The sequence below is a fragment of the Lolium perenne genome, chromosome 3, assembly GCF_019359855.2.
Source record: "Lolium perenne isolate Kyuss_39 chromosome 3, Kyuss_2.0, whole genome shotgun sequence".
NCBI classification, from domain to species: Eukaryota; Viridiplantae; Streptophyta; class Magnoliopsida; order Poales; family Poaceae; genus Lolium; species Lolium perenne.
The window spans coordinates 127,168,258-127,240,346 of record NC_067246.2 but is presented as its reverse complement, the minus strand read 5'-3'; the positions used below and the strand labels follow the sequence as shown (position 1 = coordinate 127,240,346).

At 42.0% G+C, this 72,089-nt stretch overlaps 3 protein-coding genes and 2 long non-coding RNA genes across 9 annotated transcripts; 2 read left to right on the top strand and 3 right to left on the bottom strand.

The window, feature by feature from the left end:
• Window positions 1-21,856: 21,856 nt before the first annotated feature.
• On the bottom strand, window positions 21,857-27,563 carry LOC127342355 (uncharacterized). Of its 2 annotated transcripts, none has more exons than XR_007876597.2 (6): window positions 26,541-27,563; window positions 24,993-25,264; window positions 24,815-24,922; window positions 23,699-24,129; window positions 23,372-23,526; window positions 21,857-22,224 (listed from the first exon to the last, which is right to left on the bottom strand). It is a non-coding gene; the product is annotated as an uncharacterized lncRNA (long non-coding RNA). The 2 variants fall into 2 exon arrangements; XR_007876596.2 differs by having other exon boundaries at window positions 23,699-23,845; window positions 26,541-27,559.
• A 2,172-nt stretch (window positions 27,564-29,735) lies between these two features.
• Window positions 29,736-30,485, top strand: LOC127338393 (uncharacterized). Its single transcript, XM_051364518.2, has one exon. It carries the CDS (start codon window positions 29,947-29,949, stop codon window positions 30,214-30,216), a length of 270 nt encoding a protein of 89 aa, XP_051220478.1. The 5' UTR covers window positions 29,736-29,946; the 3' UTR covers window positions 30,217-30,485.
• A 1,520-nt stretch (window positions 30,486-32,005) lies between these two features.
• Window positions 32,006-34,663, bottom strand: LOC127342351 (uncharacterized). The gene is made up of 6 exons (XM_051368289.1): window positions 34,527-34,663; window positions 34,224-34,439; window positions 33,764-34,063; window positions 33,401-33,562; window positions 32,491-32,574; window positions 32,006-32,361 (listed from the first exon to the last, which is right to left on the bottom strand). Exons 1-6 carry the CDS (start codon window positions 34,554-34,556, stop codon window positions 32,254-32,256), a joined length of 900 nt encoding a protein of 299 aa, XP_051224249.1. The 5' UTR covers window positions 34,557-34,663; the 3' UTR covers window positions 32,006-32,253.
• Window positions 34,664-34,679: 16 nt separating this feature from the next.
• Window positions 34,680-40,871, top strand: LOC127342354 (uncharacterized). Of its 4 annotated transcripts, none has more exons than XR_007876592.1 (6): window positions 34,680-35,303; window positions 35,387-35,478; window positions 36,206-36,402; window positions 37,689-37,740; window positions 39,199-39,944; window positions 40,541-40,871. It is a non-coding gene; the product is annotated as an uncharacterized lncRNA (long non-coding RNA). The 4 variants fall into 4 exon arrangements; XR_007876595.1 differs by having other exon boundaries at window positions 34,680-35,478; window positions 39,199-39,422; window positions 39,797-39,944; XR_007876591.1 differs by having other exon boundaries at window positions 34,680-35,478.
• A 21,111-nt stretch (window positions 40,872-61,982) lies between these two features.
• LOC127342352 (uncharacterized) lies at window positions 61,983-64,972 on the bottom strand. Its single transcript, XM_051368290.2, has 6 exons — window positions 64,818-64,972; window positions 64,522-64,731; window positions 64,006-64,308; window positions 63,769-63,930; window positions 62,378-62,461; window positions 61,983-62,241 (listed from the first exon to the last, which is right to left on the bottom strand). The coding sequence occupies exons 1-6, from the start codon at window positions 64,845-64,847 to the stop codon at window positions 62,134-62,136; spliced, it is 897 nt and encodes a 298-aa protein (XP_051224250.1). The 5' UTR covers window positions 64,848-64,972; the 3' UTR covers window positions 61,983-62,133.
• Window positions 64,973-72,089: the final 7,117 nt, after the last annotated feature.

Sequence of the window (72,089 nt, the reverse complement as noted above, 5' to 3'; positions counted from 1 at the left end):
TGATCCTAAGTTTGCCACATCTCCTATAAACATTAGGGATAAAGATTATGATTTTTCTCTTGATCTATCTCATATAGCTATTGTTGAGAAAACACCCTTTTGTGGTACTGAAAAAGAAAGTGTTGTTGAACACATGACTGAGTTATCTACTCTTAGTAGCTTGTTTTCTGATGATGTTAAGATGCGTACTTACTTTGTTGCTAAAATATTTCCATTCTCATTAAAGGATGACGCTAAAACTTGGTATAATAATTTGCCACCAAATTCTATTAAAAGTCCGAAAGAATTGCTTGATGTTTTCTTCCGCAAATACTTTCCTGCTAGTGCTCAACATATTGCTTTGCAGAGAATTTATAATTTTAATCAGGAAGATGAAGAGAAATTGCCTGAGGCTTGGTCGAGATTCTGCTCTCTTATTAGAGCTCGGCCTGAGCATGATCTGGAAAAGCATGATTTACTTGATATATTTTATAGTGGACTAACCATTGAGTCTAGGGCATACCTGGATAGTTGTGCTGGTTGTATTTTCAGGAAAAGAACTCCGGATGACGCTGAAGAATTATTGGCTAAAATAAGCCGGAATCATGATGAATGGACTACGCCTGAACCAACTCCAACTCCAATATTGAAGAAGAGGGGTTTAATTGAATTGAATGATGAAGATATGAGGGAAGCCAAGAAGTCTCTCAAGGAGAAAGGTATTAAATCTGAAGATGTGAAGAATCTACCTCCTATTGAAGATATATGTGAGATAATTCCCCCTGCATCCATGATTGAGGTAAATTCCCTTCAACGCTTTACTAGGGAGGATATTCCGTATTCAAAGCCTCCTGCACAATGCTTAGATGAGTTTGATAATTATATTGTTAAGCAAGAAAATTTTAATATGAGAGTAGAGAATCATTTAATGGAAAATTCTCAAGCTATTAGTGAATTGCATGATATTGTGGGGAGAACCTCCAATGATGTTAAGATGCTTGTTAAACATTTTCAAATGATTCAAACTCAAATTGATCAACTCACTAAAGTGCAAAATGACTTGTTAGGGAATAATTCTAAAGAGAAACATGCTTATGAAGTAACAACTAGAGGCGGTGTCTCTACCCAGGATCCTCTATATCCTGAAGGGCATCCCAAAAGAATTGAACAAGATTCTCAACGCATTGAACCTAGTGCTCATTCTAGGAAGAAAAAGAAGAAGAAACATAAAAATGTTGTAGAATCCTCTGAACCTGTTAATGATCCTAATAGTATTTCTATTTCTGATGCTGAAACTGAAAGTGGTAATGAACATGATAATGATAATGATAATGTTAAGAATGATACTCCTGATAAAGAAGAGGTTGAAGAAGAACCTGAGAAGCATACTAAAAATAAAAGGTATACTAAAGAAGACTTTATTGCTGAGAAACATGGTAATGAAAGAGAACCTTGGGTGCAAAAGCAAATGCCTTTTCCTGCTAAGAAACTAAAATCAAAGGAAGAAGAACACTATAATAAATTTTGCGATTGGATGAAACCTTTATTCTTGCAAATCCCTTTGACTGATGCGATTAAATTGCCTCCTTATTCAAAGTATATGAAAGATATTGTTACTAACAAAAGGAAAATCCCCAATGAGGAAATTTCCACTATGCTTGCTAATTACTCTTTCAATGGCAAAATTCCAAAGAAGTTGGGCGACCCAGGTATACCTACTATTCCTTGTTCTATTAAGAATAATTATGTTAAAACTGCTCTATGTGACTTGGGAGCCGGTGTTAGTGTTATGCCTTTTTCTCTTTATAAGAGACTTTACTTAGATAAGTTGATACCTACTGATATATCTTTGCAAATGGCTGATAAATCTACTGCTATTCCTGTTGGTATATGTGAGAATGTTCCTGTTCAAGTTACTACTAACTGCTTAATATTAACTGATTTTGTTGTGTTGGAAATGCCTGAAGATGATAATATGTCTATTATTCTTGGGAGACCTTTTCTTAACACCGCAGGGGCTGTTATTGATTGCAATAAAGGAAAGGTTACTTTCAATGTTGATGATAGGGAGCATACCGTTTATTTCCCCAAGAAGATTGATAAAGTATGTGGAGTCAATACTATTTCTAATGTGAGAACTATCAAAGTGGGAACTATTGATTGTCCTATATATGAGCCTAAGGAAGAATATCAAACTCTCGTGATTGGATCCATATCAATACAATTCAAGGTAACATGATTGATTTGAGGTTTATTTCTTCTTATGCTATGTAAAATTTATTTGGTGGCAAGACTTGATCAACCTTGTTAACAAATACTTTTTGTATGCATAGAGAGGGTAAACAACATCTCTTTCTTCCTCCACTTGCCCTAGTTGCTGTAGCACTTTTAATTTGCAAAGTTCTTGAGTTATTCGAAGATTTCAAAAAATTTTCCTGGCCAGTAATAATAAACTAAATACCCAGAAATGTGCGTTTTTCAAAGTTTTCAAAAATTCACAAAAATTATACCGTTGGTCCTATTTTTCCACGAGGCACCTGGGAGCACCAGAGGATGACCTGTGGGGCACAAGAGGGCGCCAGACCACAGGCCGGCGCGGCCAAGGAGGTGGCCGCGCCACCATGTGGTGTGGGTCCCCCTCTGCCCCACTTTGCCATCTCTTCCTCCCAGACTCTTCTCTCTCCCGAAAAAATCGACACCAAGTTCCTCTCACTCACGTTTTTGCTCCAGAGCTCCAGATTTTTCGATCTCTTTGCTCCGCCCAGATTTCTGTCTGAAATTTGGCACATTTGCTCTTCGGTATGTGACTCCTCCACCCATCCAAGTAGAATTTCGTTTGGTTGAGTATATCTTGAATATTTTGCTGCTGTAGGTAACATGTTTAGTGAGCTTGCATGCTTGTTCTAAGTGGTAGAAACTAGTTTTGATGCATGATTAGTACTCTAACAAGTTCCTATGGTAGTTTCCCTCAATTATTTGTCACCAAATCAAATTTCTATATTGGTTGTTGAAATTTCAGAAAATGGAGTGGAATAGATATCACTTGAACCAGCAAGAATTGGAAGTCCAACAAGTTATGATGGTCAATCGTGAAGAGGGAGTATACCCCTCTTACTACCCGTGCGCGGATTTCATGAGAAGCGCGGGGATATTTGAAGATGTTCAAACTCTAATTTCTCGTGCAGGGCTGAGTGACTTTGTGGAAGGAGAGCCAAGACAATATGTAAAATTAACTATGTCTTTTGTGCAGGACTTCAAGTTCAATTGGTCGCGATCTAACCCCACGGTCCAGTATAAAATTTACAATAAAGCTGTCAACTTGCCATTTAGTGCTTTTTGTGCAGCAATTAGAGTACCGCAATGGGGATCATGTGAGAAGATAAAGGGATCGCCGCAAGAACTCTCGGATCTCTACAAGATGATTTGCGATGGAAGGAGTTTCTCAGGTGAAAGTGGTAAAATTACTAGTATTCAGCTCCCGGCTATCCGCTACTTTGCCTATTTTATTACCAAGTGCGTTCTCGCTAAAAGGATTGGTGGTAAACTCTCTATCCCGGATTTGGCTTTTCTAGCTGCAGCACTGCAAAATAGTAGGTCTTATAATTTGGGGGCATTAATAGCTTATAGACTTGCTACTAACCGCGAGAAAGGTGGAATTTGTGGAGGTCTCATCGCCTCTCGTTTACTAGCTTTTCATAATGTAGAACCTCATCATTTTGATATTCCGTTCCCCATAGAAAAACTTGACATAGCCTCTATGATTAAACATGAATTTGTTTCAGATTCCTCCAACTTGGGTAACCTGTATTATAAGATGATATTTTATAAGAAAGTTTGGAGAATAACTAAGAAAACTGAGAAACTAGTAAGATTGCCTGCGCCTGTTTTGTCTAACCTTGATTCCAGGGGAGTTTGGTCGGTCACAGAAGGTGCACTAGATGCACACATAGAGAGAGGAGGTCAACATGCAAGAGACGACACGGAGGTCGAGGAGCACCTCGACTCATCATCCGATGCAGCAAGTTCCTCGCATCAACACGGTGGATATGCGGAGCCTCCACGCTTTTCTTCTGCGCAGGAGCTTTACTATGACTACTCCATGGACTACCCACCGGCGAGGAACAACGACCCTCGTTGGGGTTAAACTCCACTTAGGCCAAAAGCCTAAGCTTTTTGGGAGTTATACAGTCATCACTAATTCTTTGCATATTATGGTTGCTGGATACTTGTACATACTTGTTTTGTTCGTTTGAGTGGTTTTCTAATGAGAGGAGGATGATATTTGGGGAAATGCTGCCTGAAAACAGATTCTGGAACGTTACTGTAAAAATCGTCAAAAATAGCCAGGGCGTCATTTTAAGCTGCAAATTTTTGTGCAGGTTCCCCAGGTTGTTATCTAACTTTCATTAGTTGAACACTTTTCGATCTGAGCAACGTAAGATTTTTGTTAAAATCGATTTCTGTACTGCTGTCAGGTTTTGGCAGATTTCTGCCATCTCGCTTTTCTGTGTTTCTTTTAGTTTGCTATTTCTTGTTTTGCTTTGTTTTCCTTCCCAAAACACAAAAAGACCAAAAATATTTCTGTTGTTTCTCTTCACCATTTGTTTGCTTTGGTTTCTTGCATTTGTTTCACTTTATTTGCTATTGCTAGTTTGCTATAAGAAAACCCAAAAAGATTTTGCTTTGTTTGTTTGTTTCTTTTTGTTCTTGTTTCTAAATTCGAAAACGCCAAAAATATTTGCTGTTCTTCTCTGTTTTGTAAAGTTCTTTATGAGTTCAATGGTCTTCGGTGGCTGGAGCGTGGTTTTCATTTCATATTATCCAAGCTGCACAAGTGAAAAGGCAATAATGACGATCTACGACAACCTGATTGTGGTGAGAGGCTGGTATGAACTCTATTTGTTTTCATTTTTGTACATATACTCATCCATGTGAGCATGCTTAGTTGGTTCATGTGAGGTATATGTTATTTGAGAAAGTCTAGTAGTTCATGATCTCTCATGTTTAGCTCCGATTTATTAATATGAGTAGCATGTCATGTATGTTTGTTTGCATTGTTTTATTCATGAGTAAGTATGGCATTGTGGTATCCTCCTCTGAATAATTCATTTATATCGACTTGGCACATGCTCACGCATGCATATGACTGAATAAAAAGTCAATTAAGCCTCGATGATTTATATTGCTTCAGAGTTCTTGTATCACTTTTATGCCTCCGTTAATTTATTTTGCCGCAAGCATGATTATGACAGTTACTGCTCTCTTGATTTGTCGCTCCCTAGTCTATTGCTAGCCTTCACTTGTACTGAGCGGGAACGCTGCTCGTGCTTCCAAACACATGAAAACCAAGTTATTCCAGAGTGTCCACCATAAATACCTATGCATGGCATTTCAAACCATTCCAAGTAAATTCTCGTGCGCTACCTTTAAAACCTTCAAAATGCTTCTCAATTTGTGTTTATGTTTCATAGCTCATGAGGAAGTATGTGGTGTTTAGCTTTCAACCTTGTCATTTACTTTTGACGGACTCTCATATGGACTAGTGGCACATCCGCTTATCCAATAATTTTGCAAAAAGAGCTGGCAATGGGATTCCCAGTCCCAAATTAATTAACTTAAATAGACACTCCTCCATGGTTTGTGATTGTTGGATGGCACCCGAAGGATTCGGTTAGCCATGGCTTGTGTAAGCAAAGGTTGGGGGGAGTGTCATCATCATAATAAAACTAAAATAAAAAGGCACTCCTTCATGGTATGAGATTGTTGGCAGGCACCCGAGGATTCGGTTAGCCATGGTTTGTGCAGGAAAGGTTGGAAGGAGTGCCAAATAAATATGCAATAATTCATGGGAGCCGCTCTTGAAAGTCCGGTTGGCAAGGTAGTTAGTGTACCCATTACCATTCGTTGACAACAACAAACACCTCTCAAAATAATTTTACTCCTGTCTTTATAAAAATGAAAAGCTCTAGCGCAAGTTAATCCCTGCTTCCCTCTGCGAAGGGTCAATCTTTTACTTTTATGTTGTGTCTCCATTATTTCTTTGAGCACTATCTTGAGAGCACAACTGTCATTCTTAGTACAATATGCTTGTCTCAAAATATGATTGATTGTGGTATAACTTTGATGCATTTATCTTTTGACAATCACTACTTCTAGTCTTTCTATGAACTCCGAGAGGTGCCGGGCATTTATGTTTTGCCAATCAAATACAGGCAAGCGAGATACCACTTTATCATACTCTCTTATGAACATTGCAATCTTGCTTATATACATGATTCATGATGCTTCTTATTAATTGTTGGTACCTCTCCATGATTGACATAGCTGTTAGATGATCTTATTTGCATGTATCTCATTATGAACTGCTTAAGTATTAGCTATTGCATGAGAATATATACATCATATGAGCAAATGTGTTCGTGAAAGTTCTTTTATCGCTCGATTGTTAACTGAATTGCTTGAGGACAAGCAATAAGCTAAGCTTGGGGGGAGTTGATACGTCCAAAACGTATCTACTTTCCCGAACACTTTTGCTATTGTTTTGCCTCTAATTTGTGTATTTTGGATACAACTAACACGGACTAACGTTGTTTTCAGTGAACTGCTCTGGTGTCTCGTTTTTGTGCAGAAATCCAACTTTCGGAAAAACCTCGGAATTTATGCAGAAGGCCCTATTTTCCCAGGAAACTAACGGAGCCGAGAAGGGCAATTGAAGTGGAGGCCCGAGGGCCCCACACCATAGGCGGCGCGGCCCGGGGGGGCCGCGCGGCCTGTGGTGTGGCCCCCTCGGCCGGCCTCCGACGCCCTCTTTCGGACTACTTATTCGCCTCGACCTAAAAACACCGGAGGAGAAGTCGAAGTCGCCGAAACCCTCCGTAACGCCGCCACATCGCGAAACTCCGTCGCGGGAGCCGAAGTCTCCGTTACGGCACTCCGCCGGGACGGGAATTGGAGAAGATCATCGCCACCATCACCGCCAACGCCTCTACATCAACCAGCCATGTTTCCCCATCCATGTGTGAGTAATTCCCCCGCTGTAGGCCGAAGGGGATGGTAGGGATTGGATGAGATTGGTCATGTAATAGCATAAGATTGTTAGGGCATAGTGCCTAGTGTCCGTTATTGGTACTTTGATGATATTGTTGCAACTTGTTATGCTTAATGCTTGTCACTAGGGCCCGAGTGCCATGATCTCAGATCTGAACATGTTATTGTTTCATGAAGATAATCATTGTTTATGGTCTTACCTATAAGTTGTATACACATGTCGCTGTCCAGAACCAATGGCCCCGAAGTGACAAGAATTGGGACAACCGGAGGGGATGGTAGCGATGTGAGGATCACATGTGTTCACGGAGTGTTAATGCTTTGCTCCGGTACTTTATTAAAAGGAGTACCTTAATATCCAGTAGTTTCCCTTGAGGCCCGGCTGCCACCGGCTGGTAGGACAAAAGATGTTGTGCAAGTTTCTCATTGCGAGCACGCACGACTATATATGGAACACATGCCTATTGATTGCTTTGTACTTGGACACCGTTTTATTATTATCTGCAAATGCCCTGCTATGATTGTTACATGAGTTTCTCTCATCCATGCAACGCCCGTCATCCGTCCCCGTGCCTACGATGTTTTAATCTTCTTGTTTACTATAATCACTACTGCTGTCTCTGTTACTCTGCTTCTTTGTTATTTCACTACCGCTCTTGCTATAAACTGTTACTACTGATAAACTCTTGCGAGCAAGTCTGTTTCCAGGTGCAACTGAATTGACAACTCCGTTGTTAAGGCTTCCAAGTGTTCTTTGTCTCCCCTTGTGTCGAATCAATAAATTGGGTTTTACTTCCCTCGAAGACTGTTGCGATCCCCTATACTTGTGGGTCATCAATCCTCAATTTATCATTAAAGTAACTACATTGGTTATAGTTCTTTTTATAGTTAACTTTGGTCATATGAATATATATGGTTTCTCACCATATTAAATATGGAGTTTTACTCTAAGGTTTTCTTAGTTTCTTTATTTTATGAAATATAGGTATGGTAGGATTCTACTTAGGATCACCAAATGGTTCACAAGTAAAAGATAAGATATAAACCTAGGGTTGCTTACTAATTATCTTCCTATAATTTCATGTGGGAATGAAATCTACTTATTCTAGTAGGGTTTAACTTATCCTCAATCATTGATGATATAATCATCTGGTATTTGGATAATTCTCTCCCTCACATTTAAGTGTTGCCTCAACTATTTGGGTGTAACACCATAGCTTGGGCTCTCTTATAAAGGAATGGTTTATTCTAGGGTTTATGGTGTACTCCTAATATTTATTTAGGTAGCTAAGCTAAAGATTCAATTGTCTAACTGAATTGGATTAGTCCTATCCTTATTTCACTAATTCATGGATATAGTCTCATTCCATTTGGTATTTGGTTATCTCACCACTTCAAGATGAAATGGTTGTTCCTAATACTTTAGTTCAAAGGTTTTCTCTGATTCTTAAATAGGTAAAGCTAGAATTAGTATGATTGGTCTCTCTCATTTGGGAAGGACTTGAATAATATCTTAGGCTTCTCTTAAAGATGATTAATTGAATACATGGATACATATCCAAGGTTTAACTCAAAGTTTATCCTTGCTTCTCTAATGAATAATATAGAACTCTCACCTCTCTGGGTTTGATGTATAATAATTTGGAATGTAGAAGAATATATACTTCTTGAGTTGAATCTCCTTGTCTGGTTTCCAAGGATAAAGTAGAATGGATATCAAAGGTTTGATGATAAGAGCATGGATTAGTTTGAGACATGGAGAAGATAAGTGAATAGTAGTTTCTCCAATTATTGTTACTTGATTACCAATTAAATGGATGTTCATATTTTGTGGCAAGGATTACCATGCTATAATCTTTTATAAGATCAAGCAATTGATCATTGAGTAAAGTGTTGTTGTGTTGATTATTAGTTCCATTTGATCTAACCCCTTAGATCAAATCATCTCTACCCAAAACAAGGTTTTAGCAAAGTCACATTGAGGTTTATAGCGCTTGACTTGATGAGCTACTTCAATTCCACCAAGGTCAAGTGAAACTTCGATTCGTGGACTGTTTTACTTTAAAGCGCGAAAATTCCCCAGATTTTCTATGCATGAATGCAATGCACACATCTGTTTCCTCTATTTTTGTAACCCCATTACCTGGGATATTACAGTCTCTACCCCTTAAACTAAACTTCGTCCTCGAAGTTTGATCTCTCTCACGTTTCCGAAGTGTGGTTCTGACTTATGCAGACTTAAACTTTTCTAGAATTCCGTGGTGATCTCACTGGATATAATTGAATATATTCCTTGTCCAAATTCTTCCTAGAATCCATTATGGTTTTTCTCTGAACACTAGTTTCTTACTCCAGTTCTATGATTTTACTCTGGAATCTAATAATACCTGTCTCTGAGCCATGGCTTTTAATTATTTGATTTCTTTCAACTATATAAGCTTGTTTCCTTCCTCATTGAAGAATCAATGATGGGACTTCTTCTGGTGCTGCTAGTCTTAAACTGAAGACTGATTTGATAATACACTCCTAATTGATAAATAGGTCTTTGTTTTCCCTTACTACCAAAACTACAATAATGGTACTAGGTAAGGTACTTAACATGGGAATGATCATGATGGTTTATTCCTCTAAGAATGGATTAGACTCATTTAGTCCATCCAATCATGGTTTATAATTGATACCTATAACTATTTTGGTTTATTTAGGTTCCATGAGAGGAATCTTTCAAATAGACTTTAGTTTTGGTATGGACAATCTACTTCAGTCTTTGGCCTTTTTGAATTGTATTTGGTCTATGGTATTTCCTTCATCCAACTTCATTATCCTTATTTTACTTGAGCTTTTGTACTTCTGGGTAAATATTACTCACTTTCTCAAGTTTTAGTCCACTTCTTACTTCCTCGAGGTATGAACCTCGGCTTCTAGTCTGACATCCTTCTGAGAGTAGTGTTCAATATTCTTATGAAAATAAGATCGAACTTCCTCCCAGTTCAGACATTCTTCTTCTATTTTACTCAAAGTATTAAGTCATTGTATAACCAACTCAATATTTACTCTACCCCTTAGAGTTTTCTTATGTCTTCAACTCCTTTTCTTCCAACCATTGTACTTATGGTTAGAATATTGATCTGGGTCCAGCTTATGGTTTATTCTTCTTTTAAAGTCTCACGAAGAATATTTGTGGTGTATCCACTCAATTGTGGACATCCAATATGAATCCTTCGACTGAATGATTATAGATCATAGTTATTTGGCTGACAAAATTTTATTTGTTCTCAACTTCTTGGTACAATTAATCCAATGGTGGACTACTTGATACCAATTGTGGCTATTTGTTATCTAAAAATGGATTCTATTATAGGTTCTGATCAACTGGACGAGACATCCTCTACTTTATCTCGCAGTATTGGTACTATACCAATTGTGGTCTTCTGATATCAACTATAGCCTTCTTATATCTGCTATGGTTTCATCGGTCATCTTCCTTTCTTCAGGGTTTATTGTTGCAAGAAAACCACTAGCTGACACTATGATTATAGTATCCTAAGTGATTTCCCATGCATTCCCTCTCCTATGTTGACTACGGATCAGCTTCAGCTTCCCCATAATCACAAGATTTCTCACCTTCATGCTTCTTTCGTATTAAAGTACTCCTCTGTTGAGGCAAAACATGAGTTTTGATTGGTACTATCTTCAGAGTATTGTGGTTGCTTCCCACAACTTTGCTTCCTTTCTCTGATGAACATTCATCTTGTATTCGGAATCTGCCAGAATTCGTTGCTTCCTCACACGAATACTATTACCCTCTAGATCTATAGCATCAAGTAATGGCTTGATATTGCAACATGCATTTGCATATCAAAGTCAAACTTCATGTATGGATCTAGTCAAACAACGAAAATCCAATAAAATCCAAGAAGATTCAGCTTTGTGTTTATAATACACACCATCATAAGCCTGAATATACTAGTTGAGTAAGATATCTCTAAACATCAGGCTGAGATGTGTAGTATATAACACCACATAAGATAGGTTTATATCGTGATACTTAACACGAGTATATGGGATTCTACTATTTGTCTCAACATTTACCTTAATTACACATTTGCAATGAGATAAACTTGAAACAAAGTGGTTTGGGATGGTTAAGGTTAACCTAGTTTTGTTTGGAAGTACTACTTAACTTTTATTTTATTGAGGACTATCTCACATGATATGTCTAGGTTCTAACATTGCTACTCTAAACACCTAACTATGGAAATATAGCTCCTATACTTCCAAGTGTTTTTACCATAAACCTATGGTCATGATGTGCTTGGCACACTTCCCATGGTTTTGGAACACAATTCCTGCACTTTTGTTGAACAACTGTCTTCGTATCGTACTCATCTTAATTATTTATGATGTTTTAGTCCATCACATAATGACTCTCAAGTGAATCATATATGATTAACAACTCTACCATGTAAGTTGGCATATTTTATTCCTATCCCTCTTCCTTATTTTCCATGATTGACTCATCATGGTCTATACTACCTCATATCACTTGTTTTTATCACTTACTATCAGTTGATTCACAAGTTTGGATACTTTACTTACCCATTACTTGTATTGGTTTACACCTTCTAATAGGATATCTTCCTGATATACCGATTTTAATCACTTGTTATTACTCCTATTACAGGTCTGGATAACTCTTATTTATTCATGACAGGTGTTGGTACACATCTTCCAATAGGATATTTTCCTTATGGTTGTATCCTCTCTTTGGACTACCATGTATTGTATACCAACTGTGATCTACTCATCTATTGTTTTAAGGTCTTAATAGTGTACTACCTACTTGGGATTAGCTAACTAACTTTACTTTATCTTGGTAAGCTATATAAGAAATGTTGACTCAAGTGTGTCAGGATTATTCTCAAGTGAATATCCATCTCAAGTCATAAGAACTATTTGGTTTATCTAGGACAACTTCCTATAGACACTACCAATCCTATAGGTCTCCTTTAAAGGGTTTTAATCCTAAGGTCAAAGCATTTGCTCTGATACCAACTGTGGTGACCCGGCATACCACTGCATGGTGTAGTATGCAAGTCTGATATAACACCAATGAAACATCGTTCCACTAGTATTATATCGCTCAGAGTGGTACAACAGAAACATATGCGGGTCCAAGGCATGTCTATAGAATTACATACAGACTCTGTTACAAAAGATCATCATAGCCTCCTACTTTACAATGAGGTAAATCTGCAAATAAACTCCAGAAGAACGACTCGTAGTCTAGTCTTATCATGGACTCTATTTGTAGAGTATTTAACTAGCTACAGAGGCTATGAATAGATTCTAGCTAAATAGGAGCTAGGTTTAGCAAGCTAGTTCCCCTCTATGGCTAAGCTAGGTTTTCTCCTTGTTGGATGTGGTATCTGACTCCTCTGACAGGGTCCTGTCTCTTGAAGTAGTTGTTGACTCCTTGGTCTTCGAGTTGCGCTGTAGATCCTCCTTCGATGCCTCCATATCTAAGCAGGGGATTTAAGAGTGGGATGAGTACGAGCGTACTCAACAAGTTCATTATAGGAAAGAGGTGTTTAATGCACTAGCTACGGCATTAGACCAGAAAGTCTAATACCAATGCAAGTTTTCATAACCATTTCTTCAAAAGGTTGCTTTTATTCAGAAGAACTATGTCCGTCAGCCTTCACCGGTTTACTAGAACTTCATGGAGCTCCTTTCCGGCCGCGTTCGCAGTTCCATATCCCGGAACAGGGAGTGACAGGTCACGATTCATTACACTCTGCAGAGGTGTGTTGCTTTACCCATAAGAGATCTTAACCTTGTTGCCAACCAAGCTGCAGGCTTGTCCACACTTCCTTTGGTGTGAGGCCAGGAGTAAGGTCATAGTCAATCATATTCCTCCGCTACCTCGCACACCCACCCGTTGTTGCATGCCCCGACCCTGGGTCCACGCCGGTCCCATTATTCCCGTAATTTCAGGGTGGACCCCGACCACGACGATAGTGCTGGGCTCTACCATACACTCCTACGCCGGTAGCTGCAACCCATCATAGACCGCATTACCGTGGGGAATTAGAGTGGGATCCCCACCCTCCGGTTGTTCCGCAAGATACAACTGCTACGGCAAGCAATGCTTTACCGTGGGGAATTAGAGTGGGATCCCCACCCTCCGGTTGTTCCGCCAGATACAACTGCTACGGTAAGCGCATCCGTTGATGTACAAGAGGTGGAAATACGATTGACTAGTCCGTCCCATTCCAGATCTTATGGTTAACACGGGTATTACGGCACAAGAATCACTGGCGACATTTGTTGTTTAATCCTAGATGGATATGAACCCGTGCAATGGAACCTCCACCATATCAACACAATCCATGGTTCCATTGCCCACCACATAGTCATATTCATAGTTATGAAAGTAGTGGTTTTGATTTTTATGCAATAGTGATAACCATAATACTTTGCAAGTAATTTGATAGAAATACTCAAATGGCATGAGCAAGTGATGAACTTGCCTTTCTTGACTGCAAGATTATGCAGGCAAGGTCTTCGGTACGCAATAACTCCAAATTCTGAAATAGCATCATCGTCCGGTAAAGACGATGTTTAAAAGATTGGCAAAGATGCAATAATGCATAAGTATGAGATGTAATCGCTCTAAGCGTGACCTAACCCCGATGATTTAGAATCAGTGAGTTGTAATGATTGGTTCAGGGTGTGTTGCACTTTTAGAGTGATTCACAAACAAGGTTCTTATTAAGAATTGGTTGCTTGATATAATAAACGGGTGCTGTAATGAATCATAATAATAACACTAATAGCACATTACAATAACATTGGGTATAATCCTAACATGTAATGAATAGTGGTTGGTTTTAGCACTATATGGCATGGTTAATAATTAATTATCTTATACTTCAAAAGAATAATTTTTTGAAGAATAGGTTCTTTAATAAAGAACAAGTATAATAATCAGGGTTGTGGAGTTCTATGGTTTATTATGGGTTCCAACTAGTTCCTAGAGTAAGTATTAGATGGATCACAACAATGTTGGATTCATCGACACCTAGGTTTTGGTAAGGTTGAGTTAAGCCTAGGCATCCTAAGCAATTAATTATACATGGTTGCTATCAAGGTTGATTCATCTTGCTGGTGATTGCTAGCTAGGGTTTATAGGTTCTTTATAATCAGGGTTGATGATGATTCCTTGTTTTCTTCAAAAGAATAACTTTTGAAGAACATACTTCTTAATTAATAAGAAGTATTATAATTAAGGTTGAGGTGGTCTAGGTTTTGTTATTGGATTCACTAAGTAGGGAATGGTGGTTTCCTAAATAGGATGTTTAATAATTATCTCACACTAATAGGGTTTAATGTGTATGTGATATGATGTCAATATTAGCATGGTTGCTATTGGAGTTCATCACAATGGTGTGATGCTATATAGGTATGAGTAAGGTTGATACTTTTGATGATAGGAATTAGGGTTTAGACTTAGGTGTTCCTATTTGATCAATTAGGTTTGATGAGATGAACACATGGGATGCTAATTAGTAGTGATAGGATTCCCATATATTATGTAGATTGGAACAAGCATTGAGTTGTTAAATATGAGTCTATGATTACTAATGAAGTAGCATGATCACATGTTACTTGGGTTTTAGGTTTGGTAATAATTTAGGGTTCATATCAAGTAGTGGAACTAGGGTTTCTAATTGAATTAGGGTTTTGGTTTTACACATGAAATGATGAATTCTTGTTTTCCTACCATATGGAACTAGGGTTTTCTAATTACCCTATAATTCTTGGATTAATAACTTCATTATCAAGTTGAAGTTATTAATGAGTTTGAAATAAAAGTAATATTGGATTTGTCCTTTTATTATTTTTAAAGAATTAATAATTAAAGTAATTATTAATTAGGATTTAAATCCTCCTATTAAGGATTTAATAAATTATAAGCAAAGGAAATTAGTTTTATTATTTTCCTGATTTGCTTATTGGTTTTTATTAATTTTAGAAGTTTTTGTTAATTATTGAAATTTAATTAAATTTGGAATTAAATTTAAAGGTTTAAATAACAAGTGTTAAATAATTAAATTTTTATTGAAAATAAAAATTTCATATTATATTTTTATTGGATAGAGTTTTCTTTTCTAAGAATTTTAATATCACATTTATATTTTTCTGACTTTTTATGAATTTTCTACAATTATTTGAAGTTGCAGGTATTTTGAGATTTAATTGAAACGAGAAATAACTAAACCTACCCAGATAGTTTACCCACGCAGTCACTGACTGGTGGGGTCCCTGCCATGTCAGCTGCCACGTAATTTTGACCGAAGTCAAAATCCAGACGTGGCGCTGGAGCTCTGGCCGGCGGCCAGTCGAGGTCGATGTCGATGCTAGAGGACGTACGCGGTGTGGCGCGCATGCTCATTCGCATCAGCGTGACTCGGGGAACCTAACGGTGGTCTCGCCGCTAATTATTGGTCATCGGAGAGTGGCCGGCGGCGAGGTGAAACGGCGGTGCTCACAGGCTCACGGTGCGGCGAGGCTACGGATCATAATCGAGCAAAGCGAGCACACTGGGAGATTGAGGAGCTCACCAGAAGCACGTATGGCTTGACGGCGAGGTCGGAGCTGGCCCAAATCGCCGGATTGAGCCATTACCGGCGCCGGAGAAGATGGCCAGGCGTGGTTGATTGAAGGCGTGTTGGCTCGATTCTCGGCGTACGGTGACCAAGTCGAGGACGACGGTCACAGTGGTGCTCACGGCGGGGCCTGGGGATGCTCCATTCATCGCCGGTGAGAATCGACCGGTGGCTAGGGTTTCCGTCTGGGGAGAAATTCTTGAGCAGAGGGAAAAGAACTGGGGCGAGGGTTCGTCGTGGGGCTTTATACGGTGCCAGGAGGGTGCCTCGTCACCACGCCGGGCGAGGAGAAGCTGCCAGCGCCGAGGAGAAAGGAGGCACGGCGTCTTGCTGTCTGCCACGCGAGGAAGAAGATGAGGAAGACCCCTCCTTCGTTCTTTTGATGAAGAGGTACGTGGGTCGGTATTTGGGCTGCTGCTGGGCTCGGGCTGGGCTGTGGTGTTGGGCTCCGTTGCTGGGCTCTGCTACAGGTAAGCCTCTCTCCATTTTTTTCTGGTTTTTTTTTCTGTTTTATTTTCTGTTTTCATTTTCTATTTTGTAATTAGTTTTAATTCACATTTGAATTCTTGTTTGTTTTGCAGGTGTTTATAAATTTGGCTTTCATGAGAACTAATACAAGAGTCATTGTATTATTGTATTGTTTCCAAATAATCATTTAACATATGTGAACCTTATTGTAATTTTTAATTACATATGATTTTAGGTGCTCACTTTAATCCCCTTTTTCTTGTAGAATTAATTCTAACTTGCTTTCTTTTTCATGATAGAGTTATGAGTGAATCTTGATTATGTGTTTAACCATATTATTTGTACACTTGCATTTGAATATGGTTAACTTTTTAAGTAATGTTCTTAATGATGATAATTCAATTTATTCCTCTCTTGGCTCTAAGAATATTTTGTTAGGCTTGATAAGATGTCTTATTAATATTTAAGGTCTTGTAAGTTCTTTTGTAACTCCTTTTTCAGATCTAGCACTAACACCTTGAATACCTAAAGTAGATACTACTCTCATTATGGTTTAGTTCTAATCATAAAGATAAGTGGTTGATCACCACTTATGGATTTTAATTATAGAGTATAGCACAAGAAATTCTTATGTTCAAGAATTGCAGCATAAGATATTAATGAGGATGCAATTCTGGTTATGGAGATACAATGCCACCATATTGCATTGGTTAGGTTTACTCTCCCCGATGATATGATAAAATGGTTACTTGCTTGATATTTCATGTGCTCCTTTAGTTGCTAAGGACTGGAGAATTAGTGTTGTCTTCTCCCAATTAACTTCTATTGATATCCTCAATTTATCATTAAAGTAACTACATTGGTTATAGTTCTTTTTATAGTTAACTTTGGTCATATGAATATATATGGTTTCTCACCATATTAAATATGGAGTTTTACTCTAAGGTTTTCTTAGTTTCTTTATTTTATGAAATATAGGTATGGTAGGATTCTACTTAGGATCACCAAATGGTTCACAAGTAAAATATAAGATATAAACCTAGGGTTGCTTACTAATTATCTTCCTATAATTTCATGTGGGAATGAAATCTACTTATTCTAGTAGGGTTTAACTTATCCTCAATCATTGATGATATAATCATCTGGTATTTGGATAATTCTCTCCCTCACATTTAAGTGTTGCCTCAACTATTTGGGTGTAACACCATAGCTTGGGCTCTCTTATAAAGGAATGGTTTATTCTAGGGTTTATGGTGTACTCCTAATATTTATTTAGGTAGCTAAGCTAAAGATTCAATTGTCTAACTGAATTGGATTAGTCCTATCCTTATTTCACTAATTCATGGATATAGTCTCATTCCATTTGGTATTTGGTTATCTCACCACTTCAAGATGAAATGGTTGTTCCTAATACTTTAGTTCAAAGGTTTTCTCTGATTCTTAAATAGGTAAAGCTAGAATTAGTATGATTGGTCTCTCTCATTTGGGAAGGACTTGAATAATATCTTAGGCTTCTCTTAAAGATGATTAATTGAATACATGGATACATATCCAAGGTTTAACTCAAAGTTTATCCTTGCTTCTCTAATGAATAATATAGAACTCTCACCTCTCTGGGTTTGATGTATAATAATTTGGAATGTAGAAGAATATATACTTCTTGAGTTGAATCTCCTTGTCTGGTTTCCAAGGATAAAGTAGAATGGATATCAAAGGTTTGATGATAAGAGCATGGATTAGTTTGAGACATGGAGAAGATAAGTGAATAGTAGTTTCTCCAATTATTGTTACTTGATTACCAATTAAATGGGTGTTCATATTTTGTGGCAAGGATTACCATGCTATAATCTTTTATAAGATCAAGCAATTGATCATTGAGTAAAGTGTTGTTGTGTTGATTATTAGTTCCATTTGATCTAACCCCTTAGATCAAATCATCTCTACCCAAAACAAGGTTTTAGCAAAGTCACATTGAGGTTTATAGCGCTTGACTTGATGAGCTACTTCAATTCCACCAAGGTCAAGTGAAACTTCAGTTACTGTGACTGTTTTACTTTAAAGCACGAAAATTCCCCAGATTTTCTATGCATGAATGCAATGCACACATCTGTTTCCTCTATTTTTGTAACCCCATTACCTGGGATATTACAAGTACCCATTGAACCTTGTAGGTATGGTTTACTTTGTGATCAAATAAATGATTTGTGGACAAAGGACTTGAACAATGATAAACCAACTACATACAAAGAAGTTATGATGGGCCCTGACTCCGTTAAAATGGCTATGCGCCATGAAATCCAAGATAGGTGAATACTTTTGAAAGTAAATGGATCTATAAATTTGATGGACTTGGATGGAATATCCTTGAAGAAGCTCGACTTGTCGATAAGTTGTTTACGACAAAGTTCAAAGAGTTGACTACGATAAGATTAGATCTTCCGTAGCAATGCTTATAGTCTATGTGGATTATTCTAGTAATCGCTACATATTTCTTTTATGAGATATGATAGTAGGATGGCAGAGATACATTCCTTACCAAAAGTGTGTATGAAGGATGTATACTAGATACAAACCAAAGAGTTTTGCTAGTCCGTGGAATACTAGATGGGTATACAAACTTCACTGGATGAAGTAAGTATCACAGAGTTGGAATCTTCACCGGATGAAATAATCAAAGAGTTTTGATTTCATCAAAAACGATGAAGATGCTTGCATTTGCAAGAAATTAAGTGGGAGCGCTGAGACATAGTTATAATATTATATGTGGCTGACATATCATTGATTATAAATGATGTAATTATATACTTGATTGAAAGGTTTCATTGAGAATTAACTTCAATGAAAGACTATGGACTGGAACATATTTAGTGTCAAGAACTATGAAGATAGATTGAAACACATAATAAGTTTAAGTCAAAGTACATAGAATGAATATTGAAGTAGTTCAATATAAAAATATTAAGAAGGTGTTCTTTTCCATGTGAAGGTTTAACAAGACTTGAGTGTATTTGACACTCGATGAGTAAAACCACATGAGTGATTTTAGATCATGAATAATATGTACGAAATCAGATGTCATGTGCTCTAAAGTGTTACGATCATATACCAGAATGATTCATGCAATGATCATTGGACAACAGTAAGAATATCCCTGAGTGCTTTAGAAGAAACAAGGATATATATATAGTTTTGTATGGGGTAATGACAAAAAAATCGATGTAAGGTGTTGCACCGATATTAGTTTGGTCTCATATAAAAATAAAATTTCAATCTCAATTAGGCTAAGTGTTGTTTAAAAGGTAGCACAATGAGCTAGAAGAAGTCTATGCTAGATTTAGATGAGTTCTAAATATTGTGACGGATTCTACAAACAAAGGCAGAGTATGTCATTGTTTTGACAAGGACTGAGGATGTTAAGTCGAGGAGTTCTTTGAGAACATGGTGTAGTTCCGATAGTGTCAGAACTTTGAAGCTATATTGTGTGTGACAATATTAGTGACTTATTCCAGACCGCGGAATTAAGGTTCCACCAGAGGACTAAGCATATATAATTAATGCCGACTCATTTGGAAAATGAGTGATGCGTTGAGACCCAAATGAATTGCAAAATACATACGTTTCTGAGTGTGTCAGATCCGTTGACTAAAACCTCTCCCGTGAGCAAAACATGATAAGCACCAGAAGGCCAAGGTGTTATATCTTTACAAATGTAAACTAGATTATTGACTCTAGTGCAAGTGGGAGACTGTTGGAGATATGCCCAAGAGGAAATAATAAATTAGTTATTGTTATATCTTAGTGTTCATGATAAATGTTTACATCCCATGCTATAATTGTATTAATCGAAACATTGATACATGTGTGTTATGTAAACAACAAGGAGTCCCTAGTAAGCCTCTTGTATAACTAGCTTGTTGATTAATAGGTGATCATGGTTTCGTGATCATGAACATTGGATGTTGTTAATAACAAGGTTATGTCATTGTGTGAATGATATAATGGGCATACACCCAAATAAGCGTAGCATGAGATCAAGGCATTAAGTTCAACTTGCTATAAGCTTTCGATACATAGTTACCTAGTCCTTCGACCATGACATCATGTAAATCACTTACACCGGAAGGGTAGTTTGATTACATCAAACGCCATTGCGTAAATGGGTGGTTATGAAGATGGGATTAAGTATTCGGAAAGTGTGAGTTGAGACATATGGATAAAACAGTGGGATTTGTCCATCCCGATGACGGATAGATATACTCTGGGCCCTCTCGGTGGAATGTCATCTGATTAGCTTGCAAGCATGTGACTGAATCACAAGAGATGACATACCACGGTACGAGTAAAGAGTACTTGTCGGTAACGAGGTTGAACAAGGTATGGAGATACCGATGATCGAACCTCGGACAAGTAAAGTATCGCGTGACAAAGGGAATCGGTATCGTATGTAAATGGTTCAATCGATCACTAAGTTATCGTTGAATATATGGGAGCCATTATGGATCTCCTGATCTTGCTATTGGTTATTGGTCGGAGAGGAGTCTCGACCATGTCTGCATAGTTCACGAACCGTAGGGTGACGCACTTAATGTTCGATGTCGCATAAGTAGATTCAGAATATGAGATGGAGACCGAAGTTTGTTCAGAGTCTTGGATGGGATCCAGGACATCACGAGGAGGTCCGGAGAATAATATTCATATAAGGAAAGTTGATTTCTAGGTTTTGGAAAAGTTAGGGATTTTTCCGGTAGAAGACCGGGAAGGTTCTAGAAGGTTCCGGAGGGGTCCACCATGGGGCCCACAACCTAGGGGGGCCAACATGGGCCGAGGGGGTGCTGCCTTGCCCTAATGGGCCAGGCACACCAAGCCCCAAGTACCCAGGCCGACCACCCCTTAGGGTTTCCCCAAACCCTAGGGGGGATCAACTTGGGGGGAAGAAAACTCCCCCTCCCCCTTTTGGCTGCCGGCCAAGCCCTAGATGGGCTTGGGGGGTCCACCCCAACCGACCTCCCCCCTTATATAAAGAGGGGAGGGGGCAGGGGCGCACCACCCCTTCCAGACCAAGTTCTGGCCGCCCCTCTCTCCTCCATAGAGCTGTTCCGGCTTGGCGAAGCCTTGCAGCTTTTCTCCTCCACCACCACCACGTCGTCGTGCTGCTGGGATTCCGAGGGGATCTACCACACCTCCGTTGCCCGCTAGAACGGGGAGAGGACGGGCTTCATCGATACCGTACGCACGACCGAGTACGGAAGTGCTACCGGATTGCAGCACTAGATGATCGACTACATTAACAACGAGATCTAATCTCGTAGGCTTTGGAATCTTCGAGGGTTAGTCTCATATACATCTCGTTGCTTCGATCTTCATAGATTTGATCTTGGCTTCTCCTAGTTTGGATCTTGGATTTGTTCTTATTTGCGGTAGAATTTTTTTATTTTTCATGCAACGAACCCATCACGCTCTACGAAGTAGTGTGTATCTTTCATTTCTAGAAACTATGTCCTGGACTGCATCCGGTAGACTATTTGTAATGGTTTATCTTAATCAACTAGCAAACTACTGGCACGGCGGCACGCCGCGCCCAACATGTGCCTGTGAGTTAAAGATTAATAAGTGGTATTTTTAGAGTGGACGCATACTTTTGATTGAATGCTCGTTCATCGCAGCATTATTTATGTCCAAGTTGTCAGATAAATCATCTATCAAGCAACAATGTAGATGAATTCGCAAAAAGAAAAGGCAACAATGTTGATGCATGTGGTACATGTATGGGATCTCGTCACAACTTTTATTACACCATCAAAGATAAAAACTGACTATGCAATCCCTGGAAGCCATCGTATGCACATTACACTTGGTATTTGGGACGTAAAAACATAGAACACAATTTTTGGAAAACCTTATTATTTCTACTTGGAGGGCAATCAGTATTTACCAAAGTCACCTCTTGTTTGTCAGAGAAAAGGAGGCTAATTTCCATGCCTTTGCCAACCGTGTTGGGGATAACCTACTCCTTGGTGGCACGCCTGATATGTGCTTCAATTCTTCTTTGATCTTCAGCCTGAACTCGTCCATTATAAGCAAGGAAGCAACCCAGACTTAGTAAGAACATGTTTTTTAAAACTACTTCAGAGGTCATAAAAAGCTGAATATATTTGTAGATGAAAAAATAGAGAACTTCCAAACATTGAATTGCAAGAAATCAATAATAGATCCCTAGATATAAGTAACAAAAAAGACAACTTCCTATGCCAAAGCTCATATATCTGGCACCTTTTAGAAGCGGGCAACTTACATTGTAGCCTCAAGAAAAGTTTATTTAGTAGACTATTATAAGGACACATGCGTAAAAAAAGAAAGTAATACATCAGAGGTAACATCCGGCTTGGAAATGATAACATGTTACCTAGGAAAAAAATATGTTCAATGTATTGACTAAGACACATCTAGATGGCGACATGAGATACTTAGTATGCATGGTTCTATTAAACTGAACTGTGTTCTATGTTGATAACGTGAAATAAGTAGTTGACTTCAGAAACTCGTCTAAACAGCTCGGAAGCATCTTTCTAACATTATCTGTCTTAAAAAAAGAGAAAAGAACAACCAGGGGTAAAAGAACATTCAAATAACTTATCAACTCTGATTAATATAAAAAGACGAAAAACATGGTTGAGGAGGTTTCCATGCTAGCTAGTATAAAGTGTATGCAAAATATAATTCAGAAGAGTGTGTAAATTCACGAATTGGTTTGCATGAAAATTATTACTTTGTGAGGTTGCAAGGTAAGATAATTTATATATTGCAAGAAATATAAGTTTAAGGGTGGTGGCAAAAAAAAAAAATTTATGCGAAAGGAAAGTTCAGATATAGGAGCATCCATTGATCTTTAATACAAAATGCAAGAAAAGTGTAATTCGAAAGATTAGGCATACTTATGAATTAGTACAGACGAAAATTATTCACTGCTGTGGGATCACAAGGTTAAACAAATCATACAAAACAGGAAACATGAGTATAAGTGTAATGCTATGAAAACAATTATGATATGGAAGAAGATAACCAGATATAGAAGAATCGGTTTATCTTCGTCCACGAACGCAACGTTCTAAAATAACCGGGGACAAAAAAAGAGGGAAAACAACATGGGAGATGGCATGCACAATGCAAGGTAGTTCAATACAATGTTTCAGATCATAAAACAGTACCTCATCGACAATAAACTCTAGCTCATATAAGTTCTGCTTTGTTTTTCTGATGCCTACACTTTCATATTCGAGCAGCACACACAAGAACCTTCCAGTTGAATCTTGGGATGATAAATCTTTTAGCGTCAAGACTTGCATATTTAGCACTTTTTGGTCTGTATTAAAGCGAAAATTCTGAGTAGAGAATTGTAGGCGGCATACCAAAGAGTGAAGATCTAATTACAAAATAATGGAAATAATTTCTTAGGGTGATTTTGTTCAACTTCGTTATGGGAGATTTTGCTCAGCACATCAGAAAGGAAATTAAGAAGATGAAAGAGCTTGTACCAGTTTTTGCTCATTGTAATGAGAACACCAAAACGCTCCATACATCTCAGAACCACATAACAGTGTGTAGGTGTCTTGCAAGTGAAACGGAAAATGGGGTTGATTCAGTTGTAATCTCTGTTTCATATTGTTCTAATACAAAATCATCTGTGATGTATAAAAAGAAAAGAAAAATACATAAGTTAGTTATAATGCTTTTAATTAAAAGCAACAGAATATGCAGGCTACAAACTGAAGTTGACTACCTAGCATGAAACTTGCCTCACCCCTTCAATTGAATAGTAATGCATATTTTTATAACTTTTAAGAAAACCCCTTGCCTGTTTAATTCGTAGGTTTGGCGAACTTAACATTGCATTAATGCTTGTGACTCCCATCCAAAAATCTCATTGGTGTTCTAGTTTTTTTTCACCTGAAAGTTCTGTAGATTCCTACATTGGGATCAATCATATTACTTAAACTTCTGAATTTGTGTGGCAAAAAGTGTATACCTAACCGGTAATTAATCTAAGCAGTAGGTTTTTTTGGGAATCATACATATGTCCTTATTTTGGATTGATTATATGGAAAATCAAAATTCGCACCATTCATTTTCTTTAAAAAGTGTATACCTAACCGGTAATTAATCTAAGCAGTAGATTTGTTCAGGAATCTTACATATGTCCATATTTTGGATTGATTATATGGAAAATCAAAATTCGCACCATTCACTTTCTTAAAATACATCTACTATAAAAGTATACTCTATAAATGCATCAATAAGCAAGGCTTTTGAGCTTTCTGAAAAATTTAGCTGTCCACAAAATATAGAGGCCTCCCAAGCCTTCAGAAAGTCTAAGTTTGTATTTACTGTAATGCCTTGAGGTAGCTCCAAGTGTGCAAGCAGAAGTCAATATTAATACTTATGGGTGTGTAATGATTATGAGAAAGATACCCATATTAGCATATTATATATGTATAAGCACATGAGAAAAATCTGCACATTTAAGACAACTGAAATGAAGTTACAAGTGCTTCTTTTTACGTGGTTGCTAATTTCAAGGTTCTACTACTAATTACTGGAATGCAAAAAGTGTATGTTGCGCATAAGGGAGACGATATCATATTTTATCTAACCTATGAGAAGAACCCGGTCAGGAAATTTAGGCCTATCAGTAATCATCCACATAGCCGAATGATTTCAAGCCTTGATGTGAAATCAAAGTAACACAATTGGCTAAATGTCTGCATATACAGAATAATTTGTTGTTAGTTTACCTCAAACAATAGTACCGAGAAGATCGCAGTAAGTTACCTGTAAGACATGAAGTGCTCCGAAAAGTGTTTGAGCCTACGGAAATTTGCAAGGCGATGGAGGTGGCTGATTCGATTGAAAATTGTTTTAAAGTGCTCAACACCACCTTGGCGGCGTACCGTCCCGCAAGCTCGAGCCCCTCCACACTGTCACCTTTGACCGCCAACATCCTTGGTCGCAGCGGCACTACACCACCGCAACAACCTGTCGACCCCTTCTGTGCCTGCACCAGCCGCCTTGGCTAGGATACGGAGCGGGCGTGTCCACGCTAACTGGTCCGGCAGGAAATAAGAAACATTACAGAGTAAAGATAAGTGATGATTTGGTCGATAAAATCTGAATCTATCACCACACAAAAAGCAAGACGAAAACTCTGTGATTCAGATATGTTTTTTTCCAAATTGATTCATGTATGCTAGAAAATCTAGGCATCTCAAGATCTGGAAATTAAATCCAAATCTTGCGCAGCCTTTGTGGAGGCACCATACTGCTTCGTGAATTGTTAAGGATAAATTATATTTGAAATCCGCAGGTCTGTAACGAATTCTTTCTGATTGAAGCGAGGGTTTTAGCATGGCACCATGTAAACTTTTCTTTGCTGCTAATAAGAGAACTTCAACAAATGTATAACTGACTGGTATCGAGTATTCAGTATAATCTTTAATAGATCTCAAAAAAAGAGTGGGAGGCAGAAAGATAAAAACGTCACAAATTATAACTCAAGTGGTATGAGTGGATGAATCTTTCTTGTAATATCCAACACTGATGAAGTTAGCACTATCTTCAGCCTGAATTAACAATGCACACTATTATTTAAATAATAAGGGATGGTAAGATGTTTTGCTGCAAAGGTACATGATACACGTAGATTGAATGGTAAAATAAAGGTCGATTTTCGTCCCGGTGCAACATTGATTGAGTACAGAGAACCTCGAGTCGGATTTTCACTTCAGCAAATGGAACAACATTTCACAGCCAAAGAAGGAAGGTAAGGGTGCCTGTGCTACAAAGAAGCGAACACCCGTAAGCATTACTAATTCAAAGTGGGCAGCTACATGTATTTCCCGTCGTGAGCATACAGTGTGTGCTTTTAGAAAATGAAGTGTGGTTCAAATATCCACTGCTGCAAAGGATATGTGCAGCTCGAGCTTGTGTTTCAACTACTTACTGAACTCTTTAATTCCAGCACTTGGCAGACACTTTGTAACGGCTTATGGATGTAACTCTGTGCTACACACTACTGGCGTTTTGCATCTTTGGCCGGGATGAATACTTGTACTACCTTAAAAAACAAACCCGCTGCTCAATTCCATTGATCAAGTAAATATGTTGAACATTTCAGTGAATGAAGACAGTAATGCATCAGTAGCATTGTTGTTAGCTCTCAACGTAAATGGAAAGGCCAATAAAGAATATTTCGTAACTGAAGCTAGCTGCTGACTGCTGATCAAGCTATCGCCGAATCTTGGAAAGGGTAAAGACGACAGAAGTTCAATACGGACTGAAACAGGGAAGGGAAATAAAGAGACAAAGCGGATAAATTGGTACCTGAGGATGGGGGTCGTCGTACTGGATGGAGGCTTGCCTGAGAATTTCGACAAAGTGGGGCCGCCTCTGCTCCATTTCCTCCATGGATTTGGCGTCTGATCGACGCACTTGGGGTTCCGCTTCGATTTCCAGGCAGGTAGCGGAAGTATACGTCGGCGCTGCCAGCCTGCCACGGGGCGACCCCCATCCGGTCCGCGTCAAGCACGGTCCAGGCGCGCGGCATCTGCTCCTCTGGATTCACCAGGAGGTGGTCGTCTCAGCGAACAGCTCTAAGGAAGCAGGATCCTCTATACTCCACAGCCACCAGAAGACGACGACAGGCGACCGCCGCGGCGAGGTGGAGGGCAAGGAAAACCGACGGGAGGCGTGAAAAGGCACACGCACGTCTAGAATCCGCAGCAGGTTCTCCCCGCCGCTGTGCCACCCACAATACTCTTCTCGCTGGAGGCAAACGCGGGGACCAAGCTCAGCCACTCGACCTCGTCCCCTCCAAGGACTCCACCCCTCCGCATGTTGCCCCCAATCGCACCCCGTCGCCGGCAATGACACATTCCGCGTCGCCGCCTCTGTGCCTCATAAGAGCAAGTTGCTGAGTCAAGGAACCCAGACCTCCACAGTACCCTTACCCGGTGACCATAGGAGGCGGTACGGGCACAGGATCTAGATATGAATCGGCTAGAAAGGAGCTCGGGCAGCGAGAAGACGAAGGAGATGGAGAACGATGAAATTGATCTGAATAAATCTAGAGGATTCTTGATTTCCCTCGATCTGGTCAAAACGGATGGAAAGAGGAAGAGAAAATCTAAAGAATCTATGGGCGGGCCGAGCACAGCGGTGCCGGGAAAACGGAAGAGAGCAGGCAGTGGCGCCGGACGTGGAGGATGGCGGGTGGAGGGACACCGGAGAAACCAGAGGAAGACGATGGGGCCGTGACTCGCCAGAGATTCGCCGCGTAGTCCTGTGAAGGAGGAAGAAAAGAACGGGCAAAGAAAGAGAGACCGCGGGGGGAAGTCGAGGGACGCAGACGATCTCTCCAGAAAAAGTCAAAGCGGCGGTTCAATAAAAATGCTACATCCACCCGTAACAAAAGGGAGCACAACACTAAATTTACAAAAGGAGAAAGTGCAAAAGGACACCCAAATTGCACACAAGAAATGCACAGCGGTAACAAACACAAAATCACATACGTGTCAACCTATTGGTAATCTAAAAAAAAATCAAAATTGTGAGAAAAAAGATGTTGGTTACCCTATAATATATAGTATTATAAAGTGTCGCTCGTTCTCTCAAAAAAAAAACCGTGCTGGAGTGTTACAAACTTTGTTCCCATGTTCGGGGACATGCAAGGCTTCCACTCTGCCACATCCTATTTTGCCAATTTGCGAACAATTTTTAATTTGACATTTTCTTACGCCCCGTTGCAAATCTTTTTTAATAAACGATTTCCCTTTACCACAACCAATCCAACTTAATAGCCATTGTTGTGCCTCGCTACACCAGATGAAGTCGGACCGGTGTTGATTTCTCTGTCTCTTTTCCAATTCATGCGGATGTGTGAATGCCTGCAACTGCGGTGGTGAAAATGATGGTGTTGTCTCCGGTGTGCGGTGTTTCCCAACATATTCTTTGTCGAGAGAGGATGATGGACGAGGGTGTTGGCTAATTCTTAGAGCATCTCCATCGAGGCCTCCCAAATGGAGTCTGGCTGCATCGAAACCTTTGGGGCGCGTCGTGGAGAGGCCAGCTGAGGGGATCTGGTGATGGAGATCGACGCTTGCGAGGCTAGGAAAGACGTCGGCGTGCCGAGCTCCGGCAATGGGTGTGGAGTAGCAGTGGGGTCGTGGACCATCGCATAACAACGAAGGGTCACCGATCATGGACATGGATGACATTCGAGGTGTTCTCGAGTTATATCTTGAAATCAAATGGATTTCGCCTAGTAAATTCAAGGGGAACAAAAAGGTATCATGGAGGATGAATCCATGTTGCGTAGAAATGGTGCCAATGGGCCTCTGTCAAGTTGGATTCATTGCCGGCAAGCCTGGTCCATCAAAGTTGGTGCAATGGTACAAGTCAAAATTTTGCAAATTTATTTGATGTTGTATGAGTGTTTATTAAATGTAATATACTCGTATGTGTTTTTGTTGCGAACACGCTGCTAAAATCCTTGCTCGTTTTTGCAATGTTGCTTCAATTGCACAATTCTTTTGCTACGACAATAGCATAACTTTTTGCTACGAGGTATATGGCGATAGCATGATTTTTTTTTTGCTATAAGGTATCTAATAAGGTCTCACCAGAATTTCTCTATCTGACATGTCGTTTCTTTTGTTTGTGGTAGATATTTTTTTTTGCTTTAATGATGTAAATGTAGGGCTCTTTCGATGCAGTGAAGTATTTATTGTATGAAGGTATTAAGGATGAAAATGGACATGCTACAATAGCACAAAAAATCAGAAATAATTTTGTACACCCATGCATATGTGTGGGGATTTCCGTCACCATCCATTTATTTCTCGAGATTGATGCCCACCATGGTAGATGGAAATATTCATTTCTCTTTTTCTAATCCGAATCTCAAAGAATAATGAACGGTGACGGAAACACCTATCCATACGTGGGTGTACAAAAATACTAAATAAACTTTTTAATTCAATGAAGATCTGTGGAGAGGATTCGGCGAAATATCGACCGGACGCCCAACACCGCCCTTTTTTCAATTATGTTCATCTTGATCTGATTTTGATGTCCCAGGCCGGCGGCCTGGACGGAGGCGCGGACTATTTCTTTTGTGTGACCGGGCCAACTGTTTTGTCCCGAGACACATTCTAGCAGCGCGCACGACCCACGAGCCCGCCGACGGAAAGAGGAGGCCTGCGGTACCACCTAGCATAACCCACCTGCTTGCACACGGATGACACGACGCCGCGCCAATTCTATCCGTCGTGTTGTTGTACCGGCAACACCAAACGTCGGCACAGCAAGTCAGCAGCAGCCGGAGCTAGCTTTGGAGCTTGGAGAAAGACACATATCAAGGACACGACACGCATCAGCTGAGCTGAACTCAGAAAGAAAAGACCACGTCTCCCAAAAGGAAGACGGCAAGTTGGCAACAAAACGGGGCCGTGCCTCTCTCCGCCCACTGTTTCGGCCGCCCGAAACCCAGCGGCCGTCGGCTAGCCTCCGGCCAAACAAACCGGCGGCCATTGATGGCGTGCGCGCAGACGCCGTAACCGTAAACCACACGCGGCCCACCTTTAAACCTTGCCGGCGCCCCGCGGTATATAAACCCGCAACCCCACACCCTTCTTCCCCATCCACAGCTAGCGCGCCATTATTTCTCAGCTACCACCACAGTTTCCAGCAAAGATACACACCGACAGTCAACAGAGTAGCAGCGCCATTGATGGCTTCGATCGTGCTGCTTCTGTCGGAGCTGCTCGGCGGCGCGGGGAGCACCAGCATGCTGGCGGCCAACTGCTACGTGGGCGGCCACAGCCTGCGGGAGTTCCGGCCCGCGCCGGTCGCCACGGCAGCCGCCGCCAAGGGCGAACGCACGCCGCCTGCGACGGGAGCGAAGCAGGGGGCCGGCGCCGCGGTGGCCAAGGAGGAGGAATCTTCGTTCGAGGATCTCGCTGCCATTTCCAGGATCGCGGTGGACGTGATGTGGCCCTGACCGGACCCGCCATCCGCAGGCTGGAGAGGTCGATGGAGATCGTTTCGAGTCTGTTGCCAAGGTGGGACGGGGAGAGATTGATCGATACGATTCCTCCCCGTTGCCGCATGTTCTTTGAACTGAATTTTCTGAAGATGTACATATTCCAAGTTGCCGGTTGAATGCTACGTATTCTTCTGTTCATTTTTGTACCCCAGTTTGTTTTTCCCCCAAACTGAATTTTGTCAGGGATTCATGCGTCTGATGGCAATGTGCCCATGTCTTAAACATCTGAAACTGGGGCATCAACCGCATTATTGAACACCAGTGCATACTACTTGTGATTTCTCAGGTGAGGAAAAGCCACATTGGAAATAGAATTACTCTATGTGAGTTCACCGTAAGATCGCAGAACCAACGCCTTGCTTGCAAATCTTTCCACACAATTGAGCGGATAATGACAATTCCCCATGTTAATTAACTACATGTAGTAACTATATACTAAGAAAACAACAAATTTTCCATGTACAAACTCGCATTCATTCTGATGATGAACAGTTATCGTAACTGAACTTGCATTTGCAACAATACAATGTCTCTTGCATTGGTCTTGGAGGAGTGCAGGACATTGTTCAGATAATCCAGAAGAGTTTTTGAGTTTTAAAATCCCGTATATTACTGTTAAACCAGCACATAATCCAACAAAACCGTAAAGATCGAAGAGCATATTACGCAATAGATGGCTGTCGTTCAAAGCATATACGTATAGATGGATGGCAATGGCATCTTAGCTAGCTAGGCTAAAAGCGTTCCATCCATCACAGTAACGGGCGACCTTCAGAAAAGAAATAACCAATTGGAAGTTTTTTAACTATACATCCCATGTCATTGTGCTCAGGAGATCGCAGAACCAACGACCTTGTTTGCAACCTCACAATTAAGCAGATAATGGCAATTCCCCATGTTAATTAATTACTAGTAGAAGGGGAGCCTCGGCACAGTGGTAAAGCTGCTGCCTTGTGACCACAGGAGGTCTAGTCTAAGAAAACAACAAATTTTCCATATACAAACTCGCATTCATTCTGATGAACTGTTGTCGTACCTGAACTTGCAACAATACAATGTCACTTGCTTTGGTCTTGCGGGAGTGCAGGACATTGTTCAGATAATCCAGAAGAGTCACGGAGTTTTTATATCCCATACATTACTGTTAAAACCAGCACATAACATCAAACAAAACCGTGAAGATCGAAGAGCATATAACGCAATGGATGGTTGTCATTTGAAGCATATACGTGCAGATGGATAGCAATGGCAGCTTAGCTAGCTAGGCTAATAGCGTTCCATCCATCACAGTAACAGTTTATCCGTAAATACACACTTTCAGTATCATTGCCCAGATCATGCTTTGGTAGGGCGACCTTCAGAAAACAAAATTTAACCAATTGGAAGTTTTTAAACTATACAGTCCATGTCATTGTGTTCAGAAGAGCAAAGTCACTATCTGAATATTTGGATCCCCTATGAACAATCGTAACAACACCGGTATTCAAAAAGATCAAGCCTAACATAAGCTCACTCACGACAAGTCATTTGTTGTAAAAGTTCACAGTACAGCGGAAATAAGTGTGAGTTTCGTTGTTCTTTAGTTGGCGGTTACAGCTTCAGGATATTGCTCATGATTTGGCTCCAAGCTGTGGTCCAAATCAGCACAAGTTCCAGGGCGGTTGCTGTTCAGTTCCGCTAGACAAGCGTTCGCAAGATGCTGCAAGTGACAACTCTACAGGACCACGGTAGGGAGAGCCTCACATTTCATCATTAACATGCTTATTTGAACTTCCCAAGCAAGTTGGGGTAGACTAGGTTATTTTGTTGACATTGTTCAGGTATTCATAGGAGAGTTCGGGTTTTCTCTCAAGCGAAAAAAAGGATCAACATTTTTATTCCCCTTAACTATTTTACTCTCAAACCAGTACATAGTAGCATAGCCTAATTGGCCACACCGTAGCTCATATTACAACTCCTTTTCCTACAAAACATGCCTGAGTAGATGACATGTTACGCCAGCACTGTCCCAGCCACGACAGTAACAGTTTCTCCCTGGATTTTCACTCTCCGGTTTGCATCATCCAGTTCCAGGTACAGTGTTCCACCCCTTGGAGATGCCTGATGATAAAAGATTACAAGGTCATATGAAGGAGAACTAACGTGGTGATTTAGCTCATCGGGAGCATGTAGCATTAATTTTCCAAAAGCAAAATAGGCCTCTCGATAACTAATTTGTCAATAACTTACTTGAAATGCCGTCAGTTTTTGCTTCCCAAGCTTCCTGCCCCAATAGGGTCCCAGTACACAATGTATACTGCCAGTAACAGGGTCCTGTCAAAATGTAGAGATCAGGGCTTATGAAATATGAAAGAGAAAGCAGCATTCCGTGGAGAATATCGATAGCCAATGAATTCCCAAAGATCAATTAAATTAAGAAGGCTTTTATATATCTTTCAATTAGTCACATGTAATAGTACTAGATATGCGATTTCTTGGAGAAATTATCCGTCATAATTGCACCGGTGGCACTCTATCATTGCAAGCATCCCAACTAGTAATCATAAAAGCTATGTGCCTGCTAACTGATATTATGAATGTACATACAGTTCTAATAAACAAAAGTAACTCTGATGATGTTCATTTATGCCAACGACAAACATGGTTCACAAAAGGCTGTTACTACCTCTGTTCGGGATTATAAGGCTGGCGCAGGTCCCTAGATTGTCAATTTGACTAACATAACATGAATTATACAACACATAAATAGTTATATACCTTGAATTAGAAAGCAGAACCATCTAAACTTTCTAATGATATATATTTTGTAATATGTAGTTATATACCTTGAATTACGTCGATCAAATTTAAAATCTAAGAATACACGCCGGCCTTATAATCCCGGACAGAGCTAGTACTAGACAACATTGCAGGACTATGGTATCCAGAATGAAAGATGTAACATATATGAGGCATGTTTTCTAGATCAATAACATATGTAAGACATGAGCACAATTAGGCATTGGGAGAGGCACTCCTGCACCGATTTTCTTATAGTTACCTACATATCATTTTACTCAAATGCTCGATGCCTGGTAAGTTAAAGAAGCTTCAGTATGTTTATACATGTTTGGACTTTTGGACCAAGAAAGGAGATCACCTCATCCATCCCAAATTTCGGGCAGAATAAACGTGTGAAGAAGTCATAACCAGATCCAGCAGGTGCTGGTCCTGTAAGCATAACACCTCCGCAGGACAATTTTCTGATCTCATCGATGTTAGGAACGATGTCAGCAACCTCCTTTCCCGAAGAAAGTTCCACCTGAAAGCCACGCAAGCTGTTTATTGAGCAATTATTTTTTCTGAAGTAGAAGTTACATAAAGTGAGCAATAGTTGATTAAATGAAACTAGGAGAACAGCTGTTCAGCTTAGGTGAATGATCATAGGAGCTCTCCATTTTACACTGGGGAAGTTTATTTTCCAATGTAATTCCGAAGGCAAAAAAAGGGAGAGAGGCAGTACAATGAGATCGCCGTCGGCCGCCGATCTGTGAACGCTGACGATTGATGCCCGGTTCAGGGTCTCCGGGATGGATGGCATCTCGTCGCAATCTAGGAAATCAATCATGGGGAAATCCAGCTCAATAAACAGCTTCCCCTGCTCCTCACCCGGGACGATGCGGGTGCTCCCCTGGGCAGCAGGAACTTTCTTTGCGGTCAGCACACCGGACTTGGTCATGAACTCGATCATGCCATCCTCCGCGAGAACTGTAGTGAAGAGGAAGTGGGCAGAGGCCAGCGTCGCGTGCCCGCATAGCTCGACCTGAAAAAAACGAGGACGCATGCGCAGAATTAAGGCGGGTGGATCTGCGGAATCAGTGAAACCATGCCGGTCCACGGGTTCTCTTTCAGATCGATCGATGCTAGTAGTAAAAATGGGGGCTCCAAGAATCGTGGAGGAGATGGGTTGGAAACTATGGTACCTCGGTGACGGGAGTGAACCATCGGAGGTGGAAGCGCGGGGCGGCGCCGGCTGGACGGGAGGAGTCGCGGACGAGGAAGGCGGTCTCCGAAAGGTTGAACTCGGTGGCGACGGACTGCATCCACCGGTCGTCCCCGGCCGCGGCGGCGATCTCCCCTTCGAGGAGGCACACCGCGGCGGGGTTGCCCTTGAACGGCTCGGTCGCGAAGGCATCCACCTGCGACGACACCAGGCCATGCCGCGGCAACGGCCAACGTCACGTCCCGGCAACCAAGTGCGATTCAAGCGGAGAAGAGGGACTGACCACGGCGTATCGGATGGCTTTCTTCCCCATTTCCACCAGCGAGGCGTCGGCGACTGCTGCTCCAAATTTGCGTGAGTACTGAGGATTGTGGACTAATGATGAGCTAACCAGCAGTCAGTGGTGGCGAATATCGAAGGTTTATTTATTTCTTTACTATTATATTGGAGTTGGTCGTAGGTCATACAACGCGTTTGGTGAAGGAGATTAAGAAGATCCGCACCGTCTAAAATTTCACCAATGGATCCGATCTTTGGATTGTCAAAATTGGCCGTATGCAGTCCCATCTTCCGCCCCGCAGGAGCCAATCTCGCCGTGATTGATGCGTCACGCAATTCAGGGAGGTCCTCACGCGGCTTCCCTCTTCCCTCGCACGCTCTCTCCTCCCTCACATCTCATCGCCATGGCTTGCCGCCGCCATTCTCCTTGGAGGGCCTCGCGCAACTGCATCGAATGATCACCTCTGGTTGGACGCTCCCACCGGTGGACATCGCCGAGATCGGAAGCGCCGCCATGGAGCTCGGCGGCGCCACCGCTCTTCCGTGTTGCGGCCCACGATCTGAAGCGCCGGCCTCCGCAGTCGAGTCCATGAAGCTCGGTGGAGCCATCACATCTTTCGGTCTCCTCTGCTTTAGGTGGGCTATTATTATTTCTATCACCGATCAAACGGCTTGGCAACGGCCTGGTGCTGCGTGCGGCCGGAGTATACAGGCATGAGGGCGACCCTGAGGAAGCACAGTCCCAAGGACGCCCTTGCTTGAACTTGTGAGACGGCCAATGGTGGTTCAACCGAGACGTCTCTCATTCTTTCATCTGATCTCCTATCTGTATCTCCTTCTGATTTTTTTTGCAGTACGTTGCAGCGGTTTGAGGCAAGAGGAGGGCCGGCGACCGGAATAGGAGCAGTACCCCAGAACTCCAAGCGGCCAGAGATTCGCCTCTCATAATCACTCATGTAAGATGATATGTTCATACCTGCCAATTTAGTGTGCGTGAAGAATGTCAGCTGAACCGGCAAAAATATCAAGCAACCCTATAAACCACTGAACCCCCTCTTTCCGGATAGCAGATGTAAACTCGTGTCCTTTTCCCTGACATAATTTACATATCATTCATCCGTGTTTTTGTATTTTGAATAGGCTCAAATGAACCATCTCATTTATTGAGCATGTAAATTAGACTGATGCATGCTTTTGAATAGATATTGCACCTAAAGCAGTCTTAAACGTACACTACAGTCTTTTTTAAGTTATAAATTGTCATGATAAATTTCGAAGTTAGAGTAATGAGGATGTTGACCACAAATTAGATTCGGTAAAAATGATGTGATGCAGTTAAACGGAGGCATGAAGGAGACATCACTAGACTGTAAGTTCCCTAAATGGCATTGTAAATCATAAAGGAGATCCTAACTGTTGTTGTTTTATTCATGGCTTTGGAGTTTGGACTCAAATTATGTTACCTACGAAAACTAAGAGCATGTATTTGTCTGTTTAGCAGGTAACATATAGAAAAAAATGTGTGCTCCTAGAGAATTCTCCTCATAAAATTGTTTATTATCACTGATTTAGTACATTTTCCTATTTTTTCTGTGCTGAAACAACAAAATTTTAATTTACATTTCCCTACTTTTTCTTTGCTGAAACATAAATGTTTTAATTTATTGAGACATGCTACTGCAGGTTAAGGAACAAGATGATATCAAAACATTCTTGGAAAGCAGCACAAAAGTAAATCCTGACCAGCGGAGTGACGTTTGAACTCTCATACCAGCAAACTGGATGAGATATCCTCCACACTTCCGGTTTTGAAGCAAGTGCGAACAGATTTGAGGCAACTGAAGGTTTAGATCTTCAGAATCTTTACAAACAAGATGGAGGTACTATTGCTATGATCATGTGCGTATGCACTTTCTTCATCATTCTTTCTATCAAATGAACTTATGATCTGTTAGATAAAATATATGATCATTAAATTTATGAAAATTCTAATATTTTTGATCAAAAGTTGCTCTCAGCTTTCCTCTATCTGAAAGAAATATGTTCAAAATCAAATGATCATATTTTTTCCGTTTTCTGGTGATCAAACCATGGTTCTATGCACTGGGGGTATCATAGGTCAGCAAATGCTGATACTAAACCTTCTATTGGCAATTTTTCCCTTATAATTTTTTTCAGAATTTTTGTGTGATGCTCCATTAGTAGGCTTCACTAATGATACATTGGATTAGTTAGTAGAGTATGGAGGACTGTGTTGAGGACTGTATGAGCTACATAAATTAGAAAGAGTGTAGGGCAAATGGTGTATTTTGTGTCAGGTGATTAGCAAAAGGGTGTCAGGGCAGGCTACAAGCAATTTCCATTGGGATATTGGATTATGGTACCAAAACTAGGATCTCATGCTATTGTTTTAAAAATTAAATATTTTGGAATATTATGAATGAAGTTACCCGAGCGATATTTAGCTAATGATAAAAATCTGACTACTTTTAGGCAACCTGTTGGTTGTTACTGAATAGTTGCTTTGCAAGCAGTCCATGATCACATTTTTTATTAGATTATAGTGATCCTCGATTTGATTTGCATCAGGGTATTATTCCAGGAAACGGTGTGCATTTTATAATTTTTGTAACTGATTGGTGAAGTATGTTATTGTTGAAGTATGTTATTGCAACTTTTTGTGAACCCTGCCCACGATTGATGAAACAATATTACTTGTATAAGTTTCCTTAAAGTTTACTTGATTGGTGAAGTATGTTATTGCAACTTTTTGTGAACCCTGCCCACTGTTCTATTTTTCACATAGAGAGAATGAGGTTATCACTACTGCCCTGAACCATGAAATTTTATATTTATCACATATGATGTAACTAGATTACAGAGAGTGGTATTTAGCTGTAGGACTGCAGAGAGATAGTTGTTTCACTCGAAATAGAATAAAGAACAATCAAAGGTTGTTTCTTCTATAAAATGGAAATACATGAAGAACACATATATTTTTTAGAATGGAGATGATTCAGTTTAACAATTTTATTCATTAGGATGAGCACATATTATATTCTTGCAAGAGCTACTACATAATCTCGTATCATCAATCCATGGTAGGTTTACCTGCAATCCTTTACTGACTGTTGTGCTTTGGTATTTTCATTGAACCAAATTGCAGTAAAATTATCGAGCTTGTTGATGGAAAACCAACTCCACTGAAGTCTCCCGAAGTATGTGTCGATGTATACACACGCTTGATTTATGTTTTAACATTTGGCTGCTGAAAAAGAAGTTCCTTACTTAAATTGTTGTTTTAGTGAAGTTCCTTTTAGTCTTCCTTTTCAATTGACGTAGCCCCGTGAATCAAAATGAAATTTGCGGGGAATGTGATGTTTGTACCATGTATTCACAGCTTGGTGAGGGACTTCTTTAGGTGGTGCACATTATTCATTAGCTATTCTATTGTTAAGATTGGTACAAGGGACTTCTTTAGGTGATGCAGTGTGCAGTGCAAGAAGAAAAGAGACTGCACACAATAACAAGCTATGGTATCTCTTTAAATAGTGCATACTTTAGTTGCTTGGTGAGGGGGTATTGAGACATTGTGGGGTAGTATGATATTAGTGGTTTGGTTTTCGCAAAAAAAAGTATGATATTAGTGGTTTGGAACCTGAAACCAATGTGAATTTTTGTATAACTTGACATCAACTTCTACATTTTAAAAACTTGTAACTACTTTTACATAACTCGGGCGGTTTAGAGTTATGCAATACTTTCTGGTTTCTGAATGTGTTCCTCTATCGTTGTAACTTGCAAGTTACTTTTAGGGGTACCGAAGACCCTGCACTTTGCGAGATTGTAGCGAATTCATAGGCATAATAGTATGGTGTGCAACTTGGGGGATCAGTTGGAGCCAATGACACTTGATATAGAGGAGATTGATAATCAACAAGTTTTTGAGACACAATGAAGTATTGTCGGAGTATAAGGGCATTTTCATGATGCATCTATGATATAAATTAGGTAACTTTTGGTGGCAATGTACACACACTCAATTTTATACTTCCTCTATTCCTAAAAGAGCTTATCAACTTTGTCTAGATACGGAGGTATAGAGTCTAGATATGGAGGTATAAAGATATTTTTAGTTATACATACATCTGTATCTAGAAAAAGTTGAGCAATTTCTTTTTGAGACGGAGGGAGTACCAGATGTTGACATGTGCTGCGAGAATAGAATCAAAGACGCCTGCGGGTGTCGTGACCCTCTTGAGGGCTTCGTTGTGGCTATCCTCTCCATATTAGGCCTCTGGGTGAAAACCCTAGACCTCGGTGGTCTTGGCAATGGCAGCGCATTTGACATCGTTACCTCCTTGCGAGTGTTGTTGTGGAGCCGAGGTCTCTCTCGTCTCTCGGCGTCTTTGATGGCAAGCTCGGTGCTTCTTAGTTTTTCTTTTTTATCTCTAATAAGTTTGTAAGAGGAATTCCTCATCACTTTGTATTGGTTTGGCCGTTTGGTTTTATTTATAAAGTGGGGCGAAAGCCTATTTCGAGGAACAATGACCATCCACTTCAAAACATTCAATAGTTGTGTTCAAATAAAAAAAGTTTGTCTTTTCAAATATTTGGATATAATCTCGTGTCTTCACAAGGAACTTGATTTTGATTGTGTCTCTTGTTGATTCCAGGTTGGTGACGTCCTCAGATTCTTCCGTGTGGTGTTTTTTGGGATCCATATCTAGAACGGAGGAAACAACTAGCAGTCAGACAAGAAGAAGTTCATGGCTTTTCTTACCTTCGAGGTTCATAAGTGTACCTGCAGTCTCCCATATTCATTGAACTGCTCTTATCGTCTTAACCGCTATGGGAACCGTCCCACTGACCATCTATCATTCATGACCTTATCATCGAGGTAGAAGTTTGTATGTGCATTACAGGGTTGTTATCTGGAGATTTTAATTTTTTGCATATGATGCTCAATTTACACGTTTAAATTGGATCGAAGAGAGAAGATTTCAGAATTTGTTTACTCTTTTGCTTATTTCTCTACTTCTACGTGCATGTGATGGGCTTGGTTGACATTTTACGAGAAAAATTGGTTGATCTTTCAGACAATACGCCTTTTAATCAAGCAAAATATGCTCAGTCATTGTACCGTGAAAAAGAATCAAATTTGGGATCAAAGAAGTAGCTATAACTGGCATGGTTATACTTCTTGAGAAAATATTATAAGTTAATTCTTCTTTTATTTCTAACTAGATCTAATGAGCCTTATTAATGTAATAGATAGCTTTGCCCCTTGAGAAAATGGGATGAACGGGCTCCCTGTTGGATGTTCTATGTGGAAACCTATCCTGATCTTGAAGTGAAAATGCCCTGGGAGTCTACATGGGGCACTACAATGAAGACTACCAGTGGCCAAGAATCTTCTGAGGTATGAAATGGCATTTGTCATCATTCATATAATTGTTTATGTAGTTAAAACTAAATAAAATATTTTGATCAGCTAACGTGAGCTCGGTTTCGATTTACATCCCGAAAATTTCAGAATTTCGTACGATACATATTTGGAATATGATGCTTTTCTAAGAAGTCATACTATATTTTATAATATGATGCTAACTCTTTGCGGAATGTGTACTTCATTTGATGGTATAGAGATGGTATAGAGTAGGTTGCTTGGCTAACAAAGAGTTTAGCATATAAAAATCTTAGTGCTTAGAATAAAGTGCTTTATTGGAAGTCTGTAAGCATATTTGGTACTAATTAATGGCAGTTGCAGAAGTGTTACATAATGATATAGTGCAATTCATTTTCATATAGATCCTGGGCTTATGTACTTGCTAAATTGTGTGGAGCTTTTTCATGGATGCCTCTACATATTCTATGTTTGATTGGTAATAGCACACTTTTCTAACAGAAATAAAGAATTTCAATAACTTCCATTTTCTCTGTGATAAAGCGCATTAGATTAAACTGCAGCTTTATTACAGGTAAGGATGCATGTATTTAGTTACTGTTCAGTTTCAGATTGTCAATGTGGAGGGATATGTGGGCGTCAATGTGGAGAACTAGGGGTGCTCGCATGGTCATAAACTCGCCTTTTGATACGCCAACCAGCATTGTGACAGATTGAGGAATTTGAGATACGCCGGCCATCCATGCATCAGGCAAAGCCTTGGAACACAAGCACAATTATCCTCAAGGATTTTATGTGTGCTTTTGAGACCCTTTGTTTTATTTTCAGACTATTGTCCACGCCCATGCTTTGTACCACTGATGCACCCATTCTATCTAACTATGTACAGGCCATGAAATTGGGCTGGTTCTGTTGTATTTAATGCTAAAGGATTTTGGCCTATGGGTGATGGAACATGGCATTGCTCAATTCGTGGAACATTGCCTATGTCCAGGGTGAATATTTTGTGGCCAGCACCTAAATTGTATGGATTTTTCCTATGGTTATTCCATCATGATTATTCTTTGTACCACTCATAATCACATTTTATCTAATTATGCTGATGACATGAAATGGGGCTCGTTCTTTGGAATGATAGGCAGTTGAATTCACTGATGAAGGACTTTGGGCTATTTGGAGCATTGCGTATGATGGTATCATAAAAATAGAAACTCCCCGGGACTACATTTGGTATTTTGAACAATAATAATTGGAATGTATTACTTTCTTATAACTAGAGAGAATGTATTCTCATGCACAAATAAATATAGGTCTGATTAAGCACCATGTTAGTCATCTTGGCTGAAAAGAGAAAAAACCCGTGGGTGTACATCAGCAAGTTTTTATTTGTAAACGGTAGAGATTGAACCATTTTGCCAAAGTGATCTTTGAATCCACCAGTTGGTGATCGAGTGGCTTTTTTAACAAATTTTCAGATTTGCACCATAGGTACGCTCATAAAACTTAAGAATCCGTAGCAACGCACGGGCATTCAACTAGTTCTTCTAGTAATATACGTGTTCTCGATGGTATTTTTGTTCCTTCTATATATAACCAAATTTTTAAAAGTTCTAATTTTTCATACCTCAAACTATTGACTCGAGATTAGCACAAGCTAAGTACAAATCAACTTTTACAGCTCGATCTTTAACCCACCTCGGTATGAGCTCGCTCGAATATTTGTATGAGTTAAGCTAATCCAGGTCTAACTCACGAACTCGACTCGGTTGAAACCCTAACCTCACATACAGAACACAAACTTCTGAATGTTGCAACCCTAACTTCACATTTTTTTCTGAAAAAGGGCGTTTTATTACTTCAAAGTTTGTCGTAACACACCCGGTCTGCATAACTATGATGCACACAGTCGTTCACGGACACCATCCAAACAGAAAAATTCAAGTACAAAGGGATCTCGAAAGAGATAAACAAATCATGATGAAGGAGCCGCTATCCGTAGACTATGCAGCCACCCATGTTGGGAAATAAACTCCTTGGTCGAATTCTCCAACCGTGTAGACACCTCCGTAAAGAGGTCGCGGTCCAAAAAGCGCTGAAGCGGCGACCATGAACGGAGTGTAGCCGTACAACGGTAGATTACCTGCATAAGAGAAGAATTTTTGTTATTGAAAACCTTGTCATTTCTACATAGCCAGAGCGACCATATGACGGCTAACGCTCCCACCCTGATAAGACCCCTAAACCTAACCTCTATCCCATTTAGGCAATTGCCAAAAATATTTGCAATGCTTCGGGGAGGGTATAAGCTAGATCCTATCTGAATGATTGACCATATAGCTTTGGCAAACCGACACTGAAAGAAGAGATGTTTAATTGTCTCATCCTCTTGACATAAAACACATCTCTTACTACCACGCCAATTCCTTTTTGCAAGGTTGTCTTTGGTGAGGATAACACCACGACGTAGGTACCAAGCAAAGACTTTTGTCTTTAGTGGTATATCCTCAACTTCCAAATCCTTTTATTGTTATATACCGGTTGAATAGGTTGGATCAAAGCTTCATACATGGACCTTACTGAGAATTTACCATTCTTGGTTAGTTCCCAGCGGAATAGATCTTTCCCTTGGACCAATTGGATTGGAGCTAGTCTTTGTACCAGTTCATTCTAGTTGGCTAAGCGGGGACCTACTACATTACGTCTGAAGGTCATAGTTTTTGGAGAATTTTCCATCACCCTTTGAAGGGTTATGTCCTCATGACGCACGATCCGATATAAAGCTGGATATTGTTCCCGGAGAGTGGTTATTCCCAACCACCTATCCTCCCAGAAACGAATCTCCGACCCATCCCTAATGGAGAAAGACTCGTGTGGAAAGAAGTGCTTCTTAGTAGCCATAATGCCGGCCCAAAAGTGTGAATCTCATGGTTTCCACGAAACCTGAGACATCGCTTTCGAGCCTACATACTTCCTCCTTAATAAGGTTTACAAAACCCCGTCCTCAGTTAAGAACCTAGCCAACCATTTTCCTAGTAGGGCCTGGTTCTTAACCTCAAGATCGTGGATACCAAGTCCGCCTTGATCTTTGGGGCGGCATACCACATTCCATTTGGTCAGCCGATATTTTTTTTTCTTCTCACTATCCCCTTGCCAGAAAAATCTAGATCGGAGATAATCCAATCTATGAAGAATTCCTTTCGGCAATTGGAAGAATGATATCATATATAGTACCATATTTGTGAGTACTGAATTTATGAGTACCAATCTTCCACTAAGAGATAGTAACTTTCCTTTCCAACGGCTCAGTCTTTTCTGCAATCTTTCCTCGACTATTTTCCATTCGGCTAGAGTAAGTCTCCGATAATGAATCGGAATACCTAGGTAGCTAATTGGAAAAGAGCCTAACCACAACCGAATAATTCGGCATACTGGTCGGCTTCGTCTTGGGCATCACCAAAACAAAACAATTCACTTTTATGGAAATTAATCTTTAGACCCGATAATTGCTCGAAAGCTGATAGTATTAACTTCAGATTTCTTGCTTTATCGAGATCATGGTCCATAAAGAGAATTGTGTCATCGGCATATTGCAGAATAGACACCCCGCCATCAACCAGATGGGGCACCACTCTTTCGATCTGGCCATCTATCTTGGTGTGTTCTATTATAATAGCAAGCATATCCGCCACAATGTTAAATAACATTGGAGACAGCGGATCGCCTTGCCTTAACCCTTTCTTTGTTTGGAAGTACCTGCCAACATCATCATTGACTTTGATGGCGACACTTCCACCAAAGATAAAGTTATTAATTAGATCGCGCCATTTTGTAGAAAAGCCTTTCATGCGAAGTGTTTGTTGTAGGAAAGACCATTTAACTTTATCATATGCCTTTTCAAAGTCGATTTTGAGTATGACTCCATTCAACTTTTTTTGGTGCATCTCATGTACCGTCTCGTGCAATGTCACGACACCATCAAGGATGTATCAGTCTTGCATAAACATTGTTTGAGTTGGACGCACAACATGATCGGCAACAGAATTTAGTCTAATAGTCGCCACCTTTGTAAAGATCTTAAAAGAAACGTTGAGGAGACAAATAGGCCTGAACTGTTGGATGCGATCAGCGTCATTAACCTTAGGGAGAAGGATGATCTCCCCAAAGTTGATACGAAAAAGATCTAGTTGTCCGCTATGAAGTTCTTGAAACAATTCTATGAGGTCATTCTTAATTGTCTCCCAGAACGTTTGATAGAACTCAGCTGGAAAACCATCTGGTCCAGGTGCTTTATTGTGCTCCATCTGGAAGACCGCTTTATTAATCTCCTCCTCCGAATATGGAGCGATAAGAAGAGCGTTCTCCTGAGGGGTCACCTGAGGAATGTCATCAACTCTGGATTCATCCAAAGATATATGTGAATCCTGAGGTGCCCTGATATGTCCAATTTGCATCACTATTTTATATCATAATTTGTTGTTATTCATTGATATATTTCATATTTGGAGATGATACTTATGTTATTTCATCTATTTTGCATGTTTCATGATTATTGGAGGATCGCGCACCGGAGCTAGGATTCTGCTGGAAAAAGCACCGTCAGAATGCAATATTACGGAAGATCAACAATTGACGGGAATTATACGAAAAATCCTATTTTTCCAGATGACGAAGGGAGCCAGAAGGGGGAGCCGAGGAGGGCCGCCATGGGCCCCCCTCACAGGCCGGCGCGGGCCCTGCCCTGGCCGCGCCGCCCTGTGAGGAGGGGGCCCACAGCCCCCTCTCGCCTCCTTTTCTTCGCGTACTCCTTCGTCCCGAAAACCTAAGCTCCAGGGGTACGTCGCGAAGAGTCACAGCCGCCTCTGCGGGGCGGAGAACAACAGAGAGAAAAGAGCTCTCCGGCGGGCAGGAATCCGCCGGGGAAATTCCCTCCCGGAGGGGGAAATCGACGCCATCGTCACCGTCGTCGAGCTGGACATCATCTCCATCACCATCGTCATCATCTCCATCATCATCACCGCCATCTCCACCGCTGCACCTCGTCACCGCTGTAACAATTCGGGTTGGATCTTGATTGTTTGATAGGGGAAACTCTCCCGGTGTTGATTTCTACTTGTTATTGATGCTATTGAGTGAAACCATTGAACCAAGGTTTATGTTCAGATTGTTATTCATTATCATATCACCTCTGATCATGTTCCATATGATGTCTCGTGAGTAGTTCGTTTAGTTCTTGAGGACATGGGTGAAGTCTAAATGTTAGTAGTGAAGTATGGTTGAGTAATATTCAATGTTATGATATTTAAGTTGTGGTGTTATTCTTCTAGTGGTGTCGTGTGAACGTCGACTACACGACACTTCACCTTTATGGGCCTAGGGGAATGCATCTTGTACTCGTTTGCCAATTGCGGGGTTGCCGGAGTGACAGAAACCTGAGCCCCCGTTGGTATATCGATGCAGGAGGGATAGCAGGATCTCAGAGTTTAAGGTTGTGGTTAGATTTATCTTAATTACTTTCTTGTAGTTGCGGATGCTTGCAAGGGGTATAATCACAAGTATGTATTAGTCCTAGGAAGGGTGGTACATTAGCATAGGTTCACCCACACAACACTTATCAAAACAATGAAGATTAATCAGCTGTATGAAGCGAAAGCACTAGACTAAAATCCCTTGTGTCCTCAAGAACGTTTGGTCATTATAAGTAAACAAACCGGCTTGTCCTTTGTGCTAAAAAGGATTGGGCCACTCGCTGCAATTATTACTCTCGCACTTTACTTACTCGTACTTTATTCATCTGTTACATCAAAACCCCCTGAATACTTGTCTGTGAGCATTTACAGAGAATCAGTCGTCGAAACTGCTTGTCAACACCTTCTGCTCCTCGTTGGGATCGACATTCTTACTTATCGAAGATACTACGATACACCCCCTATACTTGTGGGTCATCAAGACTATTTTCTGGCGCCGTTGCCGGGGATTGAAGCGCTATTGGTAAGTGGAATTGGTAAGGGAAATTTCTACTGTTTGTGCTGATTTTATTTCTGCCTGCTGCTATAATTCATTATGGAGAGATCTTCTCTTGAGTGTTTATTTGGGAAATTTACTACTACTGCAAAGGTAGTGGATGAGGCGCCAGGTAAGGAAGAAATACCATACAAAATACCTATGAAAATTATCGAACGTGTAGTGGGTAACCGTTATACAGGGGATGGAACTGTCCACCCTGGAGATCATTTACTGTTCTTACATGAATTATGCGGTTTATTCAAGTGTGCAGGTATTGCTATGGATGAAGTGAGGAAGAAACTATTCTCTATATCGCTGTCTGGTAAAGCGGCGCATTGGTATAAATTACTGGATAATGGGGATTCTCTTGAATGGAATGATATTGTGCCCCAGTTTTATTCTAAGTTCTATCCTCCAAGTGAGATTCACAAAGATCGGAATCGCATATATAATTTTTGGCCTCATGAAGGAGAGAGTATTGCCCAAGCGTGGGGGAGATTGAAGTCTTTAATGCTCAAATGCCCCATTCATGAGCTTCCTGGTAATATTATTATTGATAATTTCTATGCAAGACTTTCTTTTCAAGACAAGACCTTGCTGGATACTTCTTGTTCTGGATCATTTACACGCAACAAGGAAGAGTTTAAAAGGGACCTTCTTAATCGGATCCAAGAAAATACTGAAGGATGGGAGAACGACAAGGATAGAGAATCAGGTATAAGTTATGATTATAAATGCATTGAAGCTTTTATGGATACTGATAAATTTCGTAATATGAGTGCTACTTATGGTCTTGATTCTCAAGTCGCTGCAAATCTTTATAAAGCTTTTGCCTCTCATTATGAATTGCCAAAGAAGAACTTTGATAAGTATCATGAACCGTATAAAGATAAAATTGATTCATCTATAAATAAATGTGTTGTAGTTGAAACTGTTGATCATGTTATTCCTGAAGCTTATATTGAAAAAACTCCTTTCCCTGCTAAAATGAAGGAGTACTCTGTTATAAATAGTGCGGTTCATAAAAGTGAAAAGAAACCTATAGAACCTGAAGAACAAATAAAAGTTGAACCTGCTGTTGCAATAGTTAAAGATCTTGTGACTGAAAATGTGGAAGATGGTCATATTATTTTCTGTGAAGATGCTTCTAATATTGTTTCACATCCTAATAAGTCTAGGAAAGCTAGTGTTCCTATGCTCTCTGTTAGAATTGGTGATCATTGTTATTATGGTTTATGTGATATTGGTGCAAGTATTAGTGCTATTCCTTATGAGCTTTACACGGAGATTATGCACGAAATTGGTTCTTGTGAACTTGAAGATATTGATGTGGTTATTCGGCTAGCTAATAGAGAAACTATCTCTCCAATTGGTATTGTTCGAGATGTGGAAGTTCTATGTGGTAAGATTAAATATCCTGCTGACTTTTTGGTACTTGGTTCTGCTGCTAGTAAGTATTGTCCTATCATTTTTGGTAGACCTTTTCTAAATACTTGTGGAGCTATTATAGATTGCAAGAAAGAGAAAAATTTGACTAAATTAGCTGGTGAATCTTATGAGTTTAACTTCTCTAAATTTGCCAAAACTCCTTATAAAGCTGATTTGCCTAATAGTGATTTTAAAGTTGAATAGTGTGCATCTATTGCTCTTGCTCCTAGTAATCCTTTGCAGCAACATTTGGAGAATAGTGAGAGTGAAGTCTTTAGGGAAGAAAGAAATGAGCTTGATGAAATTTTCCTTCGTCAACCTATTCTTAAACATGATTTACCGGTAGAAGATCTAGGTACAACACCACCACCAAAGGAAGATCCTGTCTTTGATTTAAAACCATTGCCTGATAATCTTAAATATGCTCATATTGATGATAAGAAAATATATCCTGTTATTATTAGTTCTAAGCTTTCAGAGTTTGAAGAAGAAAGGTTATTGGAAATACTGAAGAAACACCGAGGTGCTATTGGCTACACTCTTGATGACTTGAAGGGGATTTCTCCCTCTATTTGCCAACATGCCATTAATATGGAAGATGATGCAAAGCCTGTTGTTGAACCTCAGCGTCGTCTAATTCCTAAGATGAAGGATGTGGTAAGAAATGAGGTATTAAGACTCCTTGAAGCTGGTATTATATATCCTATTGCTGATAGTAGATGGGTTAGTCTTGTGCATTGTGTTCCTAAGAAAGGAGGAATGACTGTTGTGCCTAATGATAATGATGAGCTCATACCTCAAAGAGTAGTTGTAGGGTATAGAATGTGCATTGATTATCGAAAAGTTAATAAGGTTACTAAGAAAGATCATTACCCTTTGCCTTTTATTGATCAAATGTTAGAAAGGTTATCTAAAAATACTCATTTTTGCTTTCTTGATGGTTATTCTGGGTTTTCACAAATTGCTGTTAAAACTAAAGATCAAGAGAAAACCACTTTCACTTGTCCCTATGGAACTTATGCTTATAGGCGTATGCCTTTTGGTTTATGTAATGCTCCTGCTACTTTTCAAAGATGCATGTCTGCTATTTTTCATGGTTTTTGTGAGAGTATTGTAGAGGTATTCATGGATGATTTTTCTGTCTATGGGAATTCTTTTGATAATTGCTTGCGAAACCTCGATAAAGTTTTGCAGAGATGCGAAGAAACTAACCTTGTTCTTAATTGGGAGAAATGCCACTTTATGGTTAATGAAGGAATTGTATTGGGACATAAAATCTCCAAGAGAGGTATTGAAGTTGATAGAGCTAAAGTTGAAGCCATTGAGAAGATGCCCTATCCGAGGGATGTTAAAGGTATTCGTAGTGTTCTTGGTCATGCTGGATTTTATAGGAGATTTATTAAAGATTTCTCCAAGATTTCAAAGTCTCTTACTAATCTTCTTCAAAAAGATGTACCTTTTGTTTTTGATGATGATTGTAAGGAAGCTTTCGAAACTCTAAAGAAAGCCTTAACAACTGCCCCTATAGTTGAACCTCCTGACTGGAACTTACCATTTGAAATTATGTGTGATGCTAGTGATTTTGCTGTAGGCGCTGTTCTTGGACAGCGAGTAGATAAAAAACTGAATGTTATTCATTATGCTAGTAAAACTCTGTTGACTGCCAAAACCCACCGGCGGGCAGCGACCGTCAACACCGTAGAGCCGGGAAGAGCCTAGAGCTGCGGCTGGCTGAGACCCCTCCGAGCGACGGCCCGCAATGCTCTTCTGGTCACACGTCCGATGCGGGCGTGCAAGGCGTGCCACCTGACCTATACCTGGTCAGGAAGGTGATGGAGATGCCTCGCTTAGTTTCCTGCATGGCATACACGTAAACATTAAATACGAGCCTCGATCGGCTCTCAGGTTATCCTGTGAATCGGCTCGAGGAGCCGATCCACCCATGATTCGTACGGGGTGCACGAATATATGGTGGTCCTGCTTGATCAAGATAAAGCTAATTAGATCTACGACGATTTAGGGTTTTCACCGCATAATCGGATCATCCTACTCCAGGTTGGGCCTCGCGGCCACGCACGGTGATCGTAAGCCGATCCTAAACAAGGCCTAAAAACCAACATGAAGTTGATCCTCGGAACATCCTGTTTAGGACTTACGAACGACACCCTACGTGCCGCTGGATCCTCCCCCCCTTTGTAAGGCCTAACTATTGCAGATATTAAACTAATCCTTGTAGAACAAGGAGCAATCGTAACGGATCAGATCTACTAAATAATGATCAAGCGGTGTCGCCCCACACCTGAGATAGGTGTGAGGGCGGCTAGACATGCAAGGGCTGCACTACGTAAGCATGTTATACGAAGAACTATGCTAACCCTAACACATCTATGATAACTACGTTGCTCGCCATCAAAAGCGCTTCAGTACGAGCAACGCATGAACAACGTGGAGCTTGTGCTGCCTAGATCGCAAGATGCGATCTAGGCAGCATGTCGCTTACCTGATAGAAACCCTCGAGACGAAGGAGTTGGCGATGCGCCGAGATTGGTTTGTTTGGGTTGAACGTGAGTTGTTGTTTATTCCATAAACCCTAGATACATATTTATAGTCCAGGGGACTTTCTAACGTGGGAATATCCCCACCGTGTACGAGACAAACTCTAACTTTTAATCTATGATGCAATCTACTATAATTAAAGATACACGGGCAATCTAGCCCAAATTCTCCGTGCGAGGCCGTTTCAGAGATCTTCCACGTGTAATCTTCCAAGCCCATCTCTCTGACGGCCCACCTCCTGATTTAACCAAAATCTGGTGATAACACATGCCCCCCTGGTTTTGGCAATGATAATTCCAAAACCACTCTATTTTTCCTCTGAAGGGTCATGTCGTGGCAGAGCAGGGCTGTTGCAGTATCAGTTATCATTATGCCCTGTCTTCTCAGCTTCCCTGCAAATTCTGATAGCTTTAGCCAGGCCAGCTGCCCCCCGAGTCTCAGTCGAGGCGAGAACGGTAATGGATCCGCCGAATGTGCCGCCTATGCAGAGTTAGCCGATTTCAACAAAATCGGCTCCCCAAAGCAGAGAACCTTCAGGGTGAACTGCCCCCCGAGCTTCTCCAGTCCACTTTTCGCGCCTTGCAAGTCAGATCGGCTCCTTTCCTGCACTGAACGTCGATGTCGACGTGAAGTTTGAGTATATAACCAGCAGGTCTTGGTCTTGTATGACTGTACTAAAGTCGATGGCTGCGCATCGGCTTCGCTTCTTGCGATTTTTTTTTATTTGGTCGATTTTTCTTAATCGGCCCCCAATGTTTCACTGCACGCATGTTTACACACATTTATCTGCACATGTTCATCTGACTGTATGCCCCCCGAGCCGAATCTGCCAAATGACTGCAGATATCGGCTTCTATGGTTAGTCAGGGCACTGCACTTGCACGTCGGCTCCGTAAGGATTCATGCTGACTTTCATCTGCCGACGCGGCCGCTGCCCAGTAGATCGTTGCTGAACACAAGCAAAAACATGTGCTGAATATGCGGTGAAGATAATTTTGACTGATTGCTGGAATCGGCCTCCATATCCATTGGAGCGCTGACTGAAGGTTCTGTAATGCTCCTTCATAATTTTTGGGGCCGATCACAAGGATCAGCCTCGCCTGATTTGCTCATCGGTTTAATCTTGCTACTCGGTCAGGCTGGATAAAACCAACCCAACTTCTGACTTGATGCGCCTGCTGTCGTCCACCTTGAGTGCATCGTAGACTCGTGGAGCACTAAGCTCCGTCGGAAGGACGAGCACCACGTTTGTGCCAGCCGATGTTTCATCATCGGCTTTCTTTTGCTTGGGACGCCACTCCATTCCCCGTGGACGACCCTCTTCATCCAGGGCTCGCTGAACTTTCGCAGCCAGATCAGGCCGTGCCTTCCTTAGCGTATGCAAGTATAACCTTTCGGCTTCCTCCAGGCCGCGCAAACGCTGAACCCTGCGCTTTTGTGAACGGCTGAGTCCGTCAGGGCACCACCTTGGACGGTGGTACCTGTCTTCTTCCTCTGGTCCCTCGTCTTCGGAATCCTCAAGATCTGCCCACCGAGGGGACTCAGCACGTTTGCTCTGTGGCGGGAGAGGCCCTAAGCGCTCGAACACAGACACGTTGGCTGCCTCCTTCTTCTTCTTGTTGCATTCTGGGCAATTGCCGATTGTGGGCAATCGGCTCATTCCTGAATCCCAGCAGTGTCTGAAGAAGGGGCAGTCCCCAAAGGCTCGGCGTTGTCATCTTGCTCCCTTGATCTTTCCGTGGCACGGCGCTCGTGCTCCTCCTCATCGCGATCATGCCGACGATGTCTTCTGGCTTCTCTAGCCAGACGATCTCCTTCATCATCATAGGTGGACCGTCGGCGTTGGTCATACTGACTCACATACTTGTTGAGGAGGTGATCAGAGAGGGGTCGCTGATATCTTATGTTCTTCACTTCCCCCTCTGTGACGTAGCGCTTGCCATCATGATGAAGCCGATCGCGTGGAGCGGCCTCTTCTGTGTCCTTGCTATGAGAGCAGCTGCCCTCGTCTCCATCTTTGCCAGAGTGGTTCCCAGGTCCTACCATGTTAATGCTGAACGAGGATCCTGGCTGGCAACCTTCAGGGTAGGTGACTTCTACCATGTTAACGGCGGGAAAGGGCTAGGTGTCGACCTTCATGGCGTACTGGTTGAAAATTAGACGCCCGTTCTCTATCGCCGCTTGGATGTGCTGACGCCACACCCTGCAGTCGTTGGTGGCATGGGAAGGCGAGTTGTGCCATTTGCAGTATGGCTTTCCATTCAGCTCTTGCGCCGTGGGGAATTTGAGACCTTCAGGTATCTTCAACTGCTTTTCCTTGAGTAGGAGGTCGAAGATTTGCTCAGTCTTGGTCGCGTCAAAATCAAATCCCCTGGGCGGGCCTGGTGGCTTTACCCATTTGCAGGACACGGGGGTTCCTCCCCGAGTCCATTCAGCCACTGCTACCTCTTGGTCTCCCGCAGGAACTTCATCTTCCTCTGCATCGACCAGGACTACTGCACGCTTGAACTTGTCTTGGTACAGGTCCGGGTGGCGCTGTTCATATGCTGACAGTTTCTGAACCATGTGCGCCAGCGAGGGATAATCTGCTTGGGAGGCCATGTCCTTGAGCTGTGTTGTAAGGCCGGCTACTGCCAACTCGACTGCTTCCTTTTTCAGTTATACGAACCGAATAACATCGGTTCCTAAGATTCCTGAAGCGCTGGATATATTCTGTCACAGTTTCTCTGCGCTTCTGACGTAGTTGTGCTAGATCGGCAATGCTAGACTCGGAAGCTTCTGCATGGTATTGCATATGGAACTGTTCTTCCAATTGCTTCCAAGACCGGATGGAGTCTGCTGGCAAAGAGGTGTACCATCCAAACGCCGATCCCGTGAGGGACTGTGAAAAGAGCCTCACGCGTAGCTGATCCGACACTGAAGCCGGTCCTAGTTGCGCCAAATATCGGCCGACGTGCTCGATGGAGCTGGAGCCATCTGATCCACTGAATTTGGAGAAGTCAGGGAGCCGATATTTAGGTGGCAGCGGGATCATCTCGTACTCGTCGGGATACGGCTTGGAATAGCCGATTGCCCTTCTTTTCGGCACCATGCCGAACTGGTCTCTCAGTATGGTACTGATCTGATCCGCTGTGCTGGCTGCAGGAGTCGCGTTCTGAAGGTTCGCCGGGGTGGCGTACTTAGCCAGCCATGTTTGCTTTTCCAGCTCTGAGCCAACTGCAGGAGCTGAGCTCTGGAGGTTCATCGGGGTGGCGTACTTAGTTAGCCACGTCTGCTTCTCAAGCTCTGTCGCTGACGTTCCTCCTATTTTCGCCGGAGTCCCTGATGTTGTGGCCTGGTTTGTGAGTGCCCAGTTGCCACAATCTGGCACATACGTGCACGCGTATCCTTGAGGGATCTCCTTAGGCGCCTCAGTCAAGAACTGGTAGTCACTAGGGTCACCACCGATCTTGTAGACGACGAATGCCGGTGTAGCCGGCACTTCAGCTGGTGCTGCCAACGCATATGGCAGCGGTGGACGGGACTGGAGTGGCAACTCTCCTTGAAGCGTCCCGAGAGCTGGTCCTGACGGCGAGTACTGGTGGCTCATGATCTCCTGGATCACGCGCAGAGCGACACGCTCCAACACGTTGACCAGGTTTTCAGAGTGGCGGTGTAGCGAGTGAGCCACCAAGTAGTTGATCTCCTGCCCCAGGCCCCTGGTGCGTTCTTCCGACGGGGCAGAGAGGTCTATCCCATCGAGTGCACCTTCTGGTGAGAATCCCTTCCATCTGATGCCATGGGAACGGGTTCTCTGAAAAGAGCCGATGAGGTCGGCTTCGAGGGTGGCCTTGATCTCGTCATATCTCTTCTTGAGCTCGTCAGGCAGCTCCTCGTAGGTGACTGGCGTGCCGTCCGCCATCTCAGATGTAGATGGCGATGTGGTTGATGTAGACGATTGTCCCACCGGGCGTGCCAGAATGTGTTGACTGCCAAAACCCACCGGCGGGCAGCGACCGTCAACACCGTAGAGCCGGGAAGAGCCTAGAGCTGCGGCTGGCTGAGACCCCTCTGAGCGACGGCCCGCAATGCTCTTCTGGTCACACGTCCGATGCGAAGTGCAAGGGCGTGCCACCTGACCTATACCTGGTCAGGAAGGTGATGGAGATGCCTCGCTTAGTTTCCTGCATGGCATACACGTAAACATTAAATACGAGCCTCGATCGGCTCTCAGGTTATCCTGTGAATCGGCTCGAGGAGCCGATCCACCCATGATTCGTACGGGGTGCACGAATATATGGTGGTCCTGCTTGATCAAGATAAAGCTAATTAGATCTACGACGATTTAGGGTTTTCACCGCATAATCGGATCATCCTACTCCAGGTTGGGCCTCGCGGCCACGCACGGTGATCGTAAGCCGATCCTAAACAAGGCCTAAAAACCAACATGAAGTTGATCCTCGGAACATCCTGTTTAGGACTTGCGAACGACACCCTACGTGCCGCTGGATCCTCCCCCCCTTTGTAAGGCCTAACTATTGCAGATATTAAACTAATCCTTGTAGAACAAGGAGCAATCGTAACGGATCAGATCTACTAAATAATGATCAAGCGGGGTGCCGCCCCCACACCTGAGATAGGTGTGAGGGCGGCTAGACATGCAAGGGCTGCACTACGTAAGCATGTTATACGAAGAACTATGCTAACCCTAACACATCTATGATAACTACGTTGCTCGCCATCAAAAGCGCTTCAGTACGAGCAACGCATGAACAACATGGAGCTTGTGCTGCCTAGATCGCAAGATGCGATCTAGGCAGCATGTCGCTTACCTGATAGAAACCCTCGAGACGAAGGAGTTGGCGATGCGCCGAGATTGGTTTGTTTGGGTTGAACGTGAGTTGTTGTTTATTCCATAAACCCTAGATACATATTTATAGTCCAGGGGACTTTCTAACGTGGGAATATCCCCACCGTGTACGAGACAAACTCTAACTTTTAATCTATGATGCAATCTACTATAATTAAAGATACACGGGCAATCTAGCCCAAATTCTCCGTGCGAGGCCGTTTCAGAGATCTTCCACGTGTAATCTTCCAAGCCCATCTCTCTGACGGCCCACCTCCTGATTTGACCAAAATCTGGTGATAACAAACTCTTGATGCTGCTCAAAGAAATTATGCTACAACTGAAAAAGAATTATTAGCTGTAGTCTTTGCTTGTGATAAGTTTAGATCCTATATTATTGATTCAAAAGTTACAATTAATACTGATCATGCTGCAATTAGATACCTTATGACAAAGAAAGATGCTAAGCCAAGGCTTATTAGATGGGTACTTCTTTTGCAAGAATTTGATCTGCATATTGTAGATAGGAAAGGTGCTGACAATCCTGTTGCTGATAATTTGTCTAGATTGGAAAATATTGCTTATGATCCTGTTCCTGTTAATGATAGTTTTCCAAATGAACAATTGGCTGTAATAAAGGTGAATTCGCGAGATAGCCCTTGGTACGCTGATTATGCTAACTTTATTGTATCCAAGTACTTGCCTCCAACCTTTTCAGCTCAGCAAAGGAGGAAATTCTTTTATGACTTGAGGCATTATTTTTGGGATGACCCACACTTATATAAAGAAGGAGTGGATGGTATTCTGCGAAGATGTGTTCCTGAATATGAACAACAAGAGATATTGAGTAAATGTCATGGGAGTGCTTATGGAGGACATCACGCCGGAGATAGAACTGCACAAAAGGTTCTACAATCAGGTTTTTATTGGCCAACTCTCTTCAAAGATGCAAGAAAGTTTATTTTATCCTGTGATGAATGTCAAAGGGTTGGTAATATCTCCAGACGCAATGAAATGCCTATGAATTATACTCTTGTTATTGAACCATTCGATTGTTGGGGATTCGACTTCATGGGTCCTTTCCCTTCTTCAGAAGGTAACACTCATATACTTGTTGATGTTGATTATGTTACTAAATGGGTGGAAGCCATACCTACAAAAAGTGCTGATGGTGAGACCTCTTTAAGAATGCTTTTAGACATTATTTTTCCTAGATTTGGAGTTCCTAGATATATTATGACAGATGGAGGTTCTCATTTTATTCATGGTGGTTTTAGAAAAAACTCTTGCTAAATATGGTATTAATCATAGAATTGCTTCCGCTTATCATCCTCAAACTAGTGGGCAAGTAGAACTATCAAATAGAGAAATTAAATCTATCTTGCAAAAGACTGTTAATAAAACTAGAAAGAATTGGGCTAGTAAATTGAAGGAAGCACTATGGGCTTATAGAACTGCTTATAAAAACCCCATGGGAATGTCACCTTATAAAATGGTTTATGGAAAAGCTTGTCATTTACCTTTAGAACTAGAGCACAAAGCTTATTGGGCTGTTAGAGAACTAAACAAAGATCCTAAATTAGCCGGTGATAAGAGGTTGTTGCAATTAAGTTCTCTAGATGAATGGAGAAGTGAAGCTTATGAAAATGCTAAACTCTTTAAAGAGAAAGTTAAGAAATGGCATGATAGAAGGATTATCAAAAGAGAGTTTAATATTGGGGATAAAGTCCTATTGTATCGGTCTCGTCTCAGATTCTTTGCAGGGAAATTACTCTCGAAATGGGAAGGACCATATGTTGTTGAGGAGGTGTATCGTTCAGGAGCAATTAAAATTAGTTCCCTCCAAGGCAATGCCACACAAGTAGTGAATGGACAAAGACTCAAGCATTATATCTCAGGTGATTCTTATAATGTAGATGTTGATGTTATTCGAGTGGAAACACCGGAGGCTTTCATCAAAGGTCAAATTGATAGTCCGCCAGAACTCGACTTTGAATAGGTAACAGTACAGGTAATAAAAAGTTCGCGATTTACTTTCCGAACAATGTTTTTGCTGTTTTTGGAAAATATGAAAAATTACGAGATCGAAACGGAGTGAAAGAGACGCACGAGGGCGTGCCCCAGCCTGGCCGCGCCGCCCTGTGAGCTGGCCCCCTCGTCGCCTCTTTCCGACTCTGGTTGGACCTGGTACTTTCCGTTTGTTGCGAAAATTATTGCTATATAATCCCCCGGACCCCTGGAGGTCTGTATATCATTTTCTCGACGTGTTTTGTTTCGAGCTGTTTTCTGCCAGGATCTGCTTCGGATCTAAAACCGCCATGTCTTCGTCGGGAACTCCGAAGGACAGTTTCTTTGAGGACGTCGTTAACCCGTACATGAACGAGCTGAAGATGCACCCCAAGGAATTGCTGCTTGTAGATGGAAAGTTGCAGATCAAAGATGTCCAGGGCCCTAAAGGAGAAGGAAGCTTGGAAGACAGGGTGGAGAAACTAGAACAGGAGGTCTTCAACTACAAGAAGATGGCTGAGCGTGAAGTGGACATCTTCCACAAGATTGTGTCTGAACTTATTGATGGACACAAGAAGGAGACTGCAAAGTTGTGGGACGATATCTTCTCGCTTCACGACACCACCAACAAACTCCAAGCTCAACTCTATGACGTTCAGAATCAGAACTGTGAGTATGAAAACAGGTTTAAACACATAAGCCATGCTGCTAGTTTCAGGATTCCCGAGACCAAGATGTCGTTTGTTGATGGAGAGCCTCTTCCTTGGAAGTCTGATGATGGGAATTCATCACCACCATCGCCAAAGGAGTAATTCATCATCGGTATTGGCATCCCCTTGGTTTGTTCCAAGCTTGGGGGAGTGCCGCGGTATCACATCATCACTACTCTTTTACTTTTTACTATCAAGTAGTGTCATATCATGAGTAGGGAAGTTATCATATAAGATGGGTTGCAGTGTGGAAGTATCTCTCCTTTAGTTGGTTGTCTATGTATCCCTTGGTGTGAGTTATCGTTCTGAAATATTAATGAGAAGTCTTATCATTTACATATTGCACACCTTATTTTAGTTTGCAATTTCTATTATATGATTGATCTTGATTTTAGTATTGGTACCACTTTGGGAGTATTGAGTAAATCTATTTGGTTTTGGCAAACTTAGCATTGGTCAATAGCAACAACACTTTGAGTTTTAAGTAGAAAAGAGGAAATACATGTAGATATGTTATTATCTTTCTTGTTAGTTCTTAGCTTAGTATTCTGAAGTTAAAATTGTTTGTGCTTACAAGTAAGATGCATGATTGTTTCTATCACATGTATATTTGTTTGTTTTCCTCAACTCTTATGCTTGCTAATCAACCTTGCTAGCCAAAGACCTGTACTGAGAGGGAATGCTTCTCGTGCATCCAAACCTGAACCCAAACCTATGCCATTTGTGTCCACCATATCTACCTACTACATGGTATTTCCTGCCATTCCAAGTAAATACTTCATGTGCTACCTTTAAACAATTCAAAACTTTATTACTCTTTATTTGTGTCAATGTTTTATAGCTCATGAGGAAGTATGTGGTGTTTATCTTTCAATATTGTTGGGCAACTTTCACCAAATGGACTAGTGGCTTCATCCACTTATCCAATAACTTTGCAAAAAGAGCTGGCAATGGGGTTCCCAGTCCCAAATTAATTAACTTTCGTAATTTTACAAATAGACACTCCTCCATGGTATGTGATTGATTGGACGGCACCCGAGGATTCGGTTAGCCATGGCTTGAGAAAGCAAAGGTTGGGAGGAGTGTCATCTAAATAAAACTAAAATAAAAGGACACTCCTTCATGGTATGAGATTGTTGGCAGGCACCCGAGGATTCGGTTAGCCATGGTTTGTGAAAGCAAAGGTTGGAAGGAGTGTCAACCAAAAAGAAAACTTTATGGGAGCCGCTCTTTGAGAGTTTGTCTGACAAGGGGGTTAGAGTACCCGCTACCAGTCGTTGACAACAACAAACACCCCTCAAAACTTTACTTTTATGCTTTCTATATGATTTCAAAACTTGAAAAGCTCTAGCACATGATTTAATCCCTGCTTCCCTCTGTGAAGGGCCTATCTTTTACTTTATGTTGAGTCAGTAAAACCTATTTCCCTCCATCTTAAGCAAGCATTTGAGTTGTTGGATCCAACCATCTATATTGTGATATATTTAGTCATGCCTTTTATTCTTCCTTGTTTAGTACAAGTTTTATCTGAATGAATATAGCTTTGAAAGTTATCAATGATTACTATGATTGAGTATGCAAGTTTACCATAAGCTTTAATATGAAAGCGCTGCTCCATAGATAAGTATAATGTGTTAACTGTTCTCTGACCAAGAACAAAGTTTGCCATCACCAACTATGATTTCTTATGCACCTTTATTTGTGATTACCTTATACTTGTTTCAAGTTGAGTTATATGAGGAAGTTGTTCACTAGAATGTCTTGTGTGAATGAATATGATGCTTCTTGTCCGTATTTGATTTATCGACACTTCACTCCATAAACATGTGGTCCTGTTTACCGAGTTCAGTTTCGCTTGGGGACAAGCGAAGTCTAAGCTTGGGGGGAGTTGATACGTCCAATTTGCATCACTATTTTATATCATAATTTGCTGTTATTCATTGATATATTTCATATTTGGAGATGATACTTATGTTATTTCATCTATTTTGCATGTTTCATGATTATTGGAGGATCGCGCACCGGAGCCAGGATTTTGCTGGAAAAAGCACCGTCAGAATGCAATATTTCGGAAGATCAACAATTGACGGGAATTATACGAAAAATCCTATTTTTCCAGATGACGAAGGGAGCCAGAAGGGGGAGCCGAGGAGGGCTGCCATGGGCCCCCCTCACAGGCCGGCGCGGGCCCTTCCCTGGCCGCGCCGCCCTGTGAGGAGGGGGCCCACAGCCCCCTCTCGCCTCCTTTTCTTCGCGTACTCCTTCGTCCCGAAAACCTAAGCTCCAGGGGTACGTCGCGAAGAGTCACAGCCGCCTCTGCGGGGCGGAGAACACCAGAGAGAAAAGAGCTCTCCGGCGGGCAGGAATCCGCCGGGAAAATTCCCTCCCGGAGGGGGAAATCGACGCCATCGTCACCGTCATCGAGCTGGACATCATCTCCATCACCATCGTCATCATCTCCATCATCATCACCGCCATCTCCACCGCTGCACCTCGTCACCGCTGTAACAATTCGGGTTGGATCTTGATTGTGTGATAGGGGAAGCTCTCCCGGTGTTGATTTCTACTTGTTATTGATGCTATTGAGTGAAACCATTGAACCAAGGTTTATGTTCAGATTGTTATTCATTATCATATCACCTCTGATCATGTTCCATATGATGTCTCGTGAGTAGTTCGTTTAGTTCTTGAGGACATGGGTGAAGTCTAAATGTTAGTAGTGAAGTATGGTTGAGTAATATTCAATGTTATGATATTTAAGTTGTGGTGTTATTCTTCTAGTGGTGTCGTGTGAACGTCGACTACACGACACTTCACCTTTATGGGCCTAGGGGAATGCATCTTGTACTCGTTTGCCAATTGCGGGGTTGCCGGAGTGACAGAAACCTGAGCCCCCGTTGGTATATCGATGCAGGAGGGATAGCAGGATCTCAGAGTTTAAGGCTGTGGTTAGATTTATCTTAATTACTTTCTTGTAGTTGCGGATGCTTGCAAGGGGTATAATCACAAGTATGTATTAGTCCTAGGAAGGGCGGTACATTAGCATAGGTTCACCCACACAACACTTATCAAAACAATGAAGATTAATCAGCTGTATGAAGCGAAAGCACTAGACTAAAATCCCGTGTGTCCTCAAGAACGTTTGGTCATTATAAGTAAACAAACCGGCTTGTCCTTTGTGCTAAAAAGGATTGGGCCACTCGCTGCAATTATTACTCTCGCACTTTACTTACTCGTACTTTATTCATCTGTTACATCAAAACCCCCTGAATACTTGTCTGTGAGCATTTACAGTGAATCCTTCATCGAAACTGCTTGTCAACACCTTCTGCTCCTCGTTGGGATCGACATTCTTACTTATCGAAGATACTACGATACACCCCCTATACTTGTGGGTCATCATGCCCCAACAAGCTTTTGTAATAAGAAGTAATGTATGATTTTAAATGCTCCTGACCCTCGATCGTCTCATCCTCATGGACCAAGGAATGAATTCGTTTCTTTCTGTGTCTGCCATTAGCGACACTATGAAAGTATCTCGTATTCGAGTCCCCTTCCAGTAAGAATTGAGCCTTGGATCGCTGATACCATTTGAGTATAGGCCGGCTAACTTTGCATTGTTTTGATTCTTAAGATCAAGTTCATGCGTTGTCAACCGTCTATGTTCCGCGATTGCCTCCAATTCATCAATTGCCGATGAGAGGCTGAGTTTCTCTTGTTTGAGTAAACCAGCCGTATGTCGAGCCCACCCTCCAAGGTATTTTCGCAAAGCCCTAAGATTGCAATTCCACCTTTGTATCGGAGAGCCGGCGACATAGTGCTGCTCCCATACATTCTTGACCATATCCGAGAACCTCTCTCTAAGTAACCATCCAAGTTCAAACTTGAATGGTCGCTTAGGAGGTGTAGTTGGCGTCCCGGTAGTTAAAACAATGGGAGCATGATCCGACAAAGATTCAATCCTAGGAAGAGCACGTACTGAGACCAGAGGGAATTTAGATTCCCAGTCTGAATCCATGAGCACTCTATCTAGTTTCTCATATGTCGAATCAGGTAGGCTATTTGCCCAGGTGAATTGACGACCAGTCATTGTGATCTCTTTCAGATCTAAACTGTCAATGACATCATTGAAAAGGAAGGGCCAATGACTGTCAAACCGACCCTTGCTCTTCTCATGTGGATATCTAAGGAAATTAAAATCCCCTCCTATAATGATAGGATGCGGATTGTCTTTTGCCAGATTAACCAACTCTCGAAGGAAGGCCGGTTTGAGAGCATCCTGAGCTAACCCATAGACATACACTAAAATTCAAATGAAATATCAGATTTATTCCAGACCCTAACTTCACATACAGAACACAAACTTCTGAATTCACCGTCAAAGCACTGATCTCGCTGGTGGCATTTTCTCTTCTCGTAATCGAGCGGATAATGACCCCAGCCACACTATGATTACCCCTAGTACTATTGTTGCAAGTGAACTTGCACTGACCAGACATTGTTCATGTCATCAAGTAGAGCTCAGGAAATTTTATATTATACCTCATCCAGTTTATTGTTAAACCAGCATACAACAGCAAATACAGTTGCCAGCATCAAGGTCATACTACAACTCCATGAACTGCTGTACTTCGAAGCATAAACGAGTACATTGATGACAATGGCATGCTATCTAGGCTAGGAGTGTCCCATCCATCACAGTAACAGCTTCTCCCTTGATTTGGACTCTCCCATTTGGGTCGTCCAGTTCCAGGTATAGTGTTCCACCCCTTGGAGATGCCTGACGATACATGGACATACAAAGGAAACCAACATGATGGTTTAGCTGGTCGAGCACATGTTGTAGCTTTGTTTCTAAAATAAAATATAGAACTTCAAATGTTAAGTGATTTTCTGAAAACATAGCAAGTACATACTTGATATGCCGTCAACTTTTGCTTCCCCAGCTTTCTTCCCCAATAGGGTGCCAAAACACAATGTATACTGCCAGTAACAGGGTCCTGCCAAAATATTGCGATCAGGGGGTATGAGTTATGAAACATGCAGTTGTATTACATGGAGATTATCCATAGCCAACATGTGCTTAGAGATTTTAACGAAAGAGGTTTCTTTTAATACATACTTAGTTTTCAACTAGTACTATTAGTACAAGAAATCTGTCAAAGTCGCAAGGTAACAATTACAGTTACCCAGTTAACACTAATGAAGTACTGATCAAGGATTTGGCTCCCGAATTTAAAAAAAATCCCGAGGGGGCTCAGGATTCCGGTTACCACGGTAACCGAGAAATCCCGACTGGTTACCAGACAAATTTCAAAATTGAATTTTGAATTCAAAAATTCTCAGTAAGGCTTATTTCGCTTGTAAACTCAAATTTGACAGAACTAGCTTGGTACCCCAGTGGCTATTCCTCATCATCAGGTACTCGGTTCGATGAACATGGGAGGCAGATTTCGAACCCTGGACCTTGCTGACAGAAGCGTACTTCGCTACCAACGCGGTACAGCTGAATACAACGATTGTAATGGAAGATACATCCTATTTATCTAAGTTGCAGTGTTTAAATTCAATTTTTAAAAAAATCGGGATTTTTTTTCCGGTTACACTATTTACAGTGGGTGCCCGGGAAACGCGGTTACCGGTCGGTAACCGGATTTACCGACCGGTAACCAAAACCTTGGTACTGATACATGAACTTGCACAGTGGTTTGGGATAGAGGGTACAGACACATTTTGGTTGTCAAAAGAAGCTCGGCTCCTTGTAATCTAGTCGATATGAACGAGGTAGATTGGTTCTAACAAAACAAAATAACTCATGATGATACTTATTTATGTCTTTGTTATGTGTGGTCGTTTGATCCAGCTCCTTTTATTTAGTTTAGATGGTGCTCCTTGTATATATCTACTCCCGGCTAAAACATTAGCAGTAGCGATGCGTGGGGCTTTTCTGCTTTCTCTAGTTTTCAGTTTCAAACTTACGAAATTACGCTGTTGTTCCGTTATCTTGTGATAGTGAAACAAGCCCTGTTTTCGGGGGTCGTATGGAAAAAAAATCATTTTATGTCTAGGATGAGCAAAGGTTTAGAACATGCTGGAAGTAGAGAATCCTACAAGACTACGGTATCCAGAGTTCAATACTACTAGAAGATGCAACATATGTGAAACATGAGCAGAATTAGGCGCAGGTACTTTGGAGAGGTAATCATAAATGAGTTTCTTATAGTTATAAAAAAATGGTGAATGGCGTGATAAGTTGAACAAGCTTCGAAATTTCTAGGTACAACTTCGCATTAAGAAAGGATATCACCTCATCTATCCCAAATTTTGGGCAGAAGAAACGTGTGAAGAAGTCATAACCAGATCCAGCAGGTGCCGGTCCTGTAACAATAAGACCCCTGCTGTCCAAACTTTTTATTTCGTCAATGCTAGGAACGATATCGGCAACCTCTTTTGCTGAAGAAAGTTCCACCTGAAAGCCATGTAAGATTTTGAGTTTTGCAATTAATGTTTGTGAAGTAAAAATAGCCAAAGTGAGAGACGGTACAATGAGGTCACCGTCGGCCTTCGATTTGTGAACACTGACAACTGAAGAGCCATTTAGAGTCTCAGGGATCAAAGGCGTATCGCCGGTGATGTTGCAACCCATAAAACTGTCCATGGGGAAATCCAGCTCAATAAACAGCTTCCCCTGCTCTTCTTCTGAGACACCAGTACTCCCTGGTGCAGTAACTTTCTTGGCAGTTAGTATCCCGGACCTGGTCATGAACTCCACCATGACATGGTCGGCGAGAACAGTCGTGAAGAGGAAGTGCGCCGATGCCAGCGTCGCGTGCCCGCAGAGGTCGACCTGAAAACGACGACGAATGCGGAATCAATACTGAACTGCATGTAGGAGATGCTCAAGCCGATGGGGAGCGGCCATATAATTGGGCAATTAACGCAGATGAATCAAGGGCAAAGCGACAGGGCCGGGTTCAGAAGTTCAGATCGATGCCGGTATCGAAAGAGGTGGGGGCTCTGAGATTTGTGGAGGAGATGGATGAGGGGCTAACTAGGATACCTCGGTGACGGGAGTGAACCATCGGAGGTGGAACCGCGGGGCGGCGGCGGCTGGCCGGGAGGAGTCGCGGACGAGGAAGGCGGTCTCCGAGAGGTTGAACTCGGCGGCGACGGACTGCATCCACCGCTCGTCCGCGGCGGCGCCCTCGTCTTCGAGCAGGCACACCGCTGCAGGGTTGCCCTTGAATGGCTCGGCCGCGAAGGCATCCACCTGCGACGAAGGCCACGGCAAGGTCAACGTCGACGAGTGCGAGTGGATTAGGAACAGGAAAGCGGGGAGAGTTGGTCGGTACTGACGACGGCGTATCGGATAGCTTTCTTGCCCATTTCCACGAAGCAGCCGGCGGCGGCGGATGCTGCTACAGATTTGCGCGAGTAGTACTGGAGTAGCTGGTGAGTGCTGAACTGCTGACGATTGTGGAGGTGGGCATGGGGTATAATCAATCAGCAATGACGAAATGGAGACTATAGGCTTTGAATCCTTGTGACACCAGGGTACCGATGAATATGTTCTCGTCGTCACCGAACGTGATCTGCTATGAAATGTGCACGTGGTAAGATTTTGACAGTGAATTGGCTTCACAATTGGATTTGTACTGCTCCCTTCATCCATAAAACATTGTCTTAGATTTAGATATCTTTTTATGAACGGGGAAGTACAATAAAATCAAGGCATGTTGTGGAATTTCATGCCAACCTAAACCTAAAATTTGTCACCAAAAAAGGTAAGAAATGTGGTGATGTGATATTTACTCTATGTACCTTCGTGGGCAGCTGTGCCAAGAAAATATGGTGTTTCTTGAAGACCTAGCATAGTGGCCCTCGCAATTGCGAGGGCATCCTCTTTATTGTAGCGAAATTTGTACTTATGCATTTTTTATTTGGCTCTTGCAATTTGATATACATGGTACTTTAGACATGTTTATATTTAAAAAAAAAACTTCTAACTTTGACTATTTTGTATATGAGGATGTTGCTAAGAGTAACTAATTTGAAGATTCTTTGAAGAATGATCTAATTATATTTGCATGCTATCTTAGACCACTAAACGTGATAAAAGTTCCGATCCTTCTTTTTGCCAAAATTTCCAAAATATAATATCATATCCTAGTGTGCGTTGAATACATAAAACATGAAGTTGTGATCATTCACAAATATACGATGTTACGCTATGAAGGAAAAAAGTATATTTTTGAGAAAGTCCTTCGAATTTATACTCTATGATTAAGTTATTGTTGAGTTAATTTTCCCTTTTCAACATTGATTTATGTATGAAATATACGTGAATAATCAATAATGTATATACCTCCTACGAATAGAGACGGAAACTATAAATATGATAATATTCGAACCTTTTAGCTACTTAGTAGAACAACATAACAACAATTTTTAGCTTGACCGCTAATTAATGGTGTGTCTTTCCGGAAACACTGAATGGAACCCGGGTACGGGCGATGATGAAAGTGCAGCGAATCCGAGAGCAACATCTGTCTAAGTTTTCGATAAAGAGTGTATATTAATATCTTGAAGATACCAATTACACCCAACATCTGCAACAACGCATTGCCTTAGCGGTACTACGGTTGCACACAGCCTAAAAAAAAGAATTACAAAAAAGAAAAAGTCCCGCTACAGCAATCTATTCCTTGAAACAACGGCGCTAACACCACCGAGACAACACCAGAAGTTCAGCTTCCCCAAAAGCGACGCCTCCAAGAAGGAAACAGAGCACCAGCGCTGTCATCGTCCGATCATAGATCTTAGGTTTTCAACCTGAAGAAAATCCTCACTTTCAAAACAATGCCTTCAACAAGGACATTGCCAGACACAACCAATTAAGGTCAGACCTTAGATTTTCACCCTGAGAGGTAAGACTTTGAACTTCTCTTGTGTAGTCGCCCCCACTTGCATACCGTTGCTTCAAGTCACAAACCACCAAGCCAATTCCTCATCGCCACCCAGACTCGAACCACCATAGCGGTCTCCAGATCTCGACTTTCATGTCATTCTCTGCCAATATCTGATGTCTACGCCCCCTCCTTTTCCTGTAGACAGTGTTGGGCCTCCAAGAGCAGAGGTTTGTAGAACAGCAGCAAGTTTCCCTTAAGTGGATCACCCAAGGTTTATCGAACTCAGGGAGGAAGAGGTCAAAGATATCCCTCTCATGCAACCCTGCAACCACAAAGCAAGAAGTCTCTTGTGTCCCCAACACACCTAATAGGTGCACTAGTTCGGCGAAGAGATAGTGAAATACAGGTGGTATGAATAAGTATGAGCAGTAGCAACGGCACCAGAAAAGTGCTTTGCCCAGGACAAGAAACAAGCGTAGTAACGCAAAGAGAGTAACGCAAAGAAAAACAAGAAACAAGCAAATGATAGCGATATTTAGGAACAAGGCCTAGGGATCATACTTTCACTAGTGGACACTCTCAACATTGATCACATAACAGAATAGATAAATGCATACTCTACACTCTTTTGTTGGATGATGAACACCATTGCGTAGGATTACACGAACCCTCAATGCCGGAGTTAACAAGCTCCACAATTCAATGTTCATATTTAAATAACCTTAGAGTGCATGAAAGATCAACACGACTAAACCAAGTACTAACATAGCATGCACACTGTCACCTTCACACTATGAAAGGAGGCATAGATCACATCAACACCATCATAGCAATAGTTAACTTCATAATCTACAAGAGATTATAGTCATAGCCTACGCCAAGTACTAACACGGATGCACACACTGTCACCATTACACCGTGCAGGAGGAATAAAACTACTTTAATAACATCACTAGAGTAGCACATAGATAAATTGTGATACAAAACACATTGCAATCATAAAGAGATATAAATAAGCACTTCACTATGCCATTCATAACAGTGAATAAGTATTCTGTGAAATATAGCCTAAGAGACCCACACGGTGCACACACTGTCACCTTTACACACGTGGGACAAGGAGTCTCCGGAGATCACATAAGTAAAATTCACTTGACTAGCATAACGACATCTAGATTACAAGCATCATCATATGAATCTCAATCATGTAAGGCAGCTCATGAGATTATTGTATTGAAGTACATAGGAGAGAGATGAACCACATAGCTACCGGTACAGCCCCGAGCCTCGATGGAGAACTACTCCCTCCTCATGGGAGACAGCAGCGTTGATGAAGATGGCGGTGGTGTCGATGGAGAAGCCTTCCGGGGGCACTTCCCCGTCCCGGCGGCGTGCCGGAACAGAGACTCATGTCCCCCAGATCTTGGCTTCGCGATGGCGGCGGCTCTGGATGGTTTCTCGTACCGTGGCTTTTCCGTATCGAGGTTTTAGGTCAGGGACCTTTATATAGGCGAAGAGGCGGAGTCGGAGGGTCGAAGAGGCGGCGACACCATAGGGGGGCGCGGGCCCCCCCTTGGCCGCGCCAGCCTATGGTCTGGTGGGCCTGTGGCCCCCCTTTGGCGACTCTCGGGTGTTCTGGATGCTTCCGGGGATTCTAAGATCTTCGGCGTTGATTTCGTCCGATTCCGAGAATATTTCCTTACTAGGATTTCTGAAACCAAAAAGCAATGACAGAACTGGCACTTCGGCATCTCGTCAATAGGTTAGTTCCGGAAAACGCATAATAATGACATAAAGTATGCATAAAACATGTAGATATCATCAATAATGTGGCATGGAACATAAGAAATTATCGATACGTCGGAGACGTATCAATATCATAGAACGAAAACATGCTCCATGATATTAACGGCCAGCAGAGCTTCGAAGCGCTCCCTCTGAAACCAAACGGCCAGAGAAAAACACGGGTGTGTGAAAGGATCGTATGCCGCACCTAGAGGGGGGGTGAATAGGTGCTAACCAATTTTTAGTTCTTTTTCAATTTAGGCTTGACACAAAAGGTAAATTCTCTAGATATGCAACTAAGTGAATTTACCTATATGACAAGGCTAACAACTAAGCAAGATATAGCTAAGCAATATAAGAGATAGAATAGGATAGAGGTAACCGAGAGTGGAGCACGCGATGACACGGAGATGATTCCCGTAGTTCCCTTCCTTTGCAAGAAGGTACGTCTACGTTTGGAGGAGTGTGGTTGCTACGAAAGCCAAACCAATAGCCACGAATGCTTCACTCAGATCTCTGGTGAGCAACGCCACGAAGGCCTAGCCCACTTCCACTAAGGGATTTCCTCGAGGCGGAAACCGGGCCTTTACAAGGTTCTTGGGGCACACATCCACAACCGAATTGGAGGCTCCCAAATCTGTTACAACACAACAATCAACAACAATACATCAACACAAATCAACTAGGGAACCAAATAGGAACACTAGCATGAGATCCCTCAAACAAGAGAGGGGGAAATGAAGGACGCTTCGGTGAGGATGTAGATCGGTGTCTTCTCCTTCGAATCTCCAAAGATCAAGAGCTTTGGTTGGGGGGGGAAGGAGATCTTGCAAATCTTGTGTTCTTGAGGTGGCTCTAATGGTGGTGAAGCTTGGCAGATTTTTCTTGCAATGATTGAGCAACTTGTCCCTTTGGAGAAGAAAGCTATTTATATGATTGGAGCTCTCAGATCTGACCGTTGGGGACGAATTCCACTTACACCGGAAGTTCCGGCCAGGATGGCCGGAAGTTCCGGCTACCACCGGAAGTACCGGCCAATAGGGCCGGAACTTCCGCCTTCGATAAAAGCCCTGCACAACAAAAGATGGGGCGGAACTTCCGGTGACCGGAAGTTCCGGCCAAGTTCCGGCCAAGTTCCGGAATCTTGCGAAAACCTTACTGGACTATACTGAGCCACAAACACGGAATTCTGGAACTTGTCCGGAAGTTGGGCGGAAGTTCCGCTGGGCGGAACTTCCGGCCAACTCCACCAGAACTTCCGGACAGGAAGGAAAAAGCTGAGCACAGACGGCGCTGAGGAGCTTCTGCTGAACAAGCCAGGGCGGAACTTCCGCCTGCTGGGGCCGGAACTTCCGCCAGAGACAGAAAACCTGTAGAACTTCAGAATAGCTATACCAAATCACCGATCCAACATATTTCTTGATAGCTTGTACCTGTCTACATCAACACACATAAAAATATACATAGTGTTGACATCAAACACACAAAACCCAAAAGGGCGGGAAATGTTCTTTCAATCTCCCCCTTTTTGGTGTTTGATGACAACACAAGTATTTGCAAGGAATGGATAATGTAAACCAACAATGTGAGAGATATAGAGGAGCTCCCCCTAGATATGAGCAATGGTACATAAGAAGCTCCCCCTATATCTTGCATCCGTCTTCCAAGGGTTAGCAATACAACATAGTGACAAGCATATGGATAATAAGATCATGCACACATAGATAACCAAGGAAGACTCACATACGGAGTTTACCATACACAAATATAAGGTTCCAAACACATAGATAGAGTTTACAAACCAAATAGCTAAGAACATAGTTCGACACCACAATGATAAATAGAATCACAAGCAATAAAAAAAACCAAAGCCAACACGAGCTTGTGACCCCCCCATGCAAATACCCAACGGAGAGCAACCTAATAGGGTCTCACTCTCCCCCTTTGGCACCAAAGCACCAAAAAGGGATAGGAGAAACTACACGCCCCAAGGATCGGCGTTAGCCCAGCCGGGAGGGAGGTTCGATGAAGCGCCGGGGTAGGGAGGAGTGTGAGGAGGAGACTCGATCTCAAGGCCATCTGGAGGAAGAGGAACACCATGCCGAGAAACCCACTCAACCTCCGGAGTGATATTCTCCTCGGATCCGGGAGGAGACACTTCCACCTCAAGGGCCCTCATGATGCTCTTCTGACGAACCCTAGACTTCTTGGCTTCAACATGCTGCTGATACTGACGGTGGTTGACTGCAGAGGTGAGGCAAAAAATCTGTCTCATGCGGCGAGCAAGCTTGGAAGCCCAGCTAGGTGGCTTCTCATCCATGGGGGTAACATCTTCAAGAGGAGAGTTGTGGCGTTTGGTCCTTAATGACTTCACTTCATGGGATGTGAGATTGAGAGGAATGGAGTGAAGGAGTGTAGCCTCACAAGTATCAACCCAAGTGTCCTCAATGAGCTTCATAATGTACGGAGCATAGGAGGGAAGCTTCTTCTCCATCACACATGACCACATCTCATGGTAGATGTAGTCCATCACATCAAGTTTCTCCCCGGTGCCCTTCTTAGCAAAAGAGTTTGCCATTAGATCCACTTCATAAAGATGTAGCTCATCAAGGTTGCCACCCTTTGGTCCAATGGTTTCCCGGTAGACTCTAAGCATAATGTCCCAAGTAGGGAGAAGATCTGCACTCTTGCCCGGTACACCCCAACCGGGGATGTAGAGGTTCTCCAAGACTTCCCTTGTTTGAGCCCATGAACTATCATGGCACCTCCAACCATTTGCATCTACGCCCGGGTAGCGAGGGTATCCAAGGGCGGCTCCAAACTTTGCCAAGTTAGACTCAAGGAGCCTCTCATGAGTCATCCACCGAAAAGTTCTAGCTTTATCTTGCTCAAACTGGACGGTGGCATAAAATTGTTGAATCAACCCGATATCATAATCCTTGTTGAGCTCCATAATGGGATAGAGCCCAAACTCTCCACACATAGCATAGGCTTCTTCAAAGTACTTAGTAGCGGCCATCTTCCCAGTGTCAATGGCATGTTGAGGGGATACCCCCTTCTTGAATGGTATATAGACCTCATAGAATATCTCCTCTTGGGTCTTGTTGTGGAACCGCTTATCCGTAACCCTATTGTTCCGAGGGGTGAGGTAAGGGTTCATGTCACAGAGCTCCTTGTACTCAAGATATTGCATGCCCTTCACGGATACATGGATGTTCTTCCCACGAACAGCGGGCGACTTGAGCCTCTGAGCAGCTTGCTGACGAGCGGTGAGCTTGGATGGTCGGGTTTGCTCAAGTTCTTCCTCAACCTCATCCACATGATCTTTGCCTCTCTTCTTGGAACCACCTGGAAAGGAATCAATATGATAGGAATGATGAATGAGTGCACACAAGCAAGGAGGCCAAAAACCAGAGCATGCACAGGATATTGGGTAACAGCAGCAAAAATCGCCAGGCCGGAAGTTCCGGTGAGAACCGGCGGAAGTTCCGCCCCGGGGCGGAAGTTCCGGCGTGAAGGGCCGGAACTTCCGGCTGTTCGAAAACAGCGGCAGTTTCTCACCAGATCTGAGGCAATGGCTTAGAGAACCGCATTACCACGACATCCTATGCACGATCTAGTAGAGGAAAGGCATCTAGAGAGTTTCTACCATAGCTTTGCCTAGAGTATGCCCTATAGTTCATCTAGTGAGGTCTACCCACACATAGAGAGGGAGAGGGCACAAACCGGGGGGAGCCATGGAGGAGAAGAGGGAGGGGATGCCGATCCGCGGAGTCGATCCGGCGGGGAACGCCGGAGAAGGGAGATCCGGCCGGATGGGGTCGCAGCCGCCACAGGGAAGGAGCACCACGAAATAGATCTTGGAAAGGGGAAAAGTGAAGGGGATGGAACTGCACCCCTGTTTCGGCCCAGTTTTATAGTGGTCACTTAAGGG

What these genes read in the sequence shown, in the direction of transcription:
- LOC127338393 (XM_051364518.2), top strand. Translation starts at nt 29,947, where the DNA reads ATGGCTTCGATCGTGCTGCTTCTGTCGGAGCTGCTCGGCGGCGCGGGG.
- LOC127342351 (XM_051368289.1), bottom strand. Translation starts at nt 34,556, where the DNA reads ATGGGGAAGAAAGCCATCCGATACGCCGTG. An exon ending in AAGCCATCCGATACGCCGTG is followed by an intron (nt 34,440 to 34,526) that starts GTCAGTCCCTCT and finishes GTGTCGTCGCAG; the next exon opens with GTGGATGCCTTCGCGACCGA. An exon ending in GGTTCACTCCCGTCACCGAG is followed by an intron (nt 34,064 to 34,223) that starts GTACCATAGTTT and finishes CGTTTTTTTCAG; the next exon opens with GTCGAGCTATGCGGGCACGC.
- LOC127342352 (XM_051368290.2), bottom strand. Translation starts at nt 64,847, where the DNA reads ATGGGCAAGAAAGCTATCCGATACGCCGTC. An exon ending in AAGCTATCCGATACGCCGTC is followed by an intron (nt 64,732 to 64,817) that starts GTCAGTACCGAC and finishes CCTTCGTCGCAG; the next exon opens with GTGGATGCCTTCGCGGCCGA. An exon ending in CAAAATTTGGGATAGATGAG is followed by an intron (nt 62,462 to 63,768) that starts GTGATATCCTTT and finishes ATATTTTGGCAG; the next exon opens with GACCCTGTTACTGGCAGTAT.